Source organism: Arachis hypogaea, chromosome 6, assembly GCF_003086295.3.
Source record: "Arachis hypogaea cultivar Tifrunner chromosome 6, arahy.Tifrunner.gnm2.J5K5, whole genome shotgun sequence".
In the NCBI taxonomy this organism is placed as follows: Eukaryota; Viridiplantae; Streptophyta; class Magnoliopsida; order Fabales; family Fabaceae; genus Arachis; species Arachis hypogaea.
In genome coordinates, this window is record NC_092041.1 from 110,850,749 (window position 1) to 110,922,837 (window position 72,089).

The following is a 72,089-nucleotide window of genomic DNA, read 5'->3' on the forward strand; positions in this document are numbered from 1 at the left end:
ATAAACGTATTAAGTGTTTCACAGGAAACAGATTGGAGGAGGGACTTCATACAATATCTAGAAACAGGTGTTGTACCAGAAGGGGTCGAAAACAGCAAAAAATTTCGACGGCAAGCATCCTTCTTCACAATCCTCAATGGAGAACTGTATCGAAGAGGTTATACTCGGCCACTACTCAAATGTCTCAACAAGTCCGAAGCAGAAACAGCTTTAGCCGAAGCACATGAGGGAATCTGCGGGACACACACAGGAGCTCGGAGCTTAGCATCAAAGGTCCTCCGGGCTGGGTTTTTCTGGCCGACTTTAACCCACGACAGCAAACAGAAAATCAGGACATGCAACAATTGCCAAAGACACGCACCCCTGATACACATACCTGCCGAACAGTTACATCACGCAGACATCAGTTGGCCATTCAACCAATGGGGTCTAGATATACTCGGGCCGTTCCCTACGGCACCGGGCCAGGTAAAATTTCTTATTGTCGGAATTGATTATTTCTCCAAATGGGTGGAGGCCCAACCTTTAGCAAAAATAACATCACAACAAACAATCACATTTGTTTGGAAGAACATTATTTGCCGTTTCGGCATACCTCAGCATATTACAACTGACAATGGTCGCCAGTTTGCCGATCAAAAATTTCAAGCTTTTTTGCAGAATCTAAAAATAAAACAACACTTCGCCTCTGTGGAACATCCCCAGACGAACGGCCAAGCTGAAGCCGCAAACAAAGTCATCTTACATGCACTAAAGAAGAAACTAGACGAGGCTAAAGGACTCTGGGCCGAATTAATACCTGAAGTACTTTGGGGATACAACACCACCCCACAAACATCAACAAAGGAGACACCATTCTGATTGGTATATGGCTCAGAGGCCATGATACCCCTGGAGATCTCCCAGAACTCTATCCGAACTTATATCGACAATCAGGACGAAGCTCGGAAATCCGAGCTCGATGTCATCGAAGAAATAAGAGACATAGCCACATTGAGGCAACGCGCAGCGCAGCAAGCTATAGCTCGACAATACAACAAAGCGGTGAGAAACAGAACCTTCGCCACAGGAGATCTAGTTCTCCGCAAAACCGAAAATGCTCGGAAACTACCAACACATGGAAAGCTCGCAGCCAATTGGGATGGCCCATACCGAGTTTCCAAAGCACTCGGCCAAGGAGCATACAAATTACAATCACTAGATGGTAAACTCTTACCTAATACATGGAATGTATCTTCCTTAAAGAAATTTTATAGTTAACAAGACAGGGACAGGCTTGTACTCTTTTTCCTACTACCAAGATTTTATCCCAAAGGGTTTTGCTTGGAGAGGTTTTAACGAGGCTAGCCTACCTGCACCTTTGTATGTAAAAGGTTCAAAACAATTCCAAATATACAAGAGATGAACAAATGTCCTATCCTTTCTATTATATCAAATCGATCTTATCAAACTATCAATCCAGCTCGGACATATGCCAATACTCGTCCAAGCTCCAAACGCCAATTATCAAATAACTCTAAAACGCAAATAAACTCGGAAATATATCCGAACAATGCAAACAGCTTTTTACAAAAAGCATCAAATTTTCAAACAAGTCAATTTTAAAAGGCTCAAAAAACAAGAGCCATACTGTTATCCGCTTACAAAAAACAGTCAGATTACAAGAACAAAAAACAAATTCACAAAAGTCTTTTCATAACAACCTAAACATTATCGGCCGCATCTTCCGCATCCCCATCATCATCAATCAACTGACCATCTTGAACTATTTTCCCAGGATCCATACCAGATAAATCGGCATCCGGAACCAAAAACTCTACCTGCAACCTTGCCCTTTCAAAACCTTCAACAAACGAGTCCAAAATCTCATCCGCCTTTTTCTTCTCCAAATCCTTAAACTGAGCAGTCACCTCAATCAAACGACTTTGCATGTTCACCAGATCGCTTTCCTTCTTCTTCAAATCCTCGACATCCTTAGCATAACTTTCCTTAGTCTCCTTCAGCAACTTCTCGATCTCAGTCAAACGAGCTTGAAGCTCAGCAGCAAGATTCTTACATTTAACCAACTCCTCCTTCAAAACAGATACCTCACCTTTCTCAGCAGCCACTTCCTTATGTTTCAATTCCTGACTTCGACCCAGACTTGCAAGGCGCAGCCCAACAACCTAGAGGGCAAAATAAACTCATAACAAAACCAAAGGAAAAATAAGGAAAACATCAGTAACTTATTACCTGCATATATTGCCCAACAGCTATATCCCCGACCTCCTTGGCAAGAGTCACATCAGCCGACGATTGGCAATACTCATCCACAACAACCATGTAAGGATACTCCTTTCCCCACACCGAAAACGCCTCACTTTCCTCAGAAATCTCGTGCAGCCTTTTTTGATTCCCCATAAAAGCCTGTAACTCTTCAAGAGGAACCCCAAACTCCTTCTCATTAGAATCATCTGATAATTCCACAAGCTCGGACTTCTTCCTCTTCTTCGCGATAACTTTCCTCCGCCCTTGACGAGGCTACGAAACCTCGCCAGTACCAACAACCTTCTCAGCATTAGATGACGACACCTCTTTCTCCAAATTTTTATTTTTAAACCGCATCCTCAACGATGCAGCAGACACGCCAGGATACTTCCCACCTGAAGAAAACATATCGTGTTAGAATTCTTCAGCAAGAAACACAGACATTAACATAAACCCTAGAAACTCACCTAGATACTCTACAACAGCACCCTTATCCTCTTCCCACTTCAGCAACTCATACATCGACATCAAATTTTTTCGATCAACATTCTCCACCAAAAACTCTATCAGACACTCATTCCTCGGCGATATAACCTCCGGACCGAGTATATTTTGCGGCTCCGAGCACCAGAAGAGGGGAAATTTCTCAGCAAGGTTTTCATCAATAAAAAATGGAAACTCCTCTTCTGAACTCCTAACTTTAAAATACATCTCCTTGAAGTCTTTAAAAGAAGACTTGTACAGTTTAAAAATCCCAAATCCCGGAGTGCTATTGAAGTTTACCCAACCTCCCTTCCAAACGCCTTTAGCTTGAAATAAAGAAAAGAACAAATCCACAGACGGCACTTCCTCCAGAAACTCCATCAAAACCTCAAAAGATCGAAGGAAAGCCCACCCATTTGGATGAAGCTGTGAGGGAGCACAGTTGAGCTGCTTAAGAACTTGACACTCAAACTCCGTAAACGGAAGCCTAACCCGCAACTCTTCAAGCACACAGCTATGCATGTAAAAGAACCCAAACTCCCACTCTCGGTGATAAACCCTATCATCCACACTACACGGTAACAACTCCACCTTGACTCCGGAACCTACCCTCACTATTTTATTCACATCCACCTCCCTCACCGCGGCTTCATCAGAAAAAAGTGACACCCGTGATTTAACATCTTCCCCTACCCAATCATACGACCAATCCACCCTATCCTTTTTCTCTTTCTCAAACCCCATTAGATCGAAAGGCAGTAGCAGAAGAAAAGAAAGAAGGAAAAACACAGGAGAAAACACAGAAATGGATCAGAAAGAGAAAAGGAGACTCATACCTCTCTTACTCATTCTCCAAAGAAGCAAGCATATAACCAACAGCCAACAAAACACCCAGAAAAATCTGAAGAGATTCGAAGAATTAAAGGGACAAAATGTTCCAAATAATCACCCCCCACTCCCAAAGCCACATCAAACAGTGAACCAAACATTGGGAAACCGCAAAAATTAAATGCAACCATTATTCCTTCTCTTTCATCAGGAAATAACGGACACGACTCCCCACGTACCCACATTTCAAAACACTGAACCATCTTTTAATGAAGTAAGTTGATCTGGGGGCTCATCCACTAACCCACACAAGCCGAGTTATAACTCATCAAAAAGTAAAGCTCAACCTGCTTCATTAAAATCCTCCTCAGGCTAAGCTTGGGGGCTGTGATATGGTCACCATTAATACAAATCATAACCGACCATCATCATAACTCGTCTTTGCCGTTATTGATCGGCCCTTATGAATTATAACTCGGCAAAATTAATGATATCATAACCGACGTCTCAAACGGTATGAATAAAGTCGGTTACGAAACCAATTATCAAGAACGGTCAAATAATCATCTAGAATATAACGGACGATTAAATATCTATAAAAGCAAGGTAAAGTATCTTTTTCTCATTCATTCTGAACTGAACACTAGAACTGACTTAAGCATCGGAGTGCCTTTGCAGGTACACTCCACCCGCTCTGTATTGCTCGTGCTCTCATACCTACAAGGAACACCAGAAGCTCGGACCCTGAGGGACAGACGTCCAACCTTGCAGCATATAGCTCGGCTGACTTCCAGAAATTAAGGCCGAGCTATTTCTCAGGCAAGATTACTGTTGTAGATCCTATGAGACGTGATCATTTTTTCTTGATACGGGTACATTTCATAAAATAAAAAATAAATAGAAGAATTTTAATTCATGCATTGTTACAGAATATCAATACAACTCGTGCATTATTATTACAACTCTATTCACGTTTAGCTCTAATTGTTGCAATAATCTATTCTTCTCCTTACCTTAGCTTGCTCTTACAAATAGTCACCATAACATGTATCATTCTAATAATGCACAACTATTTCGTAACAATCCTTATCAATAATACACCATAAAGACATATCTATTCATCTATTATTGATGATTTTACTTAGTATTTTCTTCCACTTCTTGAAAACTTCTTCAGACCAAAAAAGAATAAAGAGTCAACCGCACAAAATTATTTTGGTCTAGTTTTCTATCACCACATATTTTTCTATGCAATACCTGGACTTTTCTAGTAAGATGCTTGATCTTTCACCATCTCAAACAAATAAAACACTTCGTACATTTGTTGTCGAATGTGATAGTCATGGTCTTCTCCGAAATCATCATTACAACTCGGAGTTATTGAATTGACTTGGCTTGGATAGGTTTTAAACTTAGTTGCCGTCAACGATACATGCGTAAGGGTTCTTGTTCTCTGTGGGGGAACCAAAAATTTAATTTCATGAAGTGGGGGGCATCAAATGAATACAAAATTTAAAATAATACGCTAAGTCTTTAGCTAAAATATTAATATTTTTTTATATCTTCAATGCTTCAATCTTTAAATCTTATTATTTGTTATATTAAAATTCAATCTTTAAATTCGTTAAAATAAATAAATATAAAAGAAAAGCAATTTTAAACTCTTGAAAAATTATACTCTTGTCTAAATTATACAAAAGAAAAAATTATTGAAATACATAAATAATAGGGTAAATTACTGAAATAAATCAAGTGAAGCCCAAAAATACTCAGATTTCTCAAAACGAAATTTTTTTCGTGAAAATGTCCCAAGACACATTTTTATGTAAATCGAATTTAATAAATTCGATTTACAGAAAATAGTACTAAATCGAATCAAGTAGATTCGAATTTTGCATGCAACCTGAGAAAGGCCATAAATCGAAACAATAAGTTTCGAACTAGAAATGACCATAAATCGAAACAATTGCATTCGATTTATGAATGCATGTAAATCGAACCAAATGAGTTTGATTTACAAGGATTCGAGAACAACAAGGTAATTCGAATAAAATGGATTCGATTTAGTGTTTGTTTCAATATGTGATTAAATCGAATCAATTTAATTCGATTTCCACATAACTGATCTCTATATAACGTAAAATTTTTAGAATAGTGAGATTCATAATGGCTAGTGATGAGAGTTTTGTAGTTCTTGTGCACTATAGAGGGTCCATTAAGAAAAAAACGCGATCAGGTATTAAGTTTACTGATAAGGACCCGTTGAGTGTTTTTCTCAAACCTTCCACGAGTTTTGCCGAGTTTAAGAATACTATACTCTAGAAACTAGGTCTGCTTGGCGTCAAACAGGTGGAGAAATTGTTCTATAGAACTGTGCATATAAGTAGTTATCGTTAGTCACCATAAATTGTAAAAGATGTAAATACTAATTTACTTATCGTCAGAGTTAAAACAAAAGATACTCACATCCCCATGCTGGAGTAAATCTATCCTAAGTCTCCAATGCACTACACGAGGCCCCTTGTCACTCAACGTCGGCTGATAACCTGACCATTTGAAATGCACAATATTTAATTAATAATAAAGTAAACCCTCATATATTCTTAGATACACAATACGTAGTTGAAGGGAGAATACCTGGACGCCAACGGCCAGTGGAAGACATCAAATCCATCTGGCCGAAAACCAGGAAATCTCCAGAAGATCCACGACTGGAGGAGCTGCAGTGGACCTGCCAACTTAACAACATTTCTGTTTGTCACACGGTACATGCATCTGAATAGCCATGACAGGGCAGCTGACCCCCAGCTGTACTGACCCATGTCCTCTAGCCTGACAACATAGGGTAACCAACGAATGTGGAAGCGGGTACCCGACTTATCCCCGAACAACAGTGTGGATAGGAGCATCATGATGTACGCACGGATATACCTCCTAACTGTCTCATCATCTGCCCCCTGCGGCAGCTCACTAAATGTCTCCTGAAACCATGTACACTTCACCATGAACTTGTCGATGCAGTTCGTAGGAGGCAAAACACCCAACAGCTCCTCAAACCATACCCACGCTGGCCGGCCTCCCTCAACATATCGCGCAAAATCCGTAAGACATCCATTAACATACTGACCGTCGATCGGGAGCCCTAACTGGTATGCCACATCCTGGAGCGTGATCGTGCACTCCCCGAACGGTATGTGAAAAGTGTGCGTCTCAGGCCGCCATCTCTCCACGAATGCACTGACCAATGGCTGGTCCAATCGAAACCATGTCTCATTCAATCTCGCAAGATGGTATAATCCTGCCATTTGTAAGTACGAAACGATCCTATCATTCAACGACATACTGTGTTTCCGTCTCATGCTGCTGATGCAGCGATGGAGCTGCACAAAGATAGAAAATTCCTTATCACAACATGCACAATATAATCTTCAACAAGCGAAAAACATGAAAACGATAAACACGACATGATCTTTCTTTAAAAACTTGTTTACAATAACAGAAAATTATTAAAAAACTTAAAAAAATCTAACCTTTCCTCACATCTCTAGTCATAACTATCTAAGTCAAAGAAATTAAGAAATTTTTTTTCTGCTGCTACTCATTAACTAAGTCTTGTCGCACATAAGAATAAGAACTTTAAAAATCTAACATATCTTACATTCCAAAACAACCTTCTTAGTTATCATCTCCACTTATCAAAATCTAACCACCTAATTACTCACTAGTCTATACCATGCAGTTTAATTAAAAAAATATTTTAAATCCTAATCTCTAATTATAGACTCTAATAAACTACTACACCATACATGTTAAGATTAATAGAATAAATATTATATGCTTAAAAAAGGAAACTTTTTTCATTAACCTCGAGGTGGATGGCGCTAGCAATATGCACGACTCCATCTAGTTAATATAGACGATTCGGGTCGTCTTCCATGTTTCCAGCTTCGATCTTTTCTTAGCGGCTATCCGTAAATCTCGGCTCTGGAGTGGTGGGGTTAGGTGTGGGATTCGTTTTGTTTGTAGTTCAAATGAATGAAATTTGATTTGTTTATATATGGTGAACGAGCATAAATCGAATCCATTGGATTCGAACTACTTGGGATGCAAAATGCTTGTAAATCGAATCTATGGATTTCGATTTACCATGAACTTGCTTCACGTGCCTAAATCGAACTCATTTGATTCGATTTACATGCCTTCATAAATCGAACGTAATTGTTTTAATTTATGGTCATTTCTAATTGGAAGCTTATTGTTTCGATTTATAGCCTTTTTCAGGTTGCATGCAATTTGAATCTACTTAATTTGATTTAGTACTATTTTCTGTAAATTGAATTTATTAAATTCGATGTATATAAAAATGTGTATTGGGACATTCACAAAAGAAATTTTATTTTGGAGAATCTGAGTAATTTTAGACTGCACTTAGTTTATTTCAGTACGCAATTTACCCTAAATAATATATATATAGCATAATTAACCTCTTGTCTAAATTTTATACCCTTGTCGAATGTTGAATTGTTCATTTCTATTATTATTATTTTCTTCCATTTGCTTTTTCTATTTGCTAACATACTGCATGCAGAAAATATTTAAAATAGAAAGGAAGATACTTGTTGATAGCTACAGCTTTCTTTTTATTTTATGTCAATAAAAATGGTAAGATTGAAATAAAATAACCTAATAATAATAAGTGTGGTTGGACTAATTTTTAGTATAGAGAAAGTATATGTTCAATCCACGGTAAATCGTATAATATAATATATTAAATGAAAAAAAAATAATTATACTACGTATATACAAAAAGTAAACATCAATTAACTATCGTATTTTTTAATGTGTATTTAATATCTCATAATTTAAAAAAATACTAAAAAATTATCAAAATTTATTATCTTTTATTATTAATTAGTTATTAATATTTAAAAATGTCGGTTAAAATATATTGTTGAATTACTAAATTAAAAAAATAGTTCATATCTAAAAGACTAAAAAATTTAAAGTGATAACCAAAAATAATAAATTCTAATGACCTTTTATAACATTTATTATTTTTTATTATATTTCTATAGACATTCTATATATGGAGTGTTTCAGTTAAAATTCATAAATATATGTTTTACAATCAATTCTTTTGTCGTATTTTTTAATTTTGCTTTAAATATTCGTATAATAATAATATATTTTTCGTTTTAAAATTTTGTTTTTTTTTTTATTAATTCACCCGTATTTTTATTCTTTTAATTACATAATGCTTGTTCCCAATCAAATTTGAATTTTTTATTTGGTCTTGCATTGATTGCATTTCTCCAGTCTTTTACAATGTATCACATTTTATGAAGTTTCTTCTTACATTGGGTGGTATTCATGCATTGACCTAAGTGATAATTTTATGATGTGAGATTTCAACGTATGTAGAGATAGTAATTAGTAAGCTATATTTTATCAAATGATGGTTGAATCTATTTAGATATTTTGACTCGTAGAATAAAATGTTGGTAAAATTAACTTTTTAAAGGAGTTTGTTTTATGATTCAACAATCGCAAATCGAGCTTTATAAGCCAAATTTATTTTCCGGTATGTTCAAACTTTCTATAGCTGGCTGATGATAATTTTCAAAATAAAATATACAATGAGATTTAGTTCTTTTAATTTAGTACAATATTCAAAAATTTACGAATTATTCATCCACCATGTTAACTTTTTTTTCAACAAAAAGGTCATTCTAAAATTTACTGTAATATTAATGACAATTTTGATTTTTGAAAAAAAATTTTAAAAATTAAAATAATACTTTATTCAATGTATTCTTGAGCAATTTTTTTTAGATAGAGTTATTGTTATAATTATTAACCACCAAGAATACTAAATATTTTTTTATAACAATTAAGTGACAATGAAAAATACATTTAAACAAAAACAAGTATTTATTATAAAAAAATACTCTATTAAAATAATTATTTTTAGTGGCCATTAAAATTGGTCATTTTTCTTGTAGTGATATATATATAGCCACAAATTTTACTACGATAACAATGCCATAGTATCATAACAATAATATTACAATTGCAAATTATTGTTGATGTAAAATGGTCATTAATGTGAGATTACTTGAGACGAGAAGTTATTTAATCTCGCAATTAATAGTGTTGAATTCAAATTTTAGAATTAGTAGCGGAGAAAAAAAATCTATCCAAATAGTTTAATTTTTTTTTATCGGTAATGCTAGAAAGATTAATAAAATTGAAAGAGTATGCAAAGATAAAGAACATTTTATTATGTATTTTTTCATTGATTAAATTATGAAAGTAAAACTAAATATATATAGTATTGCCTACGAAAGATAAAAGTAAAGATAAGATAGGAAGGTAACATAAAGATAAGATAAGATGATAAAGACTAAAATTAAAACTGAATTTATGTATTCTGTTGGGCTGAATTTGTGGGCCGTGAGACTTCTTTATTGTTGCCATGGGCTAAGGTAGAAGAATAGTTGAATACGCCCCGCAAGCTAGAGGATAAAAGATGTCAAGAACACCAAACTTATTGAGACTAAGATGGAAGGATTGAGGAGACAAATGTTTGGTGAAGATGTCAGCTAACAGCCCAGAAGAAGGGATAGAGAGAAGTTTCATCACTCCAGCGTGTGCTTTTTGTCGAATCAAGTGACAATCAACCTCTAAATGTTTGGTCCGTTCATGAAAAATCGGATTAGCAGCAATATGAAGAGCATGATTATCACAATATAAAATTGGTGGGCGGATAGGAGAGATGCGTAAAATTGTAACACATTTAATATCCATTGAAGTTCATAAGTTGTATTGACAAGTGCACGATATTCTGCTTTAGTGGATGAGCGGGCAACGGTAGTTTGTTTCTTGGTCTTCCAAGAGACTAAAGAGTTACCTAAGAAAAAACAATAGCCTGTTAAAGATCGTCGAGTATCAGGACATCCGGCTCAATCAGAGTCACTAAAACCGAGAAGCTGAATTTCTGATTCTCTTGGAAAAAAAAGTCCTTTGCCGGAGCTAGTTTTTAGATATCGTAAGACATGCTTGGCAGCTTGAAGATGAGATTCAGTAGGAGATGCCATAAATTGACTTAATTGTTGAGTGGCATACATGATGTCTGGTCGCGTAGTGGTAAGGTAGATAAGACGCCCAACCGAATGGCGATACACAAAAGGGTCAGATAGCAGGGGACTTTTGTCTTGATATAGTCTTGTGGAACTATCCATTGGAATAGAGGCAGGTTTAGCGCCTAATAAACCAGAATCCTCCAAAAGATCAAGACAATATTTTCTCTGAGATAAACAAATTTTCTTTGCTGATTGAGCTACTTCAATACCCAAAAAATATTTTAATGGGTCCAAGTCTTTAATTCGAAAGTGTTAGTGCAAAATAGACTTAATAGCAGCAGGTTCAGAAATGGAGTTACTAGTGAGAACGATTTCGTCAACATAGACTAGAAGTATAGAAATTTGAGCACCAGTAAATTTAACAAATAGACTATAATTAGATAAGGTCTACTGATATCCATGAGATAGCAAAAGATGAGAAAGTTTGTCATACCACATATGACTAGATTGTCGTAAACCATACAATGACTTTAGTAACATGCAGCATTGATTTGGCCGAGGAGATGTGAACCCGGGTGGCAGAGTCATGTAAACATCTTCAGAAATATTCCCATGTAAGAAAGTAATCGACATTTAACTGATGTATGGGCCAATGCTTCATAGAGGCCAATGCCAAAACTAATCTGATAATGGCAGGCTTGACAACAGGAGAGAAGGTTTCCAAGAAATCAACACCTTCAGTTTGGGTGAATCCTTTGGCCACAAGGCGAGCCTTATATCGATCAACTGAACCATCAGACTTGCATTTGATGCGATAGACCCATTTACAGCCAACCGTCTTAACACCTGTAGGACAATCAACAAGACGCCAAGTTTTGTTCAATTCAAGAGCATCCGCCAATTAGGGTGTTGATTGGCATCCTTAAAGAACTTTACCTCAATGTCAGAATGCAGAGATAAAAGAAACCTTTTATGTGAAGATGAAAGAGAAGAAAAAGACATGACTGAAGATAAAGGATACCTGCACTTTGAGGAAGATTGATTTGTAGAGGTCAGAGAGGAATTGCACAAGTAATCAGAGAGATATGCTGGAGGTCGGTGAGATCGGTCAGAATGATGAGGATGGGATTGCTCAGGTGGTGAAGAAGGTGACGGAGGATGAAGAGGTGATGGTGGACTAGTATCTAGTGCAGAAGAAGAGGAGGGTGTGGGTCTCGAAAGAGATTCGGTTGTCATGGGTAGTGAGGAAGAAGAAAAGGTTGTTGGAGAAAATAAAGAATTAGATGGAGATGGGTCAATAAGTATGGGTGAGGGTTCAACTAGAAGGGTTGGTATTTTTGGGTTATGTGTGTTGACAGAAAAATTGTTTGGTTCAGAATTTGTTGTTAGGTTGGAAGGAGAAATTGGGTCATTTGTGTGGACCAAAAGAAAGACTAATTCCTAAAATATAACAGTTCGAGAAATTTCAATCTTTTTGTCATCCAAAAGATAAATGATATATCCTTTAAAACTATTTTGAAAGCTAATGAAAACACCTTTTTTGTCTCTTGGAACTCTATTTAGCAAATAAACAGCATGTTTAACAGCATAAGACCAAAAAGATAATGGTAAATTAGATTGAAACATAAGAGCACGAACTATATTTAAAATATGTTGATGCTTGCGTTTTTACCCGTTCATTTTGTCGAGGGGTTTCAACACAACTACATTGATTAATAATGCCCTTTGAAGCATAAAAATCATGTAAAATAAATTCTGGCCCATTATCGGAATGGACAGTTTTGACTTTAGAGTTGAATTGTGTTTCAACTAAAGCAATAAAATTCTTTACATGATTTTACACTTCTCCTTTTGCTTTTAACAAAACAACCTATGTAAAGCGACTAAAATCATCAACGATAGTTAAGAAATATTTATGATTATGAATAGAATTTTGTCGAAACTGGCCCCAAATATCAAAATATAATAAATCAAAAATTGCATTAGTTTTATTAAAGTTTTGAAAAAATGAAAGTTTCTTCTATTTAGAAAAATGACAAATATCACAAGTTTTATCATGATGCATAGAAATAAAAGAAAATTTCTTATGTAAATAATTAAGTCTTTGTTCAGAAAGATGGCCCAACTGAAATGCCATAGGTCGGATGGTGTAATGGTTGATTTTGTTTTGATAGTATGAATGAAATCTGAAGTTGATGGAGTGTGAGTGAGAGTACTTTCAAACACATACAAGCCTTCTCTCATTCTACCCAAACCAATCATCCTCAAAGTGTTGGCCTGTAAAGTGCAAGAAGAAGATGAAAAAGCGAGTTGACATTGAAGATTGGAAGTAATTTTGGATACAAAAATAATGTTAAAATTGAAGTAAGGCAAATAAAGAACATCATGAAGGATTAAGAATGAAGAAAATTGCACAACACCCTTATATAAAGCAGTGACTTTAGTGTTATTTGGTAAGTGAATGATAATGTGAGAGATTTTGTAATATGAAATAACCCAAGATAAATTTGATATAACATGTTTTGTGGCACCAGAATCAATAATCCAAGAATTGAAAAAGGTATTTTTGTTGGAAAAATTATTTAAAATAGAAAATGTGTTTAAAAAACAAAGATAATGAGTACTCAGACTAAGTAAAAACCCATTTTGATTTGATGAACCATTATCTCCATATTCTGAAGAAGGAGACTTAGCCTTTTTGAGAAGTGCTATGAGAGCTTGTTGTTGGGTTAGTGAGAGGTCCAAAATTGGATTTGAATTGGCTGGGCTGCTAGGTATGCCCTTCAACATGACCTAGGGCTACTCTCTCATCATGAACTGGAGGGGCGATTGAAGGAGGAGTGGCGGCGACAGCATTGACGAAGGCAGCGGAGTGATGTGGACTACCAGGGTGACGTGGATGCGCTGGCGGGTACCCGTATTTCGAATAGTAGACTTCAATCGTGTGGCCACTATGACCGCAATGCATGCAGAACTTAGAAGAACCACCATGTCCCGCGCCAGAGGAAAAACCACCGCGACCCTTGCCGGAGGAAAAGCCACTACGACCGCGACCGTGACCTTGTGAGGGGCGCCGCGAATCGACGACTGCAGTGATGGAACGTGGATCGTCTAGAATCCCAGTGACAAACTTGTAGCTGTCGTTCATGTTGGATGACCAATGTAAAAACTCTGGTTACTAGAGGTAATGGGTCTAAGAGAAGTACTTGAGATCGCACCATCGAAAATCGTTCATCCAATCCCTTAAGAAAGCAAATTATGAAATCTTGTGATCTGTGTGATGTTGCTGAACATGGATAGATCGAAAGAGGACGACGAGTTCCTCCCAAAGAGACTTCAGTGAGTGCGTAGATTTCTTCTTACAACTCAGCGATTCGGAGAAGATCGCTCTGAGCAAATCGTTCTTTCAAATCGGTCCAAACAGAGGAGGCAGTAGCAAAATAGATGACACTTTGTTTACAGAAGGGGACAAAGAATGGAACAACCAAGATAAGACCAAATTGTTGCAACGTTCCTAAGCCGAGAAAAGAGAATCATCAGGTAGAGGAGAGGAGATAGAACCGGTAAGAAATCCATATTTGTTTTTGGAAATCATAGGCATAGTGAAGGATCTATTCCATGAATGGTCTATGAGAATAGGGGTAACCAAGATTGAGGTAGAATTTTCGCTTGGATGAATATAATAGGGATTGGTTGTATCCTGAGCTAAATTGAAAGGTTGATTATTCATGGTAGGCGGGGGAGTTCAAGGGGTTTTAGGATCTGAATCGGTTGGTTTATCCATACATGTCAGCAGAGCTCAAGAGAAGCTCTGATACCATAATAAAAATTGAAAGAGTACATAAAGAGTATGTAAAGATAAAGAACACTTTGTTATGTATTTCTTGATTGATTGAATTATGAAAGTAAAACTAAATATATATAGAGTATTGCCTACGAAAGATAAAAGTAAAAATAAGATAAGAAGGTAACATAATAAAGATAAGATAAGATGATAAAGGCTAAAATTAAAACTGAATTTATGTATTCTATTGGGCTGAATTTGTGGATCGTGAGACTTCTTTATTGTTGGTATGGGCTAAGGTAGAAGAATGGTTTAATAAAGACAAAAAAATAGTTCAGAACTTGTCTTATTTAGTATTAATTAAGTATCGTAAAAATTAATAAATGTTAAATAAGACAACTTATAGTTATTTTTTTGCTAATTTTCTTTGGTTACCAAACATTTTCGTTATTTTATATACTAGTGTATTAATGGATATTAACGTGTAAATACTACAATTGTAGTTAAGTTTTTCTCCACCCCATGACTTGGTTTTGAGTTTCATTATATTATTAAAAAAAAAAAAAAAAAAAAGAAGAGACTTAGAAGGAAGTAGTGGAGTCTATAAGAAAGACTAGCTGATCCAAGTTCAAAGTCAAAATCAACTTAAACTAGAGTAAAAAATTTGGAATGTATAATAATTTTTTGGGTCCATCTAGTGTACAGGTGTGTTTTGGTACAGATTTACGGATTTTTGTTTTTATTTGGTTGTTTATTGATTTAAAAGTGTATCACTAAAAGTGTTGCTTAAAGAAAAAGTGTTACCCTTAATCGTTAACTCGGCTCTGATACCAGTTTTTTATAATTCGTTTTTTCCTTTTTCGAAATTTCTATTAACTCTTCATATTTTGCTTTAAATAAGTTTATAATTTGTATTGATTCGGTTGGTGGTGCCTTATAATTTGCAATTTCATAATCAAGAGTATTGCCCATTTCTACTATTACTATTTCTGATTTTATTTTCATAATTGTTCAATCTTGTTTTAGTTTATAATATTCTTTTTTGCATGGATTAAAATCTTTTATCTATTTGTCTTTTTCTTTAATATAATTTTTTAAATCCTCAAAAACTTCTTTTATTTCTACACTTTCTGTTGTTTCTAAATATCTTTTTAATTTTTCAACTTCATTTTCCATTTTTTCTTTTAATAGCTTTATTTCTTTTAAGTCATAACTTTGATTTCCAGGCATTTATAAATTTTTTAAGTTTAGCTCCAACTTGTTTATATTTGTCTTTATTTCTATTCTTTTTATTATAAGGTCATTAATTTCGAATTGAAGATTATTTAATTCCTTTTTATACTCCTTTATTTTACTTTTTAATTTTTTCGCCCTTTTTCTTTTTATTTTGTTTTCTGGTCTTTCAATCTTTGTATACTTCATTATTTATCTTAGAATTTCTGCAAATTCTATCATCGATTCATCACTATTTTCTAGAGATTCTATTAATTTTTCTAACTCTTCAACTTCTCCTTTTAACTTGTCATAGATTATTTTTAGAGCTTCAAATGCTCTTTGATTTATTTCAGAAAACTGTAAATAATTCAAACGATTTTCTTTTTCAAAGAGCTCTTGTTTCTTGTCTTGATAGGTTACATATATTTCTTCTTTATTTATTGTCATAGTTTAGTGTTTAGGGTTTCATTTAATTTTTCGACCTTCTTTGTTAGTTCTTTTATTTCAGAATTTTCTTCTTTAATTTTTAATTTAGATAAACTTAAAGGGCTATTAATTTTAGATTCTCTTATTTGAAAATTTGATGAAACTAATTTTCCTGATGGTTCTTTTAGTAATAGAACTGGGTTTTCAATAGCTTTATATTTTGGTATTTCTGTTTTTACAATTTTCTGAAATAATTCGTCAACATAAATCCTTTCTCTGTTTTTAAATATTATACTATGATGGCTATTTGTTAAAGCATAATTTATTGCATATGTAATTGAAAATGGTTCATCATCTTGTTCCATTAGATTCTTTCTGTGAAATTTATAAGCTAAACTTATAGATCTCCCAAGATTTTCAGTTGATAAAGGTATAGCGTATCCAAGATGGGCATTGAATTTAACATTTACATTTGCCAAATTTTCATGAACAATTCCAATTATTTGATCTATTGGATCATCAGTAATTCTTTTATCACAGATTGCTAAGCTTATTGGTGAATTAATTCCTTTCATATATGTAGATTTGATTAAGACTTGTATAGTGCTAATATGAATCCATCCAATTTTAGATCTTTTTTGTTGATCCTTAATTTTCTCAATCTGTTTACTCAATTCTTCATCATTTATCAAAGCTATTTCAAGTTCTCCATTGGCGGATTTTATTTTTATAAGGGCTTCAAGTTGAATTTTTTCGTAGTATATTATATTTTTTCTATTAAAAACTTCTTTTAAAAGATTTTGTTTATTAAAATTTTCATTTGATTTGAGATTTAACTCTGTTTTTAGAACAGCCTGTTTTTCATTATCTAATAAGGCAGATAATTTATAATAGTCAGATTCTTCCGTTAGTTCTAAACTTTATAAATAATTCATAACTAAGAGATTAGGATAAAGGCGTACCTTTCTGGAGAAAAACTTCTTTTATTTAGAATATTTTACATAAGATGTTTTTATCTCCAGAGGGGAGATTATAGATACTTACTCTAGAGGGGAGTTTAGAATTGGTTTTTCCTAAGGGAATTCTTCTTCAGACTCTAGAATCGCCTCGGCAGCTTCCTCCTTGTTTTCCTAACATATGAGTACTCTTAGCCTCCTGCTTTCTATTGTCTGATGCCTCCTTCAATTGCCTAAGCAACCTATTTATAATGGTTGGGTCTGATGGACAATTCCCATCCTTACCCTTCTTATGACGTCATTGCTTACGTCATGGTTTATTATCTTGCACCAGCTACATTGTTGGTGCTGTATGACCTAAGCGCTTACGTCACTATGCAATAATGTTGAGAGATGCTTCAGATGTGCTGTCCTCCTCTTTCATCATGTGACCTTCAGATGCGTTGTCTTCTTCCTTTATCATGTGGGTTGATTCCGTTTTATTGTTGCTTTCTTCAGATAACTCTGAGACACATAGCTGGCACTTGTGGTCTTCTCTGTCTTTTATCAAATAGCAGAGATTCCTCTTTATCCCTTCAGGGAGCTTTTCTAAGAGTCCAGATAAGTTGTAGAATGCTGATTCAAATTCCACTAAGAGTCTCATCTCTCTTTCTTCAATTTCATTCCTTTTACTAGACACAAGCAAAGTATTTCTGCTTTTATAATTAATTCTTGTGTGAGATTCCCTTGTTATCTTTTGAGTTCTTTCGAAGACCCTTGCTAGTGTGCTGGCTAGCCTTCCTTCATGACTGTAGATTGTTAAATCTTGAACTTGATCAATTGGTTGAAAATTTCCTGGGAAGACGGACATGAATATTACTTGGTGTGCTGGAACCAAGCATTCTTCTTCTTCATTAAAAATAGGTTGACTGTTCGTAAATTTTAGAGATATATCCCTTGGATTTACGTTGTCAATCATATTTTTAAATCTCTTCACTGCATCAACGAATCCTGCAGGAAACTCACTAATAATTTTTAGATCATTAAAAATTAAAATTGTATCAATTAATCCATACTGGAAAAACTGATAGGTGTCCGATGGGGATGCATCTGGAAATATAACCAGCTTTGTTAGCTGTTCTTTGGCAATAGGATAATATCCCAAAATTGCTCTTTTTTCTTCAGTCCAGTTCAGGACTATATTAAGGGTTTCTCTGAGATTTGATCTACAGACCCTTTTCTTTTCTTTGATTTCAGCCCTTGTAGGAATGTTTCTTATTATCCCTGTTCTCTGGGTTTGAATTGGAGCTTTATCTGCTCTTTTTAGGGTTTGCTCTGGATGAAGAGCTTCATATTCCCTGAAAGATTCCTTTGCTTCTTCCAGTGTTAAAAACCCTCCTTTATGAATTATCCTTGATTGATGTGTAAATGGTGCTGCTTTTTCCCAGGCATCATATACTCCTTTCATGGGGCCATTATAAATTACATAATATTTTTTATCTTGGGTGGATTTTTTGATAATTTCAGCAATTGTTTTATTTTCTGGAATTTTTTCTTCACCTGATTTGTCCACCACGCTTAGCTGGCTGAGCTCTGATGGTTTTGGTTGTTGTGTTGATTTCATTGCTTCGATGCCCTTCTTGAGGGATTGGATCTGTGTCCTTATTTGCTGACAACGCTTGCATTTTTCGAGTTCTTGTTCGTATTTCTGAATTTCTTGATCTAATATGTTGTAGACGAACTCCATTCTCTTGTTAATGTATCTGCAATAACATTTTTGTCACCTTTAATATATTCAATTTTTATTGGATATTGTAACAAAAATAATTGCCATCTTACCAATCGTCCATGATTATAATCAACTTTTAAATTATATCGTATGAAACCTGTTAGGTAACTTGAATCTGTCCTTAATGTAAATTCTCTGGGTAGTAAATCAATTTTCCATTTCTTAAGAGATTTAATTGCTGCTAGAGTTTCCTTTTCATGAGTAGTATATCTCTGTTCTGTTGGAGTAAAAGTCCCTGAAATATACCTGCAAAGTAATTCCTTTGGGGAATATTTAGAATCTAGTGATTCTTTTTCTTGTTCCAAACTTTTTATAGCCTTCTTAGCTTTTAGACATCCTGACCAGGTTATGTCTGAAGCATCTGTTTCTACTATTAAGTAGTCATTTTCTTCTGGAATATAAAGTTCTGGAAGTTTTTCACATAATTCTTTAATCCTTTGAATTTGCATACTATCTTTTTCATCCCATTTCCATTCTTTTTTAGTACTTATTTTTGGAAATAAGCTTTTAGTGTATTCTGTTATATTCTTTAAAAATCCTTGATCAGAAATATAATTTATACACCCTAAAAATCTTTGTAATTGTTTTCTATCTTCTATTTTATTAGGAAATAAATTTACCTTTTCTAGGACATTTGGCTGTAGTTTTAGCCTTCCTTGAGTGGATAGAATTAATCCAAGAAACTCCATTTCTTGTTTTGCTATTCTTGCTTTCTTTTTGCTAAGAACTAATCCTTTATCTTTACATCTTTCTAAAACTATTAATAATTTTTGAAGATAATCTTCTTTATCCTGTTTTGTAAAAATTAGTATATCATCAATGTACACTAAAACAAATTCATTTAACTCTTTTAGATTTTCTTCCATAAATCATTGATAAATACCAGGGGCTTGTTTTAATACGAATGGTAATACATTCCATTCATAGAGCAATACACTTGTTGATTCTTTTGTTGGGCAAGTAAAAGCAGTTAATTTCTTTGTTTCTTCGTCTAAACGAAGTTGCCAATATCCTGATTTTGCATCAAGAGATGAAAACCAAGTTGCTCCTTTGATTTTTTCTAAAATAGAATCCTTTCTTGGAAGTTTATGAGCATCACCAATAGTTGCTTCATTCATCTTCTTATAGTTAATAACCATTCTTCGTTTTCCCCTTTTAATTTCATTATTGTTTTCGACATAAAAGGCTGGAGCCGCATGAGGACTTTTACTTAATTTTATAATTCCTTTTTCCAAAAGATCTTTACATTCTAATGAAAACTCTTCTCTATCTCTTGCGGAATAAGGAATTTTATTTGGAACATTTATCTCTTTTGTAGGATCTTTTAATTTAATACTTACTAATTCGTTATTTGTATTTTTAATATCTAAAGGATTTTCAGCACAGATTTCATCCAAAAATTCTTCTATCTTTATTTCAAGATTATTTTTTGGGATATTTATCTGAAAGTATAAATTTAAATAACATGTCTCTAATATAGAAAATATTTTAAATTTTAAGATCTTATCTATAGTAGTAGTTGGTATTTTTATACGTTTTGATTTTTGATTTATTGAAGAATCGTGTGGAGCTTTTAAAACTATATATGTTAATTCTTGAATGAATGGATGATATAACTTTAAAAAGTTATTTCTTATGATAAAATCCATTCCAGAATCTAACATATATATAGATGGAACAATGAACCTATAATTTTGAATAAAAATTTCAACCATCTCTGCTTTTTGGTCAATTTTATGTATTGATTTGTCAGCTATTCTAACTCTTAATGGTTTCTTTAATATTTTCCAATCAAGTTTTATATTTGAACTAGCAAAGCATTGTGTTGCTCCAAAATCTATGAAAGCATTTATAAACCTTTCTGTTATTTTTATAGTAATAAATGTGGCATTATTACTCAGTCTCTGAGCCTGTTTCCGAGACATATTCAAAAATATAGTCTAAGTTATCATCAGATTCCTCTAAAGGTTCCATGAAACAAGACTTAGCAATTTCTATTTGTTTAGTAAGATCCTTTTTATCCTTCTTTTTCGGGCACTCATTTGTATAGTGTCCTTCTTCTTGGCAATACCAACACTTGCAATTTTCTTTTTTATTTGGGCAATAGTTACTTTTTTGTCTTTTGTTTTTATTGTTATCTCTCCTTCTAAAATACCTCTTTTTTCTCCAGTTTGGATAGTATTTTCTTTTTCTAAATTGATATTTTCTTTTTCTTTGAAAATTTTTATTAAGACCATATTTTTGAGGTATCTCTTCATTATCCTGACAGCAAATTCTAATTATATTTGCAAATCTTTTTTGAGTTGCTTCTTGCATACACCGTTCTTTTATTTCCTCTCTTATTGCAGAGGTTGCCCCACCAAAATTATTTTCAATTTTTCCTCTATTTATTTCTCTTATAAATCTTCCCATTATAAACTCATTAGCAGGATATGGAAGTTTCGTTATATACATACTAAGATAATGATTTTTATCTTCTTCTTTTAATTTGTAATAATGTATTCTATATTCACATATATAAGACTCCACATTACATAAATCATATATCTGAATATTAGCTAAATGGTCTTTTGCTTCTTGATATTCTTTATTATAGACTTCTTGTTTATGATCTATAATATTTTTTCCAAAAAATTCTTTATATAGAATCATCATTATATATAATATCTTATCATAAGCTGTTGTTTTTGTTGCTAATTCTTCTATTATTTGGTTTTCTGTTGATGTCATATAATCCCTTATAGTTCCTTTAGTATGAAACCCTATGTAATTCCAAATGTCTCTTCCAGACAATTCACTAAGTTTTGGGTTGGTAAAGGTTTCTAATAAAAAGGAATTTAACCAGTTTTCGAAAATTTCTTTTTCATTCTTTTTACAGTCTAAATCGAGCATTCTATCTCCTTCCATTTCCTGGATTTTAGGAACATATTTTGATGGTATTTTTGTATATTTTGAATCTTTATTTATGAATCCTTTTTTAAAAGCATAATTATCAAAATCTGTTTCCCATTTAAATTGAGATTGATTATCCTTAGATGTTCCAGCTTCATTTTTTACTTGTATTGGAATTGTTGGTTCTTTGTCACTTGAATAATCTAGGATGTGTTCTTCATTTTCTATATCTTCAGGATTTAATTCTTCTTCTATTTGAAATCCCTGTTCCATAATATTATTTCTTGAGCCATTTTTAATTGTTTAAAAAGCATTGTAACTTCTTCTAATTTTTCTTCAATATTCATAATTTTAGTGGTGGTTTTACTTTTAAATCTGTTATGTTGATTATATTTTGAAATTTTTCTTCTTTGGGATTCTCTTTTTCCTTATTTCTCTGAAATTTTATGGATACTAAAATTTCTTCAAGCATGTCTACTATAGAATTTAATTGTGGGTTAAAGGTATGATAAAGATGTGGTGAATCATTTCCATGGTAACATTTTTTAGAAATTCCGTGTGAAAAATAAGTTTTTTCATGTTTTTGAAGTCCTTCAATAAAACTTATAGTAAAATAAAGATTTTGAGAGAAATCATTTTGTATTGATTTTAAGAATTCGGTGTCATTACAGTTAACATTAGTTAACATCATTAATTTTTGATCTATTAATTTTGATAACTTAATTATTTCTTCTCTTAAATCTTCTAATTTACTTTTTTCCATTAAGTGACACTTTTCTTTGTGAAGAGTTACGGTTTTAAATGAAAAGTGTGGCTTTAGAATGTGTGGTTTAGATTTTGCCACGTAGACAAATCTTTAAATCTGTACAGATTTAGATCTGTACCATATAATTTTCCTAATTTTTTTGGTAATCGAAAAGAAAACAACCACCAACCTAAGAAAGAAAAAACAAATAAAAAATTATTTAAGAAAGATAATTTTGTTGAATATTACTCTCAAATTTTTTTTAAGACAATGAAAATTTCACTTGGAAAAAAATAATTCTCATTGCAGTCTTTGTCATGATGTCTACTATTGTGTTTGCATTTCTCAAGATCAACCGGAGATCAGCACGACATTCTTAATAAGAGAGAAGAGAGCGCATCTAAAATCATTATAGAAATGTTTAGGATTAATATTTTTTATTAATTTTAATTAATATTTTAGATTAACACTTTATTTTTATATTGTTAAAATTTAAAATTTAAATAAATATATTTTTTGTTCATAAAATATATATTAAAAAAATAACTTTTGTTAGTGATGTAATATTTTTCAAATGATTATTAGAGAATGGGCAACAGTTGATTTCCAATACTAGCCCAAATACCTAGCACCCAATAATTTTCACTCACAGGCCACCCTCTTCCTTTCTAAGCTGGTCATTTGTAACAGAACACTTCTTCATCAAGGGTTTAAATCGTCCTTCAATTACTCACTGCAAGACAAAAATGTTTGGAAAAATTGTTTTACATAGAACCTATGGTAATTTTTCAAAAGTATAAAACACGTTTAGACGTACCATTGTCGGATTTGAAGTCATCGATCGCACTTGTTGACTTGACTTGCATAGCTTAAAGTCTTAAACACGTTCATAGACTTGCTAATTGCTAAATAATCCCCAAGAATCCAGGTTCTTTCAAGGAGTTTGTTACAGTACTATGCTCTTGTTCCTATGTGTTAATATTTTGTGTATATTTAATAATTGTAATAAGGAATGTCACCTGATTAATATTTTTTTATATTCATGTTGTATTTTAGCCAATATTAACTATTTTTTTCACTAAAAATGTTAATATCTTCACATTTTCTATTTAATTATAAGTTTTAAGTAACATATAAAAATATTTTAAAAGAATTTTAATTAGCGGGAAATTTGACATTTTCAGCCACATATACGTAACAAATATCTATGAGCATTTGATAAGAGTACCCTACAAAGAATTTGACAATAGATTTATAGAGTTTTTCCTTTTTTAAAAAAAGAATCAAATAAATCTAAAAATATTGTGACAGACCCATGGATTTTTTAGAGATAAAAAGAAATAATTTTACAAAGAAATAATTTGACTTATAAGTTAATGAAAAATTGCTTTGTTAGACATATAAAACAAAGTAATAGCTTAAACTATTATGGAAATCTTTTACTCATAAAAAATATAAACTTAACATATTACATAAGAAAATCAGCTAAAATGAAAATATTTTCATAAAAGTAAAATATTAGATATAAATTCTAGGTTAGTCTTTTCTGCACAAGTCAATGTAATCAATGTCTATACGTAAAATATTAGATATGAATTATATTACAGATTAGGCTTTCGTACAAGTCATTATATAAACGGTAAAGACAAATATATAATATTTTTATAATGAGTGATATTTATATGTGTTGTTAATTAGTACACCTTTCTCTAAAATAAAACTATTAAAAAAGTTATTTTAATATTTAAAAAATAAAAGTTTACGTCAGGAGTTAATTTTATTAATTAACTAATTTTTTAAATTATATTTTATCCATAAATTTAAATTCTAGTTTTTTTTTATATTTAAAAATTATAATAAAAAATTAGTTAATGTGATTTTTTTTTAATTATTAGACATTGGGATGACTTTTCCTTAGCAACTTGGTCTAATGATGAACACTTCAACGCCCTTTGTTGAGATCTATAAAAGAATGATCATGAGAGCTATTTTCTATTCACAATTGACACTTGAAATTCCTAACACTTGGGTTTAAGTTGTGAGAGTTGAAGCTTGTTCTTTTATTTTGATATTAATATAGTTGTGGGGGGAATGGGAGTGAAGGGTATGTTGTTATTTGTTATTGTTGCCTTGGTCCTTGTAGAAGTAGAAGTAGTAGCTATAGATAATACTGATGGTACTCAAATAGCCCTTGATGGGTGCCAAAGAAAGTGTGGAGATGTTCAAATTTCATATCCATTTGGCATAGGAAATTCAAATGTAACCCATGCTACCTGTTTCTTGGAAAAATCATTTGAACTTACTTGCAATAGTAGTACTTCCACTTTAATATGGGGAACCAATATCCCAGTCAAATCCATAAACATCTCCGGAGGTCAAGCAGATATGTTGATTTTTGTCTCTGTAAATTGTTATAGCAATGACTCTGGTAACACCATTACATATAGCCCACTCCACAACCTCACAAGTATTCCTTCTTTCACCATTTCTAGCAAAGACAACAAATTCATAAGTGTTGGCTGCGATACTTTTGGCTATCTTAATAGCTTCTACGACAACAATACAGGTTATTCAACGGGGTGTTTAACAAGATGTTATGGCAACAATGTGGAAATCAAGGACGGAGATTGTTCCGGCATCGGGTGCTGTCAGGTGGATATTCCTCCTGGAATGAGAAAGGTATCTACCCTAGTAGGTACCTTTGAGAATTTCAACAGTTCTTTGACTTTCAACAACTGTAGCTATTCCTTTGTTGTCAAAAATGGCGACTACAAGTTTTTGAAGAAACACTTGGTGAATCTAACATATGAGAGGCTCCCTGTGGTATTCGATTGGACTGTTGGGGACGGGACATGTGAAGGAGGTACCAACGCTTGCAAGGGAAATAGTAGATGTGTGAACTCAGACACTGGATATGGTTACCGGTGTCAATGCAATCCAGGTTATGAAGGAAATCCATACCATCCACATGGTTGCACAGGTAATTAACTAATTCCATTAAACATTCATCTATCTTTATATAATTTGTTATCTTTACTTTGAAAACTTCAATTTGATTTCTCTGTAATTGCAGACATTAATGAATGTGATACGGAAAATCATACATGTCTAAGTAAACATAATTGTCTCAATTTAATTGGATCCCACAAATGTTTTTGTCCTAAGGGACAATCAGGAAATGGTACCAAGGAAGATGGTTGCCACAAGAAAAATTTCCTTCCTCATATTGTCATTGGTAAGAAATTACGTTTACATTTATAAATAATAGACAGATATTTTTATTTAAATGCATAAAATATTTCGTTTTTTTTATTTTATATTAATAAAATTGTAGATATCAATTTGTATTTCAAAAATAGATAGCTGTTATACTATTCTAATGTATATATACAACATCAAATAAGATAAGATAATACTTCATTTTGTAAAAGAAAATTAAAGAATTGTGTCCAATACATTACATACAGGTGCAAGTGCAGGATTCATAACTATGCTGGTGGGGACTTGTTTGCTATACTTAACGTATCAAAAGAGAAAATTTATTAAGCTAAAAGAGAAGTTTTTTAAACAAAACGGTGGTCTTATTTTGCTACAAAAAGAAGAAGAGTCCTCCCATACTAAAATTTTCACCGCGAGCAAATTGAAAAAAGCAACCAACAACTATGACGAGAAGTTAATCATTGGTAGGGGAGGTTATGGCACGGTTTTCAAAGGAGTTCTAGAGAATAACACAATTGTTGCTATTAAAAAGTCTAAAGTAGTTGATGCTGATCAATTACAAGTTGAACAATTCATAAATGAGGTGATTGTTTTGTCCCAAATTAACCACAGAAATGTGGTGAAACTTTTGGGTTGTTGTTTAGAAACAGAAGTCCCTCTGTTGGTCTATGAGTTTGTAAGCAATGGCACACTCTTCGATTTCATCCATAATGAAAACAAGAGAAATCATTTCAATTGGGAAAATCGTCTCAGGATCGCAGCAGAGGCGGCTGGAGCTTTATCATATCTTCACTCATCTGCTTCCATTCCAATTGTCCACAGAGATGTTAAGAGCGCCAATATTCTCTTAGACGAAGATTACACTGCAAAAGTCTCAGACTTTGGAGCTTCAAGATTTGTTTCAGTGGATCAAAATGCATTAGCTACAGTGGTGCAAGGAACTATTGGTTACTTGGATCCGGAATACATGCAGACTAACCAACTAACTGAAAAAAGTGATGTGTATAGCTTTGGTGTTGTGCTTGCTGAACTTCTTACAGGAAAAAAACCTTTTTCATTTGTGAAGTTGGAAGAGAAGACCAATCTTGTTACGTACTTTCTATCTTGCCTGAAAGAGGATTGCTTGTTTGAGGCTCTTCAAGTTGGAATCTTGAATGAAGGAAACAAGCAGGAGATTGTGGAAGTTGCTATTGTTGCAGCAAAGTGTTTGAGACTTAAAGGGGAAGAAAGACCAAGCATGAAGGAAGTGGCAATGGAATTGGAAGGAATAAGGCTAATGTCAAAGTGCCACTGGATTAATAACAGAGACAAGAATTTTGAAGAGATCCAACATTTGCTTCCGATGTCATCATCGTCAGAAAAATATGAGCATGGTGATAGCAGTAGTGGTAGTCATCAAAATACCAAATATGATAGTATCATCAAGGATCAAGAAGTGCTAATTGCCTTACCAAGTGGAAGATGATGATGCTAACTTACCACACACATACTAAAGAGTATTGTGGTAGGTGAAGTTAACGCTGGAAAATCTTTATGGTGTTTGTTTTATATGTGATTGTGTTAGCTGTTTTTTGTTTTTTTGTTTTTTTGAGAATTGTATTTTAGATCGTTCTGCTGGACTCTCTTTTTTAAATAAAATAAAAAATAGTTGAAATTTAGAGTGATTAACTGATTATCATTATGATAGTTACAGAAATTATATAATTTTAATAACATTTAAAAAGTATTACTAAAATTAAGATTATCCTTTTTATTTTTATTTTTTAAATGAAAAAATATTTTTTAATATTATTTTAATTTTAATAATTTTTTAAACATTATTAAAATTATATAATCTTCTTAACTATCATCATAATAATAACCACAAAAACATGTACCATTATAATGATTCACAGATATATATTTTGTAACAATCCTTATCAATATTATTATAATAGTATCTTCAGACCAAAAAGAGTAAGGAAGTGTCAACCGCAACAAAAGTTTTTTGGTCTGGTTTTCTACGACCACACATTTTTTATTTTTCCATGCAATTCGCCATGGTCTTTCTCCCGCAAGTCAATCAAATAAAACACTTGGTCATGTCCAAAAAAATAAAACACTTCGTACACTTATTGTCGAATGTGACAGTCATGACCATCTCCAAATCAATTACAACTCGGAGTTATTGACTTGACTTGCGTAGTCTTTAAACTCCCCGTAGGGGGTTCATGGGTCCGAGCCGGGTCGGATTTGAGTTGATCCAAATAAATTAGATTAAATAGGATAAATTTAATGTAAAATTAATATATATAAATTTGTAAAAATTTTATATATTAAAATAATTTTATTTTTAAAAATTAAATTTAATAAATATTATATTATATTTTTATTAAAATAAATTATTAAAATAAAAATAATATTATATAATATAAAAAATATTAATTAAAATATAAAAATATAATATTATTAGTTTTATTTTAAAATATATTTTTTTTATTGTAAAAATTAGCTTTAGATCAAGTTACTTGACTTAAAACATAACTCAAATTCAACCCGAAAATAACACAGAATAAATATTACAAATCCAAATTCCATAAAATATACTTTGTTTTTGGAATACTCCTAAGTCGCGGTGAATATGGATGTCAATGGGGCAGAGTGGGGGCGGGGACGGGGGATGCCTCTCTGCTCCCCATCTCCGCCCTCATATTTGCTCCCCATTCCCGGCCCCATTTTTCGCCGTGGGGGAATATTACTTTCCATCCCCATTTCCCGCGGGGACCCCATTCCCCATCTACATAATAGTTCTAGCTAATTATTAATTTTCATATGAATAGAGTTGCAAATATTTATCTTATACAAAAACTGCAAAATTTTATACAAAAAGTCTAAATAACACGATGGTGACTTCTTTCGAAATGACATAATGGGGGGACGCAACGACGAGCCAAAGGACAAAGCAGTGGACGAAGTGGGAGACACGGCAACAGAGAAGAGAATGGGCACGACGGCAGAGTTACGAAAAGAAACGCCGCAAATAGAAATTATGACGCGGTAAGGGTGATGGAACGGTGAGATGTGACGATGCGGTGAGAAGGGTGGCGAGCGGGTGGCTGCAGAGAGGTTGGATGGAGTATGGACAACGTCGTTAGGGATCTCTGAATTGAAGAAGGGTTATGCAAATAAAGATTAGGAGTTTTGGGTTTTTATATATATGTCTGTGTGAGAAATGACTAAAAAACATATATGAGAAATAAACTGTTAAGGATAATTTAAAAAATTCATAAATTTCGGGAATAGCGGGGATCCCCGCTCGGGTCCCTGCACCTGCTTTGGGGGAATTTTGTCCCCCATCTCCATCCCCACAGAAAAAATTTTCCACAATCAGATTTCCATTCGGAGCAGTCCCGCCAGGAATCCCCGTGTCTGGGTAGTTTTATCATTCCTAGCGGTGAATGAGATATATATGCGTAACCACCTTTGTTCTCTCTGAAGGAACCAAAAATTCCATAAGAGGGGATAAACGAATACAAAATAAAAAATATTCAAAATATGATTTTTTTTTTATTATTTGGTCAAGATTTTGTTTTTGGACAGGGACCTGGGCCAACAGACCAGCCCAGGCCCAGAACAGGGATCCATGCTTCAATCCGACCCTGTAATCCATCCGTGTTTTTCCATCCTTGCCGCGAGAGAGAAGTTGAATTTGCCAGGCTACGCAGCAGCTTCCTCTCTTCAGCAACCAGAGTGTTGATGGGCCCCTGCGCGTTGGCGACGCTGCCCAAAACCAGTTCGAATCTAAAATATGATCTAAATGTGTCCCAAAAATGTCCGGATCAAAATAGACAAATCCAATCCAAACAATATGTTTAGGCCCGGATCAGATTCCGACCGGTCTGTAATTTGAATACCCCTACCTATTAATAGTTTCAGCTCTATTTCTTTTTTATTTTATGTCAATAAATGTTATTGTATGTTTGAAAAAAAAAACTAATAATAAATATGGTTGGACTAATATTTTTACTATATCTACAATAATTCATGTTAAATCATATAATATAATATATATTGATTTTAAAAAATAAATATGCTAAGTATACATTAAAAATTAATCATCATTAATTGTCGTATATAAAAATATAAAATTGACATTTTATTATTTTTATTATATTATTATAAATAAGTTTGTTTATTTATTTATTATTAATTTTATTATTTTATTATATTAGATTTGATTACTATTTAATAGCTAATTATTTAGTTGAAATAGAATACGTGAATCAATATATATAAATATAAAAATATTATTTATACATCAAAATTAGTTACTAAAATCAATTATTAATATATTTGTGTATAAAACTATAAATATATGTGTGATTTAATTTATTTTTAGTGTGTATTTATATTTTAATATATATTTTATATTAGTAACTGATTTTAATGATTAATTTTAATATACACATAGCATAATTTATATAAATATATAACAGTAACCGACTTAATTTAGTACGTATTAAAACATTTATTTTATATTATTTATCTTGAATATAAAGTGGAAGGGTGCTTCAAAGAGAGCAAGCAGGAGTCAAAGGCGGAGTTTAGTTCAGACAAGAGGGGTCATGGTCCCTCCAAAATTTTATTAAAAAAAATTAGTAGTACTTTTTCAAAAAATAAAAAATAGTTCGATTGATTCAAATATTTTATTATGACTTAAAATACCAAAATTCAATCTTCATCTCTTACTTTTATTGCACAATAGTTTTTAGTTTTAAACATTTAAAACATGTTGGATTTGGATTGAACTAAGTGTATTTGTATTTCGCAGTTCTCTATTCAATAAGCAACACTCGTTATACCTTTGAGTTCAAATATAAAAAATTAAGTATTTTTTATTTATGTAATTTAATATTATTTTATATTCTACTGTCTATTTAATTTAATTTTTTATATGATAAAAAATATTAAAATATTCAATAAATATTGATATTATTGTATTTGTATAAATTGATATAAAAATTCAATAAATATTATAAATTTTAATATTTGTTCTTCTAATAACTTATTTTTTATATATTTTATAGGATATATATTCAAATTTTTATTTAAAATAATCATTAAAAATCAAAGAATTGATGCATTTTTTAAGAGGAAGACTAATATTTAAGAAGGAGAACATATAACTTTTACAATATTAACACTTGTAAATAGTTCTTCTGCTTGAATGAATCATGAAGAAATTGAGATATAACCTTCAAAAGTTTAAAGAGTTGTATTTGATGAATTTGACCTTAATTTTTTGGAACGAAATTCTAGAAAACGATTTTAAATTTGGCAATATCACCTAAATCAAAAAGATGAGATTAGATAAACTTATATGAATCCATATAAAAAATATCTTGACAATTATTCTATCTGGTCCTCCAAAATTTTATTTCAAGCTCCGCCACTGGAGGAGCAAATGGCAACGGATAAGCTTGAAGCATGGGAAACATTGAGGAATGTCTAACTTCGATGCATTGCTTGACTTGAATTATATTATGTGAACTTCTTATGCCTTGGATATATGTATATATGGTGGTATCATGTTGTAGTGCAGTTTTCTATGGAAGAGGTTGAATTTATAACACACAGGATCGATAAAAAAAGAAGAAGATAACTATAATTTTTTTTTAGTTTTATTTTTAATATTTTAGATAGAGTTAATTAATATCTATAAATAATTTTGACACAAATTAAATTAGGATAAAATTAAATAAAATTAAACATTAAAAATAATTAATGAAAAAATATATATCATAAAAGAATATAAAAAAAAAAATTTGCGTAAAAGATATATACTACAAAAACATTATTTTCTATAGAAGAAATCTATTGCACCATAAACTGCTTGTTTCACATTATTATCTCTGAACTCTGATGAGCTCATCGCATGACTTGATGAAAATGTGACATGTTCATGAGGTAATTTCTTCACTAAGCATTACTGGATTTTACGGGTTATACTTGAGTTAGTTAGACTTGGTCTAAAATTAAGTAATTTAAAATATTTTTAGCAAAATTAATTATAAATGGTTATACTTTTTGCTTTAATCAATATATTTTATAATACATGTTATTAAAAGATGACTATAATTAAACCAAATAAAAAAGAAAAGAATAAACGAATAATACTATCCGATCCGTTACCCCGCCAATATTTTATTGTTGTAATTTTGTAGGTTGAGAATCATTATATTTTTTTTCTCTTCTTTCCCACCTGGAACATGTTATGTTTATTATAAAAGATCGATAATGCTATAATACATTAAAAGAAGGAATGCAATAATTACCTATGATGGATATAATACCTTTACTCTTTTAATATTCATCCCTTTGTGCATGTTTTCTCCAGGAACTATTTTAACATTTCTTTAATTCTCACCCACTACTTATTAAAGTTATAGTTATATCCCCTCTCCGATCACATTCGAGTATAAAATATAAAATTTCCTTGTTAGTCTTCTTTACAAGTCAACAAATGTGTGTGATAACTTCTTTTTCAAAAAGGAGAAACAAAAAACTAATTAACTAACCTTGGCTACTGGCTTGTGTGCATGTGTGCTAGACTATAGGGAACGTTTTCTTTTTGGGGTTGAAATTTGAGAGGAGGGACCTTCCAGCACCTTGGCTTTATTTTATTTTAAATTATAAAAAATTATATCCAAAATATTCATGCATTGACAAAAAAAAAAACTTTAAAAACAATAAAGAACAAAAAAAGTCTTTGAAAACATATTTAATAATGCCACTTTTAGTTTAATAAATACTAGTAGTCTACTAGTCTTGATACAAATCATCACCTGTATATTAAAATCTTATCAAATTGAGAATGATATTATTAATTTAAGAATAACAACACTTATTACTCCTTTTATATAAATTATTATATCAATAGGTATTAATATCCGCTAAAGATGGTGACCACCAAGTCTTGGATCAAGCCGTAAGACAGAATGGTAAAAACATATTTTCTATGAATTATATATAATAAAACTATTTTAAAAGTAAAATTTGTATTCTAAAGAGTATTTGAGAAACAATAAAAAACTAACTCAAAGCAATTTAAATTTATTTTTTATTATATATACATTCTTTAATTATTACTTACTTTATCTTGTATTTATTAATTATCACTAAAACAATTAAATAATATTAAATTTAATAAATGTGTAATTATAAATATTATTTATGTAACATTATAGATGTTAAGTCAAATAATATAATTTTAATTTATTGTATATTTTATTGTCTTTCTAACATTATTTTTTTATATTGAAAGATATATAAATAATGTTATGTATATATTAAAATCAGTTAGTATATATTAATATATATGTTATTTAATTTATTTTAAATATTTATTTTATATTTTAATATATATTTTAAACTACTAGCTGATTATATAAAAATAGATTCTCTTTCTTTTTTAACTATATTTTAAGATTTTAACGCACAAGTACGACTTTGGTGGCACTTGCCTAACTTGATCATATATGTTCATATTCCTTTGGGCACCTATATAAGGATAAATTTTACCAAGACTAATCTTCGAAGTATACTTGATATTGCAAATAAGTGACATATATATTGATATCTGATATTTGATATACACACTAATATTGTGACAATGGAACTAAAGGTCATGATGCTAATTGTTGCACTAGTCCCTCTAGGAGTAGTAGCTGCAAATCGTGACCATAATCAAGCTCTTGATGGGTGCCGAAGAGAGTGTGGAGGTGTTCAAATTCCATATCCATTTGGAATAGGAAAATCAAAAACAACCGGCGAGAATTGTTCCATGGACGAACCATTCGAACTCACTTGCGAAGAACAAGATTCCATTTTGAAATCCGGAGATTTCCAAGTCACATCCATAAACATCACCAAAGGCCAAGTTGAAATGATGGCACCAGTTTCCAAATCTTGCAGAGACACAAGCAGTGACGAAACAACGTACCTCGTCACTTTTCCATCTTTCACGGTTTCTAGAAACGACAACAAGTTCGTTAGTGTCGGTTGCGACACTTTCGGCTACCTTAATAGCTCCTATGATGGTGGGAGAACATATTCAACTGGGTGTTTATCAAGATGCTATGGCAATATGTTTGATATCGTTGATGAAAGTTGTTCCGGATTCGGGTGTTGTCAGATGGATATTCCTCCTAACATGGTGAATATCTCTATCCAAGCAGCAAGCTTTGATAATTTCGAAGAATCTTTGAGTTTCAACGATTGCAGCTATTCTTTCGTTGTCAAAAATGGAAACTATACGTTTTATAAGAAGGATTTGAAGAAGCTGCGTTTTGATGATGTCGCTGTGATCTATGATTGGAGTATTGGAAATGAAACATGCGAGGCTTCTAAAAACAGAGGTACCAATGCTTGCAAAGGAAATAGCAAGTGTGTGAGATTTAATGCCAATGGTTACCAATGTCGATGCAAGTTTGGTTTTGAAGGAAACCCATACCATCCTGATGGTTGCTCAGGTACGTGATATATTGAATCTATTTTATTTTACCATCATACTTAGTATAAACCAAGTAATATAAAATATACATTGAAAATAAATTAAATAAAATATATATTTATATAAAAATATATTAATAATTAATTTTAGTATATAAATAACATTTTTAATATATATCATATTTTGTGATAGAACATAAAAAATTAGCTATCAAATTAGAAATTTTTATTCTATACATAGTGTATTTTACACATGTTTTAATAAAAAAAAAATTGAATACATAGTATAGCCACTTTTTGCCAATTAATACACTAGTCGTTATAAGAAGGTTAATTAGCATGTTCTACCTGCATTTTGTTCTTGCCAAAAAATCTTCCCCTATCTTTATGTTGTTGCATTTTATTTACGGTCTAGTTACGTTACCAACAATATTTATGTCAATTTCTGCCAACTCTTATTTATAACTGTGTTTAATGAAAGTGTCTTCGTAGATGTGTTTAATAAAAATGTCTTTTTTATGACTGTGTTTAATAGAAATATCTTTATAGAAATATTTTTTGGATGTGTCTCTTTATATATGTGTTTAAAATATAATAATTAATTATTATTGGCAATAAATTGACAGATAATATGTTGGTACCCTATACTTTTCCTTTTATTTATTATGATTTGCTTCAATTTTAAAAGCTACAAAAAATGAAAATAGTGGAAAGAATTGTAAAATAAGTGAACTTTAGTATTAATTTGGTTTGAACTTGTGTGAAACGTTGTTGCAGACATTGATGAATGTAAGATAGGAAGACATGATTGCATAAGTGATGATAACTGCCATAATATGAATGGAACATACCGATGTTTTTGTCCTAAGGGACAACATGGAAATGGAACAAAGGAAGGAAGGTGTCAAGAGAATAATGCACTTCCCAAGTTTGTCATTGGTAAGAAAATCAAGTCCATTATTAACCTCTTTTAAACTCGAGTACAACTAACCCCATGTGAAATCGATAATTAAAAATCATTAAATGATTTAACATGTTTCACTAAATTATTATTTTACGACTCTCAACTAACTATACCTGAATTTATACCTTATTTTTTTAACAAAATTCATTTATTATTTATTCCCTCTTAAAACCATAAGTGTAACTTTTCATTCACTTTAAAGGAGATTTTCACAATTATGTTCCAACATTTTTTTTAATGTATAGGTGGAGGTGCAGGATTCATTGCTCTTTTTGCGGTGATTTTCTTTCTATACTGGATGTATCAAAAAAGAAAACTCAGCAAACTAAAAGAGAAATTTTTCAAACAAAATGGTGGTTATATTCTGCTACAACAGATTTCTACAAGAGGAGAATCCTCTCAAACAGTTCAACTCTTTACAGAAGATGAACTGAAGAAGGCCACAAAGAACTATGATGATAAGCTAATCATCGGCAGAGGAGGATATGGCACAGTTTTCAAAGGAGTTCTAACGAATAACAGAATTGTCGCAATAAAAAAATCTAAAATAGTTGATGAAAGCCAAATTGAACAATTCATTAACGAGGTGGTTGTTCTGTCTCGAATCAATCATCGTAACGTAGTGAAACTTTTAGGTTGTTGTTTAGAGACAGAGGTTCCTTTACTAGTTTACGAATTCATTAACAATGGTACACTTTTCAATTTCATGCACAAGGGTAGAAATGCAAATAATTTGGTTTGGGAGACCCGTTTGAGAATAGCAACAGAAGCAGCAGGAGCTTTATCATATTTGCACTCAGCAGCCTCAATTCCAATTATCCATAGAGATATCAAAAGTGCCAATATTCTATTAGATAGCACTTACACTGCTAAAGTATCTGATTTTGGAGCTTCAAGATTTGTTCCACAAGATCAAATTGCATTAGCCACCATGGTGCAAGGAACTATTGGATATTTGGACCCTGAGTACATGCAAACAAGCCAATTGACTGAGAAAAGTGATGTTTATAGTTTTGGAGTGGTGCTTGCAGAGCTTCTAACAGGCGAAGAGCCTCTTTCTTTTGATAGATCGGAAGAGAAAAGAAGTCTTGCTATCTACTTCCTTTCTTGCTTGAAAGCGAATCGCTTGTCCGACGCAATTCAGGATGGAATTCTGAATGAGAAAAATGAGCAAGAGATCAAGGAGGTTGCTATTCTTGCTGCAAAATGTTTAAGCCTTAAAGGGGAAGATAGACCAAGCATGAAGGAAGTGGCAATGGAATTGGAAGGAATTAGGGTATTGCAAAAGCACCCTTGGAGCAATAATAATGGAGACAACAATCTAGCAGAAACTCAATGCTTGGTTCTTGATGAGTCTTCATCAAGAATACACATGCATAGTGAACGTTGTAGCCATCAAAATTATAGGTATGATAGTATCAATGATCAACTGTCAAGTTCCTTAGATGGAAGATGATTAACATAGGGAAGCATATAGAGTTTTGTAATAGTAATTTTTAGAGTTTAAATTTAACGTAATGACTCGGTAAAATTTTTTAATAATCATCTAATCACATTTATCTTTTAAATAATTATCTACGTCAAGAATAAGTAAGGAATCAAGTTAAGTTTTAATTAGTAAATATTAGTCAATTTTTTATTGAAATTTTTTTTAACTCTTATTCTTTTGGAGAGTTTAGAATTTAGAATTAGGATTTAGGATTTATAATTTATTATTTATGATTTAAAATTTATAATTTAGAATTAAAAATAAAATTTATCTATTTTATATCTTAAAAATACATGTGAAAATTACAAATTGAAAATTTTTTATTAGAAATACACAAAATTTAAATTTTTAATGCATTTGTTTTATATTTATTAAAAAAAATTGAATCTTCCATTAATGATAAGTTTATTATGTGTCCTAAAGACACATATTAGCTAAACTCTAAAAAATAATTTCAAAAAAGTTATTTAATTGATATTAACAAAAATTAGTTCCTTTACTGTTTGTTTGAGGTCACTGCAAATAAAATAGTAGTATACAACTTGATAGTTATTCACATAAAAAAATGTCTAGAAATAATGTGCTTATTATTATTGCTAATATTTATAGGTAAAATCTGTTAAAATTAGAGTATAAATGGTAATGACAGAAAGATAATAATCTAAAATTATCGTATTTGATTTTTTTTCCAAAATTAGTAGATTTTATTCAAGACTACAAATAAAATCATTATAGCTGTCCAAGTTTTAGGACCAAATGATAAGAAATGAGGGGTTCTCTCAAAGTCACTTTATGTTGTTTTATGCTGATTTTCTATTACTTTCCAAGCATTATTGGTGCATAAATTTCAAATCTAAAAATTAAAACACTTGAAAACTAAGAGAAAAATCGACAAAATAACTTACCACCAACTGATTTTTTTATAGAAATAAGTATAGTGGGATTGTATTTTTAACGTTTGTAGTAAGTTTTAATTTTAGTTTTAGTTCTTTTTTTCTTACGTGGTCTCAATTTTATCCGTTTTAGAATAGTTTCTGATATCTAATATGCTATAGCAGTAATAACTTAGCTCTATGTAACTCAATAAAATAAAATTGATATTGGGAGAGAGTGTGTGAGGATTCCAAAAATATGGTAGTTTTTCGGTTTTTTCTAAATTATAGGAGAATAATTTATAGAAAGTCAAAATGGCAGGAGCGATTTTTGTTTTTACAAAAATAAAAAGGATAATTGTTGGGAGCTATTTTTGTGTTTTTTTAAAATAAAAAATTATAAAAGTGTAATTGTCGAAGGCAATTTATGTTTTTTTAAAAAATAAAAATATGTAATTGTTAGGAGGATTTGTGTTTTTTCAAAAAATAAAAAATAAAAACAGTACAATTGCCGGAGGTGTTTTGTATATTTAAAAAAAAAGTAATCGCTATTCTGCTTTTTTATATTTTAGCACTTTACCTTTTCTGTTTTTTGTTTTTTCACAATAAAAATTTAATTATAAAATTTAAAATTGAATAGAAACTCAAATATAAAATGTTAAACTATAAGAATTTAATTATAAATTTTATAAAATTATAGAATTGGGAGAGTAATTTAACCAAAAAAATTAACGCAATATAGTAAGACAACTTTAATTTTATGTTTCATAGCTTGCACAACATATACATGATATCTCATCTTTTCTAATATTTTTTTTTTATATTATATATTCTCACATGCAGAAAACATTCACAACCCACCTAAAATACTAATCAAAACAAAACTTATGAAGAAGTCTTTTAAGTTGAGACAACCCAAGAATCACACCCCTTCAATCCTCCTTCCTCCCACACTCTTCTATCCATGAAAGCATATCTATCATATTTATCTTCTCATATATAATCTATAACATATTCATATAGCATCAAAATACATTCAAATTAAAATTATTGTGCATAATGTAAGCTTTGGTTTTGTCTATGATCCTTCTATACCTAACATGAAATAATTCCCTTACCAAGGAGCTAAAAACTTTGTATGGTATGGCATAGTAAAGAAATCTTGTGACAAAACTTATTATACAAAGACAGGACGGATTTCGCCCCCAAAATTTTAAGAAACTATACTTATATATAAGATATGTATTTAAAAATAAAAAAATATTATGTAATTTAATAATTTTATATGTATTATTTTTTATTATGTGATGAATTTATGTTTTAATTGTTTAATTCACTAATATTGTTTATTTAACTAATTTAATATCATACCCTCATCTTTATATCTTTCAAATTAGTTTTTATATAATAATCTCTATATTTATTTTAAAAAAATTATTTATTTTTTTATATTAATATATTTAATATTTATATTATTATATTAATAATGACTTACATAGTTATATTTTGGTAAGCACATTATGTACTTTAGATATTATTTTCTTGTAAAAAAAATTCATTTTTCTTCTAAATTTACGTTGTTAAAAGAAAAAATTTTATAAAGATATCTTATATCTTGTATTTTATAAGGATATTGTGTCTTTCAAATAATTAATAATTTATAATTTATTTTTAAATTTTTTTAAATTTTTAAAAAAATTAATTTTAATTAATAAGATATGTGATAATTTTAACTAAACACACTATAAATTATTAGTATTTTATAATTTTATAATGTATCATTGATATTGTTATATTTTTTTATGTAATTATCATATTAAAATAAAATTATAAAAAAAATTATAATTATATATATATTTTAATAAATCTTTTAAAAAATTAATTCTAATAACTATATGTTAATTATTTTTATAGAATAAAAAAATTAATCTAAAATTTGGCTCCCCATATTAAAATTTTTAGATCCGTGCCCAAAGTAAAGTATAATCTATAAATTTTAAATCTCAACACTGACTGTTTGATTAACAAGAAATCCGTTAACTTGTTCTCTCTCTCTAACACAAGTAAATAACCAACCCTGAGACTGCGGGCAAAGTTCACTTGCATAACTGAGTCAGTGTGTGTTGGAGCTCTGAATTTTGAACGCGAGACAAGAAACACTTCAAGCTCAAAGCTGTTTCTTTTTCTTTTGGGTTAATAATGGCGATTTCTGGTGATCTTAGGGTTTATGCTACTGTTCCTTTATATCACTCTCGTTCACAACCACGAATCTCCTCTTTCCCTTCCCCAAAGGTTTTATCCTCTCTGTTTTTTCTTTCTCCTGTTATTCTTTTGTTCTTTTTTTTCACCTGTCCGAATTAGATGATTGGTTTATTTCTGTATGAAATTCGGTTAAATGTTTCTTTCCATGGTGAATTGAAATCCCAATTGCATGATATATCTTACAAATCAGGGCATATCAAGTGGTATTTGATGAGGGGTATTTTACTTTATTTTATTTTGTTATTATTTTTAGGAATTGAAGTCTTTGGGGTCGTCAATGTATCTCTTATGATTTTGAAATTTTAGGTCATACAAATTCACATTTCTAATTTTGATATTCCCTCTTTTTATTTTATTTATTTTTTCAACTTCCGCATTTAGCTGTCAAGTTTGTAAAAAATCATGGAGTTGATTTGCTTGGTTTAACATGCTTCTGGGAACCTGGTTTTAAAGCTTGCACCCATAATGAACTTCTTGTTATTGTGTACAGCATGTCGAAATAAGAATAAATTTCTGGTAGCTCTCAGTTACAAATATTGGGTGTACAATGACAGAGACACACGTCTCCTTTGGTCTATGGTTAGAATTCATTTTCTTTGTTATTGTCCTTATTACTATTATTAGTATTATAAGGTACAAATTCATTATGCTTGGGATGTTTTGGAGGCTATGTTCCGTCTGTCTACATTCTGCAGCAATAGCGTTTTTGGCTTTTGTTGTTGTTAAATTATATTATTTTTTATCTTTATTTTAAGCTGATTGAAAGTAACAAGAAATCTCACTAGGTCAAGATAATGTGGACTATGTGGCAACCTGCAATCCTGCATCCATAAGTTGTAAAGTTGTAATACTATGTAATTGCTCACACCACAGTAAGACATAACTGCTTTTCAACCTTATTTCATTTGCTTGGAAGTATGAGTTGTATCTAGTATTTGTTGATAGTTAATAGTTATTGATGGATTAAGATTTTATTGATTAGAATAGTATATTAAGATACAAGTTTTGCATGAGAAAAGAGCGAATTATCAGAGAAGCAAGTTGCTATTCTTCCTGATGACCTAAGCCATCTCATTGTCTCCAATCAACCGAATGTCCCCTCACTGTCCTTTGCCCTTCCATATTCACATTCTCTTCAATGGTTCCCACAACCATCTCCAGTTCATTCCCATTTCTGCACTTGATCTCCTTTTCTTCTTTCATTAATAAACCTTGGATTCTCTCAATCAGCCTGTAATCTTGCAGCCTGTTAGGGACGTGTATTATGGGGTGTCCAAAGTCCGCATTAAGTAGTCTGGGATGTTTGATATTGTATTTAAGGAGACTGATTCTTTCCCCTTAATACTAGCTTTTAAGGTGTGGTTCCTCATTTTCCTTTGGTACTTAACACAGCTTCTTTTGTTTACATGGGTTAGAGGTCCCTTTGCTGATTGTCTTATTGGCAAATAAAAACCTGCATTTAATTGGGTGGACTAGTATGATTAAAGAGTTTGTGAGACTGCAGTTTTCAATATAGTTTTAATAAAATGCTGTTGTTTAATCTTTGTGTTTGGATATTTTTATTCTGATGCCTGTGTCTTGCTGCCTTTTGACTGGACAAGGGTACAAATAACGTAGAAAACCTCTCCAGTTGTGGGGATAAGGTTTTATGTATCTACTGTGCTCAAACCCGGAGCGTCATGCACCAGGCCACATGTCTTATAGATGTTTAATTTTTCATTGTTGATGACTGCTATTCAAAAATGCTCATGGTTTGTTATATATTATGCATATCTCACAAAAAGAATTAGCAAGAATATGAATGCCTTATCACTAATACCCTAGTTTTCTGCCTAATAGGTGGATTTCAGTGGTTACTCAAATGGAGCGTCTAGCATCTCTGAATTCACCCCAAGATGTCCCAGCCTGACAATTGTACGTCGCAGCAATATGCGTGGCTTTTGCAAGCCAGTTTCTGGAGTCCTTGAAGGTCCCAAGTTTTCATCAAAATCTGTTAGTCCAGAAGCTGAGAACTTCCTCCTTGATGCTGTTAACATGAGTTTCTTTGAGCGATTAAATTTAGCTTGGAAGATAGTTTTCCCATCAGCAGTATCTAGAAAAAGTTCGAATGCTAGAATTGCCAAGCAACGCTTGAAGATGATCTTGTTCTCTGATCGATGTGAAGTAAGTGATGAGGCAAAGCGAAAAATTGTTAACAACATTGTGCGTGCTCTATCAGATTTTGTGGAAATAGAGTCACAGGACAAAGTTCAGCTGAGTGTCTCTTCTGATATAGATATTGGAACTATTTACTCTGTCACTGTTCCTGTGCGGCGTGTTAAGCCAGAATATCAAGATATGGATGAAGTTGGGACAATAACAAATATTGAGTTTAAGGAGACCGGAGACAGTTCTGGTTCTTCTGTCGATGTTAGATTTGATTTCTTTGTTCCGGATGAAAGGTCTTGAGGGTTGATTTCTTTGTCAAGAGCTTATGACTTTGAATCCTCTAGCAGCGAAACCACTTCGAAGTTCTGTATATATTTATTTGATTGTTGACAATTGCTGTAGGGTGTCTAAAGCGTTTGTTGAGAAATTTTGTGCCTCCTCTGTTACTGTTAGTTTAGCTTGATTATTTTGTTTGAGTTAATGTTATGTTTTCTGTACTTAACATGGATAATAGGGTTTTCTTACTTGAGTGTATGAATCATAATCTTTTCATTAACATGCTTGTTCTTATTGGCCTTTGCAAATAAGCTTTGACCAGATTAGTTAAACCTAATTCATCCATAATTGTTACTCTGCATTATAACCATGTGTCAGATTCAGACATGGTTTTCCTCAACATTTGCAAATAACTAATTTTTTTAATTTTATTTTTCTACTTTAAAAACTGAGCTTTATTTTTTCTTCATCTTTCCAAAAAATCGATTCTTTTTTTTTTTTTGCTTTTATTTTTTCTTCATCTTTCCAAAAAATCGATTCTTCTTTTTTTTTTGGTCAGGATGTTGATCCATTTTCGGAGTTACAAATTTCATATATACAGAAATCCGTTCCATTTTATAGACCTTTTCTTCTTTCTTTCTTTCGACCTTGAGTGTTCAAGTTCTATCCAAATTCCAAATCATGTTGTTGGTAAAGAAAAGAAGAAAAAATTATTGGGTGGACGGGATATTGAACCCGACGTGAAACGAACACGCAACCTTCTGATCTGGAGTCAGACGCGCTACCATTGCACCACGGATCCACCGGTTACAAAGACCTGCATGTTTAACTTAAATAAAGTATCATAAGTAATTTCATTTGTTTCGTGGGCGGGAGTTCATCAATTTGAAAGGTCACCATTGTCACATCCCAGAGCACCACATCTCCTTGTTCTCATGCGCTGAAATTGAAAATGAAGGGTGATAACAGCGATTCGTTGCTGTTGAAGTTGGAAGCACCAACGAGAGACGCCATCTCCAGAGTCCGATTCGCTCCCCACTTCAACAACCTCCTCATCTCTTCTTGGGACTCCGTAATCCTCATCTCTCTCTCTCTCTCTCTCTCTCTCTCTCTCTCTCTCTCTCATCTTTTGAGAAAGTTACTTTAGTTGCTTATTGAGTGGTGAAATTGCAGAGTCTTCGGTTGTACGATGTGGACGCTTCATTGCTCAGACTTGAAGCTCCTTCCGAAGCTCCCCTCCTCGATTGTTACTTCCATGACGAAGCCGTTGCTTTCTCCGCCGCCTCCGATGGCTTAATTCGAAGGTCCCATTTTTTGTTTAATTAAATATCTCCTAATATTTATTGTTTAATTCGAAGAGAACTTAGGTCTCATGATGTATAGTGTATACTTGTTTAAACTTTGAAGTATTCCAGGATCCCGGCATGTGGTTTTCGGAATCACTTAGTTGCCATAGTTAGTTAGTGAGCTTCAAAATTGAGATTGGTTACTTAGTTAGTTGACGCAATTTGCTGTGTCAGCAAGTTTCCTTTATTAAGCTATTTGGAGTTCTAGTGTGTGTTTATTGATTATGTCAGAATTGATTTTGAAGTAAAATGATCTATGTTTGATATATTTTGTTTTGTTGCTTCTTTTTTTTTTCACTAAATGATTTCAACTATCCATGATAAATAATTGAATCTGAGATTTTCACTTCTGTTATAATTAATTTTGGCTTCATAATCAATTATGAAATTTTGGTCCACACCATAATTGATTATGGGTGCATCAAAATGGTAATCCAAACATGCAAATAGTGGATCACATTCCTGACATCATTGTTTAAGAAACAACTTCAGTCTTCAAAAATTTAGTACCACGTATACTTGATTGAGCAACAAGTCAGTTTGCAAAATCGAAGGTTCACTGTTTGACTTAAAGTGAAATTGTGAATGGCATGCTGCATTATGCTGATAGTGATAGAGCAGGTACATTGAATAAATGCCCAAGGGAATGTGATGGTTTGTTTGATAGATTTTTCATACCTTCGTTTTGCTGTGGAAGGTTGAAAATATAAATACAGCTAAAGATGTTGGATGAATGTGTAAGAATGAGGGAGAAATGGGAAATGGGGTGCTCTGAATTTGAATTGTGAACTGTTAAAATTCTTTATTGACTTTGGTTAATAAGCAATGAAGCATGTGATCTGTTGTATATTCCATGTTGTGGTTTTCTAGCATCCATGTTACCCTTAAGAAAAAGGCTTAATGGCTTGACTTGTTTTGCAGTGGATGTGTTTGGCTTTATATTATTTCTTTAGCATGTTTTGTTTGACTTCTTTTGGCTAAACTTTATAGGTATGATCTGGATTCAGGAATTATTGATACAATGGGTGGTCATGATGATATAGCATCGTGCATTGGATATTCCAGTGAAACATGTAAGCTATTGACCAAATCTTTGATGCCCTTTTATAGTTGTAACCTTCACCTTTTAATTTTTCATTTATTGATAATGTTGGGCATATCGGCAACTAATTAATAATCCTTCATGTTGATACTGTTGCTCTCATGTTTAAGCATATATGAACGAATACGAATAATTCATACATGTTACTGAAAACCTCTGAGACAGGTTGTATAGCAAACTAAATGTTCATTTATCTTTTACAACAAACTTTCAACAATAAGCTTTTGACTGTTTCTGAACAGTCGAGTAGATATTCATACGTAGAGCTCAATAAATTATTGGTTACGAAGAAGGTCCAAAATGCTTTTACAATATTTAGAGATAACATAAAACGTCAATTTAAAGGCAGATTACTTGCTTTTACTTAAAAACACAGTTGCAGTATCATAAATGTTTTGTATGCTAACTTTGCTTTTTCAATTGTAATTATGAACTATACATACTTGTGATGGTCATAAGCTTCATCATATGCTTAAACTTGCATTAGAAGTAAAACCATTGGGATGCTGGTATCAGCAGGAAAAAGGTCTACCGTGAAGTTCATATTGTTAGTCGCAGGGACGGAGCCCAAATTTTAAGAAACTATATTTATATATGAGATATGTGTTTAAAAATAAAAAAATATTATGTAATTTAATAGTTTCATATGTATTATTTTTTATTATGTGATAGATTTATGTCTTAATTGTTTAATTCACTAATATTTTTTACTTAATTTATTTAATATCATACTCTCAAATCTTTGTATCTTTCAAATTAGTTTTTATATAATAATCTCTATATTTATTTTTAAAAAATCATTTATTTTTTTATATTAATATATTTAACATTTATATTATTATATTAATAATGACTTACATAGTTATATTTTTGTAAGCACATTATGTACTTTAGATATTATTTTCTTGTAAAAAAAATACTCATTTTTCTTTTAAATTTACGTTGTTAAAAGAAAAAATTTTATAAAGATATCTTATATCTTGTATTCTATAAGGGTACTGTGTCTTTCAAATAATTAATAATTTATAGAGAAAAAGACAAATAGGTCCCTGACCTTTTGTTCTGCAGATATTTTTGTCCTTAATCATTGAAAAATACTTTTAAGTCCCTGACCTTCACAAAATTTGGACGGATCAGTCCCTGACGGAAGCATTTGGACGGAGGGACTGATCCGTCCAAATTTTGTGAAGGTCAGGGACTTAAAAGTATTTTTCAATGGTCAGAGACGAAAATGTCTACGGAACAAAAGGTTAGGGATCTATTTGTCATTTTCTCTAATTTATAATTTATTTTTAAATTTTTTAAAATTTTTGAAAGAATTAAATTTAATTAATAAGATATGTGATAATTTTTAACTAAATACGCTATAATTATTGGTATTTTATAATTTTATAATATACTATTGATATTGTTATATGTTTTTATGTAATTATCATATTAAAAATAAAATTGTGAAAAAATTTATAATTATATATATATTTTGATAAATCTTTTAAAAAACTAACTCTAATAACTATATGTTAATTATTTGTATGGAATGAAAAAAAAAAAATCCCTCTAAATTAAAATTTTTGCATGCGTCCCTGCACAAAGATAGAGTTGCCAACAATAATTTAAAATATCACTATTAATTTTTTTTAGAAACTATCAATGTACTATGAGTAAAAGCTTTTAAAACATAAAACTTGGAAAAATTAATAATAACAAATAGGAGAACAGTAAAGATCTTGACTGCTCAAATATTTTTAGAAAAATTAATAATAACAAATTATTATATATTATATAATTTTATTTTCTATTTGAAAAGTCTAGTATTTAATTTAGTATAAATAAAAATTTAATCTAAATATTAATGATCTTTAATATTTAAAAAATAAATAAAATAGTAAATCGATTTTATCCGAATAATTTTAGTAACCAAAACATCCGTCTCTATTTTAAAATTTGGACGCGACCTCTTAATTGAGTATGGGGAGTCTATGCCATTTGAGTTATAACTCGTTGGCTTTAAATTTGAAAAGATAGGAGACTCGAATGGCATAATCTCTCTATACTCAATTAACCTCCGTCTCTATTAATATGCACATAATAGTAAAATCTCACTATTCCGAATAATAAATAGTACAATTTCATGCGAGTCAAAGAGTGTGATTTCATTCCGAAGTTTGAATCCTAAATTATAACTACGAATCGGTTCCTACAAAATTGATTTTTGAAACTAAGAAGATGACCAAACGAAGATTATTGTTTGTGCAGGCTTTTTTTTTTATAAGATGGTGCAAACATTTTGTACGATTTCTTTTGTAGATATAAAAAATAAATAAGAATAGACTATTAAAAATATACTCAAATAATTTTGTCGTTCACAAAAATATACCCGAATTTTATTATCGACAAAAATATCTAACACTAAATATATATTTTTCAAAAAATGCTTCAAAAATTGAATTATGATGCAATTTTTTTCAAGTATGATTAAAAAATGAGATATTATTATTCTTAAAATTTAGTAATTTTTCGCTAAGTATATATTTTTAAAACTTTTTTAAAGTATTATTGACGGTTGATAAAAAAATTATAAAACAAAATACATATTTAATGTTGGATATTTTTATCGCATTTTTAAATTATTTGAGAATATTTTTATCGATAATAAAATTTAAATATATTTTTGCTAACAAAATTATTCAGATATATTTTCTGTGATCTACTCAATAAATAAATAATAAAAGTATTGAAGGTGTGCGCTTATTTTCAAATAGTTTTTTAAAATAGTTTTTTTATTTTCCTCCTTTATTCTTACTTCTTAAATTTTTATTTATCATCCTTAAAGTTCAAACTTTTCGTATCTTTTATTCTTAGTCACCTCTTTTGGTAATAATTTATGCTAATGGTATTATAAACTTTTGATCTAAAATGTTGTTTTATATTAATAATATATTATGTATGTTATAATATTGTATTGTACTTATGAATCTTACCATCCGATACAATTCACAATTTGCGATTCAAAATTTGATCCTGAAAGTTATCAATGATCTAGAGGATTGGACGAATCTATGATCTCTTCTAAATTTATTTACTTTAATTTTAAATTGGATTTAGAAATAAGTTGTTATTGAGTCTGTTAAGTTGATAATACATGAGATAATCACTACAGTCGAAAAAACGAAAAAAATTCGATGGTAAGTTAATTACCGTCGAATTTATTATTGGATTCAATCAGATGGTATAAACCTCGTCGGTAAATATTTTGTTGGCGGAATTTTTTCGTCTGACGGTAATTACCGTCGAATTCTACAATGAATTACCAGCTCGGAAAACTAATTGGTTACCAACGAACTTTTTTGATGGTATTATTGGCGCTAAAAAATGTTGTTTCGCGAACTATTACGTCGGATTATTCATACAGTAATTTCGATAGTAATATTATTTTTTAATTTGAAATAAATAATCAATTTTAATTTTAAATTTAAATTTTTTACACAATTAGTGGTCAATTCATAACTAATGAAGACTTTTTATTTAAAATAAATAATATAATGTTCAAATAAATTAAAAGTCAAGTACATCAAATAAATACAATGAAACAATAAAACAAAAAACTAATATCTACAGATCTAGGTAGTCGTCGTCATCGTCAGTCCCGTGGCCCTGAGTCGGCAGTGCAGAATGCGGTGATGTCCGTGTACCACCCGCAGGACCACTGCCACCTGCAGCAGGGTCGATGCCAGCAGCACGCATCTGGGGCTACTATACCTCCATACGCTGCATCCACTTTGCTGAGACTACTGAGCCTACTGAGTTGCGGCCTCTAGTCTCTGTGTGTAGGACTCCTGTGCAATTAACACAAGTTAATGTGATTAGTACAACATATATACAGTTAATCTCTAATAATTTTGTAGCAGCAGATAATCAGATGTATGTTTACTCACATAATGGTCCTGAGACCGCTGATCAACAAATATTGCTTTGTTCTCCTTTAGCATGTAGGTGTACTTAAATGTCTCTGCCAATAAGGACTCGCGGTCCAACGACTTCGACTACATATGTTGCATTGAAATACAAAATGATTAGAATGCCTATAATGAAGTTATTAACAAAATTAAAGGAACTACATACTAGTCTGGCCTTGGTCTTCATAAAGGTTGTCGAGCCGCCAGTATACTTGGACGAATTGGCTGATACCCTGTTAGCTCTGTTGGTGAGACGCTGATGCCTGAACCCCTCATCGGTCTCCTAATGAGCTAACAGGGCCTTCTTTATATCCGGTTGGAGCCAACTCGTCCACTGGTCCTGCCCACGACGAACATCATCCAGCATCTGCTGGAGCCGCCAACCCATTTTATGGTCGAATATCTTCCAGATGGCCAGGTTGTGCTCAGCATCTCAAATAAAGTGCAACTGCAATAAAGAAACTTTAAAATTAGTTAAGCAAGATAGAGGATATAAACTGACTAAAAATGTTTGAAATAGAAACAATGAAAATAATTACCATCCATTTCTCAAACCAACGGTTCCTGGTCTTAGCGGGAATCTTCGTGTAGCTGGGTCAGGGCTGGTTGTACATCAGCTTGATGACATTGGTCATCTTCTGAGTACACGCGTTAGGGTTCAAAAACGTAATAACAACCCACAAATAAGAATCAACATAAATCCACCCAAACCAATCTTAATCATAATCATTGAAACTTAAAAACAATAACTAGCATTCCAAATCAACTTAAATCCACTAAATAGGAATCTATTTTTAGGAGCTTTTAGTGATAAAGTTAATCGTAATCATTGAAATTTAAGAACAATAACCAGCATTTCAAATCAACCTAAATCCACTAAACAGGAATCAATTTTTAGGAACTTTCAGAGATAAAGTTAATCATAATCATTGAAATTTAAAAACAATAACTAGCATTCCAAATCATCCTAAATCTACTCAACAAGAATTAATTTTCAGGAGTTTTCAACGATAAAATTAATTGTAATCATTGAAACTTAAGAACAATGACCAGCATTCCAAATCAAACTAAATTCACTAAACAGGAATCAATTTTTAGGAACTTTCATCGATAAAGTTAATCATAATCATTAAAACTTAAAAGCAATAACCAGCATTCAAAATCAACCTAAATCCACTAAACAAGAATTAATTTTCAGAAGCTTTCAGTGATAAAGTTAATCATAATCATTGAAATTTAAAAAAAATAACCAGCATTCAAACCTAAATCAACTAAACTAGAAATAATTTAGGCACTTTCAACAATAACCATAAACAGAAAATATATGAGCGTTGAACGTGATACTTACCTCGTGCCACCATCAGGCCAAATGCGCAACCATACGATGGGAGGTGGTGGAGGGGCATCAGCTGCTGCCTCACTTCCGTGGTTGGACTCCGGGGCCGCGGCATTTGTCGCTGGAGAAGGCATCGCCGTAGATGCGGGTTGCTAAGCGCTAGGAGGCGGCATCGTTGCCGTGGACGGAGGCATGTCGTAGTTGGAGTTTGGGATCATGATGAACGGCTGGTCCACTAAACCTGTGACCTGTGGCATGACCGGGGTGGTCGGAGTAGAGGAAAAGGATCCAGAAGTCCCGGGGGTACCGGAAGAAACTCTCCCTCTACCCCTACCACAGCGACGACCACGACCAGCAGCTTGATTCGCAGCACCTCTTCCTGTCGTCATGTCTGCATATATCAAATTATCAAACAATCTCAGCAACAATTTCTCAACAAAACGGTCATCAACGCAGGAATTAACACAATTAGACAATTCCAAAGACTTCAACAATACAAAGCTTAAATCAAACATAACTTAATCAACCTAAATCCACAAAGATTAGAAAACTAACTAACCCAATTTTGAAACTAATTCAAAATTAAAATTCTAATTCTACTCAAACCTAAACTAAATTAAATTAAAATTAAACAATTATCAAATAATCTCAGCAAGAATTTCTCTGCAAAATAGTCATCAATGCAATAATTAACATAATTAGACAATTCCAAACACTTCAAGCATTCAAACTCTAATGTATTGAATCAAACATAACTTAATCAACCTAAATACGCTAAGATTAGAAAACTAAACTAAACTAACTTTGAAATTGGTTCAAAATTAAAATTCTAATTCTACTCAAACCTAAACTAAGTTAAACTAAAATAAAACAATTATCAAAAAATCTCCAACAATTTCTCAACAAAACAATCATAACGCAGCAATTAACACAATTAGACAATTCCAAACACTTCAACAATTCAAAACCTAATATATTGAATCTAACCTAACTGAATCAACCTAAAAACTGAACTAACTTTGAAACTAATTCAAAATTAAAATTAAAATGCTACTCAAACCTAAACTATATTAAACTAAAATTCAAAAAATTGGAAAAGAATTGTTCAAGAACCTGTAATAAAAAATAGAGTAAGAAATAAGGAAAGACGTGGATGTTGCAGTGTTGGTCGCCAAAGTTGTTATGGCGGCAGATGGTGGTGACAGCAAAGGAAAGAGAGAGGGAGGGAAAGAAGGAGAAGAAATAGGGGTATCTGTAAAGGAATGACAACGACGGAGAGGAAGGGGCGTCGGCGGTGCTCTCGGCGGCGATGGGAGGGGGCAGAGAACGAAGGTGGTGGCGGTGATGAGAGAGAGAGGGTGGTGATAAAGAGAGAGAATGAGAAATTCGAAATGGGGGAGATGACGTTCACACTTTCATTTAGGAAACTATTACCGTCGGATTAATCCGACGGTAACATTTTTTGTGTGCCCAAAACGCAGCGTTTCACTAAACAATGTTACATCGGATCTTTCTGCCGGTAAATCTGATGGTAGTGGGCGCATCAAAATTTCTTTTTTTTTCTTCCAAATATTACCATTGACGTTACCATCAGAAATGGTATTCCGACGATAATATTTTAGAGTTATGAATTTATTGCCTAATCCAATGGTAAATTCGCTCACGGCTAATGTCCGACGGTAAATTTGACAGTATTCAGCGTTTTCTTGTAGTGAATTTTGTTGTCTCATCACGATTGACAAAGAACAAAGCAAACTCGTTACTTTCGGATATTCTGAGTTACTGTGACTTCTGTGAGATAGATTAAGCAGGCGACAATTTCATTTTGTCTCATAACGAATATAAATCAGAAACAGACCAAAGAAGAAAAATGACACAGCTATATATCCTAGTTCAACCACCATGTGCAATGTGGCCTACATCCAGTCTCCACCACAACTGTGGTGAAATTTTCACTATATTTTCACAAAGATTACAGTCACCAATTTTTTAGGATTTTACCCAATCCTATTTAGGACAAACCAAACTTCTATCCCAACTTGATTTGGCTAAGTTCACTCCCTAGACTTTCAACCACTGAGTGCTCACCCAACTTAGCATGGGAATCCCCTTCGAATTATGAATACAAAACAAAAATACATACAAAAGAGTTTGAAATAATTTTGTGGCTTTTCTCCAAGATTACTCTCTTTGTCTTTTTTTTCAATGATTTTCTTCTAATATACATAATACCTTTTTTTTCCATTCATAAGAAACGAAAAAAGATAAAAACTGAAGAATCGAAAATTTAATGTAAAGCTATGAAGGAGAAGAAGGTTAAGTTCGAAAGCTATGAAAACCCAAACAATGTGTTCACTCTCCTTACTTCAATTTTTAGCTGTTTACCCTTTTTAAAGAAGAGTAAAATTTCTAAAACTTAAGTTTCGTTGAATATCTTTGACTTGTTCTTCTTTTCCAAAATTTTATATTAGAGAGCAGAAGAAAGATAAGATTACAGTAGTGATTAGAGTTAGCATGCATCCTTACCTTGTTGCTTCTCTTTTTTTCTTTTTCTTTTAGCTTCAAGAATCTGAGTCATTCATAGGCTCAAAATTTTGTTTTTGACCTTTGATTTGTAGCAGTGATACACAACCTCCATTTTCTTTATCTTACTCGAATGGTTTATGCAGGAGGAAAGCAACTTCAACAAGATAGAATGGTAGCACAAAGGTGGAAATTTGGCTTCTCTGATTTACCTCAATCAAATCAAATTTAATTTTGCTTCTTGACTTCGATCCAAATTTTGACTTTTTCTCTTTCTTTCTTTTTCAATGTCAAAATTTGTAATTTACTTTCTCTTGAATCCTTGAACTCTTTTTTAAATACTCTTTTTTGTTTATGAAAGTTTTCTTTCTTTCTTAACTTAGGGATTAATTATGTGAGTTGTAATCAAAAGAGAGAAGTAAGTGTTTAGTTGGAGTGTTGATCTCATTGAATATGGGTTTGAAAAGTGAATGAGTTGAATATTGCAATTGGACCTATTTTAAATATTTTATTTTTCGACACAAATCACGCGTATTATAAATATTTTTGGACTTTCAACTCAAAATCATAATGTTCGTCGTGATCAAATTATTATGGAAAAGTATGAGGATCCAATGTAGTTGCTATACAATGTGTACAATGGGGATATTTTTGTAATTAAAATCAAATGATAATTAAAGTAATTAATTATTATTTATTTCAAAATTTAAATTCAACCCAAATAAGAATTTCATACCGTCAAAAATGCAAAATTGAAAACTGCCAACCCTCTCTCCTCATTTACAGGAAATTGCTTCTCGGAAATTCTCACCTTCTCTCAACGGTGCCACCCCGCAACCCGCAACAGCCGCCATTGCACATAGCCTTTGGAGACGCTGTCGTGCGCATCACGAAGGACCGTGCAACACCATCATGAGGGTTGCTTCGTTCGTGTAGCCGTGGATGTTCCAGTCGGAGAAGATTCCCCCCAGCCGGCGACGGTTCACCCTCCGACATCGTCATTCATCACCACAAGGTTATACACAAACTGCATTTCTAGTTGCTCACATTGTTCTACTTATTGTTATCAACTTCCAAGGTGCCATTGCTGACTATGGTGGTGGTTGACAGGGTGGACATGCCACTTTCTATGGTGGTGGTGATGCTTCTGGCACAATGGGTCAGTTTATTAGAGCCATTTTTTGTGCATGTGTTGATTATATTAACATAATAATAACATAAAGTGTTAGTGTTGTGCATTTTGTTTAGACTTGGTCATTGTTTTTTTCTGTTCTTCAACTATAGAAGATGTAAAATCTCAAACACAATGTTCTTTATAAAATTTTATGAACCACTAAGTTGGATGTTCATTCTCTATTTTTTAAGTAGATTTAAAAAAGAAAAGGCCATTTAGCAACTAATAATGAATTATTTCCTTAAAAAAGTCTAGATGTGATTTATCCTGATCCAAAACGCTGCTGCTGTTTTACAAAAAGTTATAACAGATATGTGAAGGGAACTGGATTCCTTTTAGCAACTGTTCAGGTAGGATTTCTAATTGGTAGAAATATTTTTTAATGTATTCTCCTAACAATACAATTCAATGTTATTGCCTTTCAAGCACTATTATTTAGCTCAAATAATATAAACTTTCAAACACTATTATATAGCTCATATATATGTTTAGCTCAAATAATATAAACTATGCAATCAAATACTAGCTAAGAGAACAACAAAGATAATATTATTCCAAAAGTTGAGTTTCAAATTCTAAAATGCATCCAAGCATGGTGGAATTATTCATTCATTCATTAACTACAACTACTGTATAGTGTATATTGTGTTCACTTGGATCATATAGTATATAACAGATACAACAATAGATTTTCTTTCAGGCTTCAGAAAAGATTTTAGAAATCTTCATCACATATAAGTGGAATGGAATCTATTTATCTTTTCCCTTATTGTCCTTATTATCCTTATCATCATCACCCTGCTTCTTACTTGAAGAACATCCTGCCACTGACAAGAACAATTAAAAATATTCAATAAATTATTATTACGGTGATGGAAATTAAAACAATTTAATTATCATACAGCAGGGTGTGGTAGTTGCTTACATTTTTTATTAAACTTTTTGGCTCGCTCTGTGATTTCTTGGCATCCAATGGTAAAATTATGCATAATCTTACCGTGTGTTTGGAACTGCTCATGGGATTCGAGTTCTGGCTTTTCAGAATCCATCATCACATTTGTTATGTTCATTTCAGGAAAGCTTTCGGCGACGGCAGCTGCAGCGGCTTCGGCTTCATTCACCTGCTAAAAGTTATCAGCCACTGATGATGATTCCAACAATGGCCGTGGCTTCTTTAATTTGGATCCTTTTCTGAAGTTGGTGCTGCTGCTTCAGATGCTAGCCTCTTACCCTTATCCTTCTTATTTGAATCCTCATCCATTTCTGTTTTGTGTGCTGCAAACAATAATAATGAATTATTAAGCTATAATTACATTTTTAATCTTCTTATTCTTGGCAATGGATTATATGTTCATTTTTGGAAGTGTCATAGCTTCTGGTTTGGTGCTTGTGCTTGTTCTGTACGGTTCTGCATCAAATAAGAGAAAATTCAGTGTTCCAAGTGCAACAACACATGCACAAAGTATAAAGACATCAGAAAATGGTACATGAATTCCACCAGAAGTCTCAGAAGGATGTGATGATATCATCATTGTAGGTGCTGGTGTTGCTGGTGCAGCCCTTGATTTCACTCTTGGAAAAGTAGTACTAATACTTCTTTTCTAGTTTTCTCTATTTAGAATTCTATTTTATGATGGTTTCTTTGAGTTATAGTCTCTAAATAAGTCTTAACTCATAGATAAGATCTTATACTATGGTCTAACTAAATTGACATAAATAAAATAAAATACAGAAAATGTAAGTTATAGGCCGCAAAGAATGTATATCCTAGAGAGAATAGTGTTTTGTATATATCCATTTTCTGTTTTTGTTTCTATGGCTTGGAGCTCCAATGGTTCTTTTTCATGAAGGGGAGTATAGATATATGTTCTAGAATTTAATTTTGATGCACTTTCAGTGTAAAGTAGTTAATATAGGCTGGATGTTTATTTTACTAGGTAGGTCGATAGTTATTTTCATTCTAATTTGGATGTTTATTTGATTTGGATTGAATTTAATATAATTTTTCCTGATAAGAAGAATTTGTTAAAAAATATTGTGAGCATGGTGCCTATTATAAATTGAAATTTTACTAACACGCTTAATCCTGTTTAAGTTAGTCATTTTCTTGGTGGTTTACATTGCTGATATCTATGTCATAGTACCATATGTCACTTAATTCCTTCGGTTGTTTTTTTTTTTTTTGTTCGATTGCAGGTCGTGGAAGTGACAGACGTAACTGAGCTGGAAACTAATGAGACGGAACTTAGTCATATTGTAGAATTGGATTTAGTGTACCATTCAATGAATTCAAATATGCTTGGAGTTGTTGCAGTTAGATATAAGTGATTAAGTTATAACAAGGTTATCTGACATTTAGATTTGTAAAACAAATACTAAATTGTATTTTTCTTTAGCCATTTAAACTAAATCGGATGTTTATTTTACTATGATTGCAGATGGTTCTTTCCATTCTAAAGTAGATGGTTATTTTGGGTATATTATTTGTCTTTTACTTGATTTCAATTGCACATGCCCTGCAAGTTTTTTTATTATGCCGGTTGAATTAGATTTAGTTTAATTTGATTGAATTCAAGTTGGGTTCTAGTTATGCCATTTAAACATGATGCACGACTGGTATTTTTTGTCAATTGCTTAGTTATTTTTTTATCAACTAATGTGGATGTTCATTTTACTGTGTATGCGAATTGTTCCTTTCTTTTTAGAGTGGATGTTTATTTTGGGTATACCGTTTGTCTTTTATTTAATTTTTTGGTTTTTGCATATGCATGCTCTACGTGTTTCTTTTGTTTTTTGGTTTGGGAATTATAGATTGAAATACGATTCGTGTAAACATTGATATTAACTTGAAAAACAAATAGAGTCTTATTTTGAAATTAAAAGAATATTTTTATTACATAACATTTACACGAGATATATAATTTATAGTTAGAGAAATACTAGAAAGCTAATAGTTAGTCATCAATATTTAAAAGTGTGTTAACATAAGAAGAATCTTCAAGAAATGCTGCATCATGATGATAGTGTTAAGCTCTTCAAGGCTAAGTTAAGAAAGCTTGTCAGGAGCTCTCTACTTGTAATCTTTCTCCAACATTTTGGCTGCTAGAGATTGTACCTGTGATCCTTCTTTCTCTTCCTTGCTCTTCAATTTTGTAACTCGTGCGATAGTCGATGTGCACTGAAAAGTAGGAACACAGCTCAATGTTCAGGCATATCAATTACTAGTGTGTAACAAGAACTCATTATCTCCAAAGCTTTAGAAGATAATCAACAATTTATGAAAAAAAAGTCTTAACCTCAAAAAAGCATAACTAAATGATTAACTAAATAATTGCTTTCACTATAACCAATAAAATAGAGTGAAACTCAATTCCAACACAAAATAAAATGAACATATGCATACATAGTAAATGAACATCCGCTTTAGTTGATAATAAACATCTAACAAATTAACCAAAATTTCATCCGTGCACCATGTTTACATAGCCTAACTCAAACCCAACTTCAATTCAAGAAAACATAAACTAAGTCTAATCCAATTTTTCTCCATTACTCCAAACCACTTAACAAAAGAAACTAGTGGAGCATGTACATGCAGAATTCAGCAAATGAAGCAAAAGATCAATATTATAAGTAAAATAAACATCCACTTTTCGAATAAATGAACCATCTGCATAATAATAAAATGAACATCCACTTTAGTTGATAATAAACATCTAACAAATTAAGAACTTTTATTCAATTATTACATTTTTAATTAAAATTCAATACCACCACCAACAGCACAATCAGACAGCATATATGCTACTACATAAGGTCTTCTTTTGTTATTATATGCATGATATGTTGCTAGTAATTAAAAAGAAGCTAAATCATAGTTGGATGCATGCTAAAAGAAATGCAGAATACCACTTCTATGTTATGCCGCTTATTTTTGGTAAAAGTCTCTTTCCTCCATGATATGCCGCTTATTTTTGGCAAAAGCTTGACATAAAAGTCAAAGAAAACTGCAGCTATTCTGCAAAAAATGGCGTATATTAAACAAATTATAGAAAAGATGGCCTACTGTTAATTGACTTATTCCAATGGTCAGATCAACTTTTAGTTTGTTTTTGAATAAAACTATATTTTATTTGTCTATTTCTTATATTACTTAGTTAGCAATTTATCTTTGTGATAAAAAAACTTCAAACCCTTTTTTAATCTTCAGAAACAACTTTCAACAATATTTTGGTGTGCAACATTTTTCAGCACAGAAAATAATAAAACCCTTTAGAATCAATAGAAATAATTTCGCACAAAATGGCATATCATTAGAGTCAAAAGAGAAAGAATCAACTAACATTATCAATGTCCCAAACCCTGGTGGTGCGGTATTTTTATAACCACACTTACTAACCGGCAAGTGCACCGGGTCGTACCAAGTAATACCTTACGTGAGTAAGGGTCGATCCCACGAGGATTGATGGATTAAGCAACAATAGCGTTTGATAGGATTAGTTAGACAGACAGAAAATAGTGTTGAGATGCAATCGTGCAGAAAATAAAATAGTAAAATAAATAAGTTTGGAATAAAATATGGAGAAGGCAGTTAAGGTTTCAGAGTTATCTATTTTTCCTGATTAATTTTTCTTACTAACTATTTTAATCATGTAGGATTTAATTTATGGCAAACTATATGTGACTAGACCCTAATTCCTTAGACCTTCCTAGTCTCCTCTAAAATTCATTAACTGCCAATTCCTTGGTCAATTAATTCCAATTAGAGGGTGATAATCAATTCCTAGTTTATCTGCCACAAAAACTCAAATTATCCAAGAGGTAAAAGGATTATATGTCACGTATCCTATTAAATTTAGATAATTAAAATTTAGGAGAAATAGTTTTCAAGCTGTTGTTCAGGTAAAGAGCTTTTCCAAGTTTTACAAGAACTCAAATAGAAAGAGGGTCATACTTCCGTTCCACCCAAATTCATAAAATAAAGAGCGAAAACAATTCTTAAATTATAAATCTATACATAAATTAAAATAGTAGAAGCAATAAAATTAATCCATAGAAATAGACAGAGCTCCTAACCTTAACAGTGGAGGTTTAGTTGCTCATGAAAAAGAGAAAATAAGGATTCAGGTCCAAATGTACCGAGTTCCATTGTGATGGCATCAGATCCCTTTTTATAACTAGTCCTAATAAATTTAAAATCTAATAATTAAAATTAAACTTAAAATAATATCTTTTTCTAATTTAAGATTTGAATTTAAATTTGAATTAATTAACAGATCTTCAGTTGATGGGTGGGGACCACTTGTTCTGTCCATTCTGCAGCTTCTAATCTGTGTTTTCGGGGCTGAAAATTGAGTTAAAACAGCCCCGAAATCGCCCCCAGCGTTTTTCTGCATTTTCTGCACGTGGCGCATGTGACGCGTCCGCGTCGTCCACGCGTTCGCGTCATTTGTGCAGATTCCAGTCCACGCGATCGCGTCAGGCACGCGATCACGTCATTGCGATTTTCTCCATTCCGCGCGGTCGCGTGAGCCATGCGTCCGCGTCGGTATTCGCTGGTCATCTCCTTGGCTTCTTCTCTTTCTCTGCAGAAACTTCATCAAATCCATCCGAATGCTACCTAAATTAAATAAAATTGCACAAAACTCAAAATAGCATCCATAGTGGCTAAAATATAATTAATTCTTAATTAAATTCAACAATTTAGATGCAAATTCACTAGAAAAAGATAGACAAGATGCTCACGCATCACAACACCAAACTTAAACTGTTGCTTGTCCTCAAGCAACCAAAACTAATATAAGCTTAGGGTGTGAATTTGCATGAGAATGAGAGTTCGATTAAGCTCATGTCTCTTCTTATAGTGGGGTTTACAACTGCAATCCTGAACAGTTTTGGCATCTCACTTTATCCTTTGAAGTTCAGAATGATTGGCATCCATAGGAACTCAGAATTCAGATAGTGTTATTGATTCTCCTAGTTCAGTATGTTGATTCTTGAACACAGCTACTTTATGAGTCTTGGATGTGACCCTAAGCATTTTGTTTTCCAGTATTACCACCGGATACATAAATGCCACAGACACGTAACTGGGTGAACCTTTTCAGATTGTGACTCAGCTTTGCTAGAGTCCCTAGTTAGAGGTGCCCAGAGTTCTTAAGCACACTCTTTTTGCTTTGGATCACGACTTTAACCGCTCAGTCTCAAGCTTTTCACTTGACACCTTCACGCCACAAGCACATGGTTAGGGACAGCTTGATTTAGCCGCTTAGGCCAGGATTTTATTCCTTTAGGCCCTCTTATCCATTAATGCTCAAAACCTTGAATCCTTTTTACCCTTTGTCTTTTAGTTTAAAGGGTTATTGGCTTTTTCTGCTTGCTTTTTTTTTCTTTATTTTTTTTTATTTTTTTTTCTTTTATTTTTTTTCGCAAGCTTTGTGTTTTTCACTGTTTTTTCTTGCTTCAAGAATCAATTTTATGATTTTTCAGATTATTAATAACATTTCTCTTTTTCATCATTCTTTTAGGAGCCAACAATTTTAACATTCATAAGCTTCACTATCAAAATTATGCACTGTTCAAGCATGCGTTCAGAATCACAGAAAAAAAATACCACCACATCTCAGTAAGTCAGACTATTCTTAAAATTAACTCAATTTCTCATGCAACACATCACTTCTTTTTCTTTTTTTTAGATTCAAGTTCAGTGAGTGGTACATGAAACATCTTTTTTTTTTTTCAGCATTAAAGCAATTAAATGAAAACTAAACTAGTCCTAGGATTCTAACTAATAAAGGATCATGCAATAATTAAAGCAAAATAACAGGAAACCGGAACATAACATAGAAAAAGAGGGGAGGAATAAAAAATGAAAGGAACTCAACCACCTTAATTATCCTAGCGGTCGCTTTATTCTTCAGGTTGTGCTCCTTCGCGAAGATGATTCGCCTCCCTTTTGTACTAGAAAACCTGTAAGCGCAGCGTCAACACCAAACTTAAGGGTTTGCTTGTCCTCAAGCAAAGAAGAACTGAAAATAGAAAAGACAAATATTAAAATGAAAGAAAAAATAAAAGGATAAGAGAATAAGAGAGAAGTAGGATTGGGAGAGAGAGAAAGAAAACTGGGCGGCGCAAGCGACGCGTTCGCGTGCAGCACGCGATCGCGTACGTCGCGCATTGTTCATAATGACGCGATAGCGTCAGGCACGCGTTCGCGTGGATGGCCATATATGCTACTGACGCGAACGCGTCAGTCACGCGTCCGCGTGACCAAATTTGTGCTTTTAGCACACTTCTTGCCCCAAGCTGGCACAACTCTCTGCCCAAACGCTCTTTTACGTCGAATTTGCAGGTCACGCGATCGCGTCATCGACGCGACCGCGTGAATGACGAAAATCACAAACGACGCGAACGCGTGAGTCGCGATCGCGTGGGATCGTTTGTGCGAAAGGCTCCATTCTGGCGTCACTCCTGCGCAACTCTCTGTAACTTTTTATTTTTTCTCGCACTCCTGGATGACGCGTTCGCGTCAGCAACGCTGGCGCGTCGGGTGCTTTTTTTTTTTAAATTATAGCTTGAGGTGTTCAGTTCCTGGAAGAACATAGATGCATGATCAGAAAATTAGTAAGAACTCAAAAAAATAAAAAAAAATAACTAAGAAAACTACTACTACGAAAAATAGCTAAGGATACGAATTTATCGGGTTGCCTCCCGACAAGCGCTTCTTTATCGTCACTAGCTTGACGGTCAGCTCCTCTAAGGAGGAGGATTATAGGGGCTCAGCTCTTCACCCCTTACTTTGAACTTCTTTCCTGTGTCTCCATAACGTAGCTCAATATGCTCCAGAGAGAGGATTTTGATTACTGTATAAACCCATGCTGGATTGCTGGTCAACACCACCTTCATTCCTGGGGAGAAACCTTCAGTGGGGATCTTTTTGTTTCTCCATCCTCTGGGTATTTTTTTCTTTTTGGGGACCTCCTCCTTGGTGGATGATGCAGTTTCAACACCAAACTTAGGTTTGATGTCAGGCGAAATTTTATCGGTTGTCACCATAGGATGTTTGAGTTGCAAATTCTGCTGTGCATCATCAGGGGGTTCTTGAAGGTTTGGATCAATAAGCTCAGCCTGCATGCACCTCTCTTCTTCACCTGTTGAATGTACATCTTTGAAGACATGAAAGACCAATTGCTCATTATGCACTCTAAGCACTAATTCACCCACTTCTACATCAATCAGAGCTCTTCCAGTGGCTAGGAATGGTCTTCCTAGAATTATAGAGGCATTCTCATCCTCCCCTGTATCAAGAATCACAAAATCTGCTGGGAGGAAGAACTTACCCACTTTGACCAAGATATTCTCCACTAATCCGTATGCCGACTTCATAGATTTGTCCGCCATCTGTAATGCTATCTTTGTGGGTTGTGCCTCTTGGATCTGCAGCTTCTTCATCACAGACAAGGGCATTAAATTGATGCTTGCTCCCAGATCACATAAAGCTTTCTCAAAGGTTGTGCTCCCAATAGTGCATGGAATTTGAAAGCTCGCTGGATCTGGCATCTTTCTTGGCAAGTTATTCTGAATTACAGCACTACATTCCTTAGTCAGGACTACTGTTTCATCTCCCTTTAAACACTTTTTCTTTGACAACAACTCCTTCATGAACTTGACATAGATAGGCATTTGCTCTAAAACCTCAGCAAAAGGAATATTGATTTGTAACTTTCTGAAGATTTCCAAGAACTTTGAGAACTGTTTGTCCTTGGTCTCCTTTTGAAGTCTCTGAGGATATGGCATTTTAGGCTTGTATTCAGGAGCCTTTGGCAAAGTAGGATAAGTGTCAAGAGAGTCTGGGAATGGGTTGTCCACACGCTTTGGAGGGGCGTGTTCTACTTCTTCCTTCTTCTCCTCTGGAGCTTCCTTTTCAACTAGCTCTTCATTGGCCTTGGTCTCAGAGCCAGCTACTTTACCACTTCTTAATTGAATACCCTTGCAATCTTCTCCTGGGTTCACCACTGTATCACCTTGAACTGTACTTGCAGACCTCTCAAGTATTTGCTTGCTCAGTTAGCCCACTAGCACCTCTATGTTTCTAATGGAGGCCTTGGTTTCCTGCATAAATTGTGCTTCCGCACTTGCCACTTGTTCACTTATTATGGTGATAGCCTTGCATTCCTCTTTTGGATTTGGAATTGTGTTATCAGGAAGGCTATTAGTGGTCCTTTGATCAATTTCATTGACCTTTGTGGCTAATTGACCCATTTGAATTTCCAGGTTCTTGATGGATGCTCTGGTTTCCTGTCTAAAACCTGTCAATATTGCTTCCAAATCATTGTTCTGCTGGAAACCGCCCTGAGAACTATTGTTGACGTTCTGAGGTCTCTGAGGTTGGTCCCTCCATCCAAAATTTGGGTGATTCCTCCATCCCTGGTTGTATGTCTTAGAATATGGATCATTGTTGGGATTTCTAGGACCACTCCCCATGTAATTCACCTGTTCAGAAGAAGGTTGAGCATAATCATAATTATCATTTTGCATAAAGTTACCTGCCATGTCATAGGAGACTTCCTGTGGTGGATTTTGGGTGTTGATAGCTGAGACTTGCATGCCACCCATCTGTTGAGTAAGTAGATTTATTTGCTGAGACATCAGCTTGTTCTGAGTAAGAAGAGCATTAACAGCTTCTACTTCCAACACACCTCTCTTTTGAGAGGTTTCAGAGTTCACAGGATTCCTGTTAGATGAGTAGAGATATTGGTTGCTTGCAACTAATTCAATCAGCTCAATAGTCTCCTCTGGTGTCTTCTTCTTGTGCAATGAACTGCCTGCAGAGGTATCTAAGCTCATCTTTGACATCTCTCCTAAGCCTTCATAAAAGATATCCAGTTGGGTCCACTTGGAGAACATGTCAGGAGGGCATTGCCTAGTTAGTAGCTTGTATCTCTCCCAAGCTTCATAAAGAGTTTCACCGTCCTTCTGCTTGAAGGTCTGAACCTCCAACCTAAGCTTAGTCAGCTTCTTTGGTGGGAAAAATTTAGTGAGAAACTCTGTAACAACCTTTTCCCAAGTATTCAAACTCTCTTTTGGTTGGGAATCTAGCCATAGCTTTGCTTTATCCCTCAGAGCAAATGGGAAAAGCATGAGTTTGTACACCTCTGGGTTTACTCCATTTGTCTTCACAGTATCACATATTTGCAGAAAATCAGAAATAAATTGATTTGGATCTTCATGAGGAAGTCTATGATACTGGCAGTTTTGTTGCACCAGGGTGACCAATTGTGGCTTCAACTCAAAGTTGTTTGCAGTTATAGGAGTCACCACAATACTTTTTCCATAAAGATCCGCAGTAAGGGCAGAATAAGAGCCAAGCACTCTTCTTTGCTGATCATCCCCATTCGGATTTACCACATTGGCATTAGCATTATTATTTACCATAGTGGATTCTGCAATCTTGCAAAGTCTTGCTTGTTGTAAACGTCGCCTGAAAGTTCTTTCAGGTTTAGGATCAAAGTCTAAGAGATGTTCTTTGTCTCTATTCCTGGGCATACACAAGCAGAAAACAAGAAAAAATGGGACTCTCTACGTCAGAGTGCAGAGAAGTCCCTGTGAGGTAACCTGTGTAAAATAATAAAATAAAAATACTAAATAAATAAATAAATAATTTCGAAAATTTAAAAGAAAAAATGAACAGAAAAATTAAAATAAAATTTACTGGGTAACACCAAACTTAAATTCAGAAAAAAAATAAATTTTAGTGCTATTTATTTATTTAAATATATTTTTTTTATTTTTTTTATTTTTTATTTTTTTTCAAATAATAAAAGTAAAATAAAAAAGGGTTACGGTACAAAGGGGAGGGGATAAACGAAAAAGAAAAAAAAAGTAACGTAAAGGGAAAAGAAAAAAAAATTAACGCAAAGGAAAAAAAAAAGTAACGTAAAAAAAATGCAAAATAAAAATTAATAAAAAATAAATAAATAAATGATCTAATCTAAGCAATCAAACAACGAATACTTGTTAATCACTATCAATCTCCGGCAACGGCGCCAAAAATTTGGTGCCGTATTTTTATAACCACACTTACTAACCGGCAAGTGCACCGGGTCGTACCAAGTAATACCTTACGTGAGTAAGGGTCGATCCCACGAGAATTGATGGATTAAGCAACAATAGCGTTTGATAGGATTAGTTAGACAGGCAGAAAATAGTGTTGAGATGCAATCGTGCAGAAAATAAAATAGTAAAATAAATAAGTTGGGAATAAAATATGGAGAAGGCAGTTAAGGTTTCAGAGTTATCTATTTTTCCTGATTAATTTTTCTTACTAACTATTTTAATCATGTAGGATTTAATTTATGGAAAACTATATGTGACTAGACCCTAATTCCTTAGACCTTCCTAGTCTCCTCTAAAATTCATTAACTGCCAATTCCTTGGTCAATTAATTCCAATTAGAGGGTGATAATCAATTCCTAGTTTATCTGCCACAAAAACTCTAATTATCCAAGAGGTAAAAGGATTATATGTCACGTATTCTATTAAATTCAGATAATTAAAATTTAGAAGAAATAGTTTTCAAGCTGTTGTTCAGGTAAAGAGCTTTTCCAAGTTTTACAAGAATTCAAATAGAAAGAGGGTCATACTTCCGTTCCACCCAAATTCATAAAATAAAGAGCGAAAACAATTCTTAAATTATAAATCCATACATAAATTAAAATAGTAAAAGCAATAAAATTAATACATAGAAATAGACAGAGCTCCTAACCTTAACAGTGGAGGTTTAGTTGCTCATGGAAAAGAGAAAATAAGGATTCAGGTCCAAATGTACCGAGTTCCAATCTGATGGCATCAGATCCCTTTTTATAACTAGTCCTAATAAATTTAAAATCTAATAATTAAAATTAAACTTAAAATAATATCTTTTCCTAATTTAAGATTTGAATTTAAATTTGAATTAATTAACAGATCTTCAGTTGATGGGTGGGGACCACTTGTTCTGTCCATTCTGCAACTTCTAATCTGTGTTTTCGGGACTGAAAATTGAGTTAAAACAGCCCAGAAATCGCCCCCAGCATTTTTCTGCATTTTCTGCACGTGGCGCATGTGACGCGTCTGCGTCGTCCACGCGTTCGCGTCATTTGTGCAGATTCCAGTCCACGCGATCGCGTCATTGCGATTTCCTCCATTCCGCGCGGTCGCGTGAGCCATGCGTCCGCGTCGGTATTCGCTGGTCATCTCCTTGGCTTATTCTCTTTCTCTGCAGAAACTTCATCAAATCCATCCGAATGCTACCTAAATTAAATAAAATTGCACAAAACTCAAAATAGCATCCATAGTAGCTAAAATATAATTAATTCTTAATTAAATTCAACAATTTAGATGCAAATTCACTAGGAAAAGATAGACAAGATGCTCACGCATCACCTGGCAGTTTTGTCAAATGAAGTTGTTGCTAAACGAGGCATGCTTGGATTAAAATGAACATCGGTGCTCATAGACGAATGCTCTTCAAGAACAGCCTTCTGCTTCAAGGTATCCGTGTGTCATAAAACAGCCTGCGCAGAAAAATAATTGGGAGGAAAGCGGGTGGCGAGCGAATTGGATGCGACCATCGACGTAGGAGGTGCGCATTGGAGGGTGAGCAGCAGGGGCCTGGACGGCGCTGATGGAGGTGCGGGGTCACTTGCTGCCGCTGCGGTGGGATGATCAAGAGAGGTCTTAAGGATTGGGTAGGGAGGGTTGCCGTCAGAAAGGGATTGGGGAAAATTGAATTAGGGATTAGATGATTATAATTAAAATAAAACTGAATGGGGTTTTTTGAAATTAGGGTAAAAAGTGAGTTAGTTTTTATTTTTTATTGATATTGGGCTTAATAAATAACCCATTGTACACATTGTATAATGGTACACGAATTGTGAATCACACTTTTCACAACTCGTACCACTAACCAGCAAGTGCACTGGGTCGTCCAAGTAATACCTTACGTGAGTAAGGGTCGAATCCCACGGAGATTGTTGGTTTGAAGCAATCTATGGTTATCTTGTAAATCTTAGTCAGGAAGTCAATTATGTTTATCAATTGAATTGTGAGTAACCAGTAGAGCATAAATTAAAAGTTACTTGTTGTGCAGTAATGGAGAATATGTTGGAGTTTTGGAGATGCTTTGTCTTCTGAATCTCTGCTTTCCTCTGTCTTCTTGTTCACGCACGCACGTCCCCCTATGGCAAGCTGTGTGTTGGTGGATCACCGTTGTCAATGGCTACCTTCCATCCTTCCAGTGAAAACTACGCTCACGTGCTCTGTCACAGCACGGCTAATCACCGGTTGGTTCTCGATCCGGTTGGAATAGGATTTACTATCCTTTTGCGTCTGTCACTAACGCCTAGCCTTCAGGAGTTTGAAGCTCGTCACAGTCATTCAATCCTTGAATCCTACTCGGAATACCACAGACAAGGTTTAGACTTTCCGGATTCTCATGAATGCTGCCATCAGTTCTAGCTTATACCACGAAGATTCTGATTAAGGAATCTAAGAGATACTCATTCAATCGTATATAGAACGGAGGTGGTTGTCAGGCACGCGTTCATGGTTTGAGGAAGGTGATGAATGTCACGGATCATCACCTCCATCACAGTTAAGCGCGAATGAACATCTTAGATAGAAACAAGCGTGTTTGAATGGAAAACAGAAATACTTGCATTAATTCATCGAGACACAGCAGAGCTCCTCACCCCCAACAATGGGGTTTAGAGACTCATGCCGTCAGAGAATACAAAGTTTAGATCTGAAATGTCATGAGATACAAAATAAGTCTCTAAAAGTTGTTTAAATACTAAACTAGTAGCCTAGGGTTACAAAATATGAGTGGACTATGATGGATGATGCAGAAGTCCACTTCTGGGGCCCACTTGGTGTGTGCTGGGGCTGAGATTTGAGTGAGTCACGTGCAGAGGCCATGTGTGGAGTTGAACGCCAGTTTTTATGCCAGTTTGGGCGTTCAACTCCAGTTTTTGATCCTTTTCTGGCGCTGGACGCCAGAATTGGGCAGAGAACTGGCGTTGAACGCCAGTTTACATCATCTATCCTTGTGCAAAGTATGGACTATTATATATTTCTGGAAAGCCCTGGATGTCTACTTTCCAATGCAATTGGAAGCATGCCATTTCGAGTTCTGTAGCTCCAGAAAATCTAATTTGAGTGCAGGGAGGTCAGAATCCAACAGCATTAGCAGTCCTTTTTCAGCCTGAATCAGATTTTTGCTCAGCTCCTTCAATTTCAGCCAGAAAAATACCTGAAATTACAGAAAAACACACAACTCATAGTAAAGTCCAGAAATATGAATTTTTCCTAAAAACTACTAGAAATAGACTAAAAACTAACTAAAACATACTCTAAACTATATGAAATTATCCCCAAAAAGCGTATAAAATATCCGCTCATCACAACACCAAACTTAAACTGTTGCTTGTCCTCAAGCAACTAGACAAATAAAATAGAAGACTAATAGGTTGAGAAGCAATAATATCTCAGAGTTTTTGATTGAAGCTCAGATTCTAATTAGATGAGCGGGACTAGTAGCTTTTTGCTTCTGAACAGTTTTGGCATCTCACTTTATCCATTGAAGCTCAGAGTGATTGGCATCTATAGGAACTCAGAATTCAGATAGTGTTATTGATTCTCTTAGTTCAGTATGATGATTCTTGAACACAGCTTCTTTATGAGTCTTGGCTGTGGCCCTAAGCACTTTGTTTTCCAGTATTACTACCGGATACATAAATGCCACAGACACATAACTGGGTGAACCTTTTTCAGATTGTGACTCAGCTTTGCTAAAGTCCCCAATTAGAGGTGTCCAGGGTTCTTAAGCACACTCTTCTTTTTGCTTTGGACCTTGACTTTAACCGCTCAGTCTCAAGTTTTCACTTGACACCTGCACGCCACAAGCACATGGTTAGGGACAGCTTGGTTTAGCCGCTTAGACCAGGATTTCAGTCCTTTAGGCCCTCCTATCCACTGATGCTCAAAGCCTTGGGATCCTTTTGAATTGCCCTTGCCTTTTGGTTTTAAGGGTTATTGGCTTTTTCTGCTTGCTTTTGCTTTTTTTTTTTTCTGCAAGCTTTGTTCTTTGCTGCTTTTTCTTGCTTCAAGAATCATTTTTATGATTTTTCAGATTATCAATAACATATCTCATGGTCATTATTCTTTCAAGAGCCAACATATTTAACAGTCTTAAACAACAAATTCAAAAGACATATGCACTGTTCAAGCATTCATTCAGAAGACAGAAAGCATTGCCACCACATTTAACCAATTAGAATTTGTTTTATTTAAACTCGAAATTTTATTGCTTCTTATTCAAAAGATCTACTACTTTATTCATGTTTAATGATGATGAGAAAAATAAACTATAGCTTAATTGGAGATAAAATCAAAATAGATACTAATTACTACTATATGACTTCTAAGGTACTTTTTATACGGACACTGTCACAGAGTTAAGGCAGAAATTGGAAATTAACAACCTTTATTCTGGGGGTATGGGGGTTCCTCTGATCCTTGGGAGGCTTGGTATCACAGAAGACTTTTGGCGCTTCAGTTCCCTTAAGTCACGTCCCTGCTCCTCTTGTTCTTTAAGCATATGGGTCAGCATTTGACTGTGTTCCTTCTGTTGTTTTATTATCTGCTCCATAGCTTCCTGCATCTTGGTGATGGATGTCTCCAGATATTCCCAGTATTCAGCTTGAGGTATCTCTGGAAGGAATTCCTGTGCTCTCTTCTTGATGGGATCCTCCTGTGCTTGTTGTCTCTCCATTGATGCTTTGGTGATTGACTTCTCAATTAGGATATATTCAGTTATTCCCATCTTGACTCCAGCGTCCTTGCAGAGCAAAGAAATCACGCTTGGATAAGCCAACCTGGCCTCTCTTGAATTTTTGTTAGCGATCTTATAGAGCTCTGTTGAAATCAGCTGATGAACCTCCACTTCCTTTCCCATCATGATGCAATGAATCATCACTGCTCTTTTAACTGTGACTTCAGAACGGTTGCTGGTGGGCAACAGAGAACGCCCAATGAAGTCCAGCCATCCTCTGGCAACTGGTTTGAGATCCTCCCTCTTGAGTTGATTTGGGACGCCCTTTGTGTTGGTGGTCCACCTGGCTCCAGGGATACAGATGTCCTCTAGAATCTTATCCAGGCCAATGTCTGCTTTCATCATCCTCCTGTTGAAGGAGTCTGGATCATCCTTTAGCTGAGGTAGCTTTAGTATCTCTCTGATCTTGTCAGGGGTGGTATGAACAATTTTTCCCCTGACCATGGTCCGAAATTCGTAGCAGGCAGTTCCAGATAGTCTTTGCTTGTCAGTCTGCCACATATTAGCATAGAACTCCTGGACCATGTTCCTTCCTACTTTCGTTTCAGGATTAGCTAGGACTTCCCAGTTCCTGATTCGAATTTGCTCCTGGATCTCCGGATATTCGTCTTCTTTCAGATCGAATCTAACTTCCGGGATCACTGATCTCAGACCCATTACTTTAAGATAATGGTCTGAATGTTCTTTAGATAAGAACTTCCCTTGATTCCAAAGTGGTTTTGGAACGCTCTCTTTCTTGCCTCTAGGAGTGTATTGTTTTCCTTTGGGAGCCATGATCTTAGTGATCTCGGATAAACACACCAAACTTAGAGGTTTGCTTGTCCTCAAGCAAAAGAAAAGAAAGGAGAGGGATAGAAGGAGATCGAGGTGCACTTGTTGATGGAGGAGGGGGGAGGCCGAACCCAATTTAAAGGGGTGGGGGGTGGATTTTCGAAAAATTTGAAGAGATAAGATAAAAAGATTGAGTTGAAAAAGATAAGATATAAGATATCGTTTGATTTTGAAAAGATAGGATAGATTTTTGAAAAAGATAAATCTGGGTTTTTTGAAAAAGATAATATGAAAAAGATATTGAAAAGATTTTAGGGTGAAAAAGATAAGATAGAAGATATAGTTTGATTTTGAAAAGATAGGATAGATTTTTTTTTTTGAAAAAAGATAAATCTGGGTTTTTTGAAAAAGATAATATGAAAAAGATATTGAAAAGATTTTAGGGTGAAAAAGATAGATTTGTTTTTGGAAAAGATTTGAAAAGAGTTGGATTGATTTTGCAAAGAGGGTGTGTGCTTATGAATTAAGATACATTTGATATTTTGAGGGTAGGATTTTTAGAAATCAGGGTTCTTGACATGTTTATGTAAATAAAATCATGTATTGAATCATAAAATTATAAATTAGAATGGAAATACGTGTGGGATTACTGGATTTGGCTCCTCCCTGTCCTCCTGGCGTTTGAACGCCCAAACACTGCCTGTTTTGGGCGTTCAGCGCCCAAATGCTGATCTCCTGGGCGTTCAGCGCCCAGTTGCTGCCATTCCTGGCATTCAACGCCCAGTGGGTGGCCATTTCTGGCGTTGAACGCCCAAATGCTGCCATTACTGGCGTTCAGCGCCCAGTGGATGCCCATTTTGGGCGCTGAACGCCCAAAATGTCCCTTTACTGGCGTTTTCTTGCCATTGAGCTCTTTTACTCTGTTTTGTGTGCCGAGGTCTTCTGTAAATGATTATTTACCTTGTTGTCAATGAACTCTATATAAAAAATAAAGATAGAAATAGGGCAAAATGCTTAGAGGATTGTTGCCCCATGGCTGGGTTGCCTCCCAGCAAGCGCTTCTTTATTGTCTTTAGCTGGACCTTGCTGAGCTTTTAATCTAGCTTCAGCCTTGAGCATTCTTGCTTAGTGTTGCCTTCAAGATAATGCTTGATTCTCTGTCCATTGACAATGAACTTCTTATCAGAATCAATATCTTGAAGCTCCACATAACCATATGGTGACACACTTGTAATCACGTATGGTCCCCTCCACCGGGATTTCAGTTTCCCGAGGAATAGCCTGAGTCTAGAGTTAAACAACAGGACTTTTTGTCCTGGTTCAAAGATTCTAGATGACAGCTTTCTGTCATGCCATTTTTTTTATTTTTCTTTATAAAGCTTGGCATTTTCGAAAGCTGTGAATCTGAATTCCTCTAGCTCATTTAGCTGGAGCAATCGTTTTTCTCCTGCTAATTTGGCATCTAAGTTTAGGAATCTGGTTGCCCAGTAGGCCTTATGTTCCAGTTCCACGGGCAAGTGGCATGCCTTACCATACACGAGTTGGTATGGAGAGGTCCCTATAGGGGTCTTGAATGCTGTTCTGTAAGCCCACAGAGCATCATCCAAGCTCCTTGCCCAATCCTTTCTACGGGTATTTACTGTCCGTTCCAGGATTCTCTTTAATTCTCTGTTAGAGACTTCAGCTTGCCCGTTGGTTTGTGGATGATATGGAGTGGCCACTTTGTGGCGAATTCCATACCGAACCATGGCAGAGTAAAGCTGTTTATTGCAGAAGTGAGTGCCCCCATCGCTGATTAACACTCTAGGGACACCAAACCTGCTAAAGATATGTTTCTGGAGGAACTTCAGCACTGTTTTAGTAT

General features: G+C 33.3%; 6 protein-coding genes and 2 non-coding genes across 9 annotated transcripts in view; 6 read left to right on the plus strand and 2 right to left on the minus strand.

Annotated features, from left to right (window-relative positions):
• LOC140173767 (uncharacterized) overlaps nt 1-861 on the plus strand; it is a 4,728-nt gene extending 3,867 nt beyond the window's left edge. The window contains exon 3 of the mRNA XM_072198344.1: nt 25-861. Within this exon, the coding sequence (XP_072054445.1) occupies nt 25-861 (837 nt within the window). The remainder of the gene's footprint in view (nt 1-24) is intronic.
• Nucleotides 862-6,082: 5,221 nt separating this feature from the next.
• LOC140173768 (protein MAIN-LIKE 2-like) lies at nt 6,083-6,899 on the minus strand. The gene is made up of 2 exons (XM_072198345.1): nt 6,196-6,899; nt 6,083-6,104 (listed from the first exon to the last, which is right to left on the minus strand). Exons 1-2 carry the CDS (start codon nt 6,897-6,899, stop codon nt 6,083-6,085), a joined length of 726 nt encoding a protein of 241 aa, XP_072054446.1.
• Nucleotides 6,900-24,415: 17,516 nt separating this feature from the next.
• On the plus strand, nt 24,416-27,313 carry LOC112755681 (wall-associated receptor kinase 5). Of its 2 annotated transcripts, XM_025803928.3 has the most exons (3): nt 24,416-25,406; nt 25,500-25,661; nt 25,894-27,313. In XM_025803928.3, the coding sequence occupies exons 1-3, from the start codon at nt 24,518-24,520 to the stop codon at nt 27,108-27,110; spliced, it is 2,268 nt and encodes a 755-aa protein (XP_025659713.1). In that variant the 5' UTR covers nt 24,416-24,517; the 3' UTR covers nt 27,111-27,313. The 2 variants fall into 2 exon arrangements, with proteins under 2 accessions (XP_025659713.1, XP_025659714.1); XM_025803929.3 differs by lacking the exon at nt 25,500-25,661.
• A 5,926-nt stretch (nt 27,314-33,239) lies between these two features.
• Nucleotides 33,240-36,638, plus strand: LOC112757805 (wall-associated receptor kinase 5-like). Its single transcript, XM_029293905.2, has 3 exons — nt 33,240-34,155; nt 34,913-35,074; nt 35,345-36,638. Exons 1-3 carry the CDS (start codon nt 33,297-33,299, stop codon nt 36,553-36,555), a joined length of 2,232 nt encoding a protein of 743 aa, XP_029149738.2. The 5' UTR covers nt 33,240-33,296; the 3' UTR covers nt 36,556-36,638.
• A 2,830-nt stretch (nt 36,639-39,468) lies between these two features.
• Nucleotides 39,469-42,426, plus strand: LOC112755682 (cell division topological specificity factor homolog, chloroplastic). The gene is made up of 2 exons (XM_025803931.3): nt 39,469-39,752; nt 41,562-42,426. Exons 1-2 carry the CDS (start codon nt 39,660-39,662, stop codon nt 42,168-42,170), a joined length of 702 nt encoding a protein of 233 aa, XP_025659716.1. The 5' UTR covers nt 39,469-39,659; the 3' UTR covers nt 42,171-42,426.
• Nucleotides 42,427-42,480: 54 nt separating this feature from the next.
• On the plus strand, nt 42,481-44,886 carry LOC112755684 (mitotic checkpoint protein BUB3.3-like). Its single transcript, XM_025803933.3, has 3 exons — nt 42,481-43,218; nt 43,320-43,450; nt 44,483-44,886. Exons 1-3 carry the CDS (start codon nt 43,099-43,101, stop codon nt 44,664-44,666), a joined length of 435 nt encoding a protein of 144 aa, XP_025659718.1. The 5' UTR covers nt 42,481-43,098; the 3' UTR covers nt 44,667-44,886.
• TRNAW-CCA (transfer RNA tryptophan (anticodon CCA)) lies at nt 42,877-42,948 on the minus strand. Its single transcript has one exon. It is a non-coding gene; the product is annotated as a tRNA-Trp (tRNA).
• An 18,601-nt stretch (nt 44,887-63,487) lies between the features above and the next one.
• On the plus strand, nt 63,488-63,591 carry LOC112761319 (small nucleolar RNA R71). The gene has a single exon (XR_003181720.1). It is a non-coding gene; the product is annotated as a small nucleolar RNA R71 (small nucleolar RNA).
• Nucleotides 63,592-72,089: the final 8,498 nt, after the last annotated feature.

Bases quoted from the DNA above. Each gene is read 5' to 3' on its own strand.
- LOC112757805 (XM_029293905.2), top strand. From the start codon at position 33,297: ATGGAACTAAAGGTCATGATGCTAATTGTTGCACTAGTCCCTCTAGGA. The intron at 34,156-34,912 runs GTACGTGATATA...ACGTTGTTGCAG, and splicing joins CCATCCTGATGGTTGCTCAG to ACATTGATGAATGTAAGATA. The intron at 35,075-35,344 runs GTAAGAAAATCA...TTTAATGTATAG, and splicing joins ACTTCCCAAGTTTGTCATTG to GTGGAGGTGCAGGATTCATT.
- LOC112755681 (XM_025803928.3), top strand. From the start codon at position 24,518: ATGGGAGTGAAGGGTATGTTGTTATTTGTTATTGTTGCCTTGGTCCTT. The intron at 25,407-25,499 runs GTAATTAACTAA...CTGTAATTGCAG, and splicing joins CCATCCACATGGTTGCACAG to ACATTAATGAATGTGATACG. The intron at 25,662-25,893 runs GTAAGAAATTAC...CATTACATACAG, and splicing joins CCTTCCTCATATTGTCATTG to GTGCAAGTGCAGGATTCATA.
- LOC112755684 (XM_025803933.3), top strand. From the start codon at position 43,099: ATGAAGGGTGATAACAGCGATTCGTTGCTGTTGAAGTTGGAAGCACCA. The intron at 43,219-43,319 runs GTAATCCTCATC...GTGAAATTGCAG, and splicing joins TCATCTCTTCTTGGGACTCC to AGTCTTCGGTTGTACGATGT. The intron at 43,451-44,482 runs GTCCCATTTTTT...TAAACTTTATAG, and splicing joins TCCGATGGCTTAATTCGAAG to GTATGATCTGGATTCAGGAA.
- LOC140173768 (XM_072198345.1), bottom strand. From the start codon at position 6,899: ATGTCGTTGAATGATAGGATCGTTTCGTACTTACAAATGGCAGGATTA. The intron at 6,105-6,195 runs GTATTCTCCCTT...TCAAATGGTCAG, and splicing joins CACTGGCCGTTGGCGTCCAG to GTTATCAGCCGACGTTGAGT.
- LOC112755682 (XM_025803931.3), top strand. From the start codon at position 39,660: ATGGCGATTTCTGGTGATCTTAGGGTTTATGCTACTGTTCCTTTATAT. The intron at 39,753-41,561 runs GTTTTATCCTCT...TCTGCCTAATAG, and splicing joins CCTCTTTCCCTTCCCCAAAG to GTGGATTTCAGTGGTTACTC.